Raw genomic sequence first — 72,089 nt, 5'->3', positions numbered from 1 at the left:
CTCCACACTCATAACTGTACAAGTTGAGGCCACACCCAAAACCCCAACAGTCATAGGTAAGAACGGATGCGTTATCTAGGACAACTAAAACAACACACATATTTCAGTCTCAGGTTCATTGAAGCAATGTTAACATATTTTCTGTTTTGTTTCTGAAACTCTTAGTGGACCAAAGCATTGCCAGAAAGGATGTAGTATTCCTGCTGGATGGTTCTGATGGCACTAGGAATGGCTTTCCAGCAATGCGTGACTTTGTTCAAAGAGTGGTAGAGAAACTCACTGTGGAGGAGAACAGAGATCGAGTCTCTGTGGTCCAGTATAGCAGAGAATCAGAGGCCCACTTCTATCTGAACACTTACACAACAAAGGAAGACGTTGTGAACACCGTAAGAGGCCTGAGGCACAAAGGAGGGAGACCCCTCAACACTGGCGCTGCTCTCCAGTATGTCAGGGACAATGTCTTTATTGCCTCCTCCGGAAGTAGGCGCCTTGAAGGTGTTCCACAGATTCTGATACTGCTGAATGGTGGAAGGTCCTTTGACAATGTAGATACACCAGCGACTGATCTCAAGGAGCTTGGCGTCTTGGTGTTTGGAATTGGAACAAGGAGCTCTGATAGCAGAGAATTACAGAAAATATCCTACGACCCCAGTTATGCTCTTTCCGTGTCTGAATTTACTGACCTCCCCAACGTCCAACGGCAGCTTCTTTCTGCTATGAGCACTGTCATTGTACAGGTCACAACCATGACACCAACAGTAAAACCAACAATTCTAGGTAAGATAAATATGGTTTTGATCAGTTCCATTTTCACTCTTACATCAGGATTTGAGTATTTAATAGCTTCGACATTTTAAGTAGATGCCTCCCGAGGCCTTTCATGTTGGATTTATTTCGCACCTCTGTAGGAATGTTCGCTATGATAGCACTCAGTCCAATGCACACATTGACACTTTCTTTAAATGGTTGTTTGAAATTAGGGAAAGGGATGACTGTCATGTGAAGGAAGCAGCTATGTCCTGTTTTTCCCTTACCTATGCATCATTTAATAAAACTCTTTTTTCTGAACATTCACATTCTCTAGTTGAGAGTCAGGCTCCCAAGAGGGATGTCGTGTTCTTGCTGGATGGATCTGATGGCACTAGGAGTGGATTCCCAGCAATGCGGGACTTTGTTCAAAGAGTAGTGGAGACACTCGGTGTGGATGAGAACAAAGATCGCGTGGCTGTGGTCCAGTACAGTAGAGATCCAGCCGCCCAATTCTATCTGAACACATACACAACAAAAGTAGAGATTCTCAACACTGTACGAGGTCTGAGACACAAAGGTGGGAGACCTCTCAACACTGGAGCAGCTCTCAAGTACGTGAGAGACAATGTCTTGACTGCCTCCTCCGGAAGTCGACGCACTGAAGGTGTTCCACAGTTACTGATTCTGCTGAGTGGTGGAAGGTCCTTTGACAATGTTGACACTCCAGCTTCTGCTCTGAAGGAGCTTGGGGTCTTGATCTTTGGAATTGGAACAAGGAGCTCTGATAGCAGAGAATTGCAGAGGATATCACATGATCCCAGTTACGCTCTGTCTGTCTCTGACTTCACTGACCTTCCAAACATCCAGCAGCAACTTCTGTCCTCGGTGGAGTCAGTTGTTATTGACGTTACGCCAGAATCGACAACAGATTTAGGTATGTGTCATCACTGTTAATTGAGAGTCAGGAAGTGTTAGTAAAATGTCAGCTGAGTCTTAGAAACAACGGTATAATTTGACCACAAGCCCCACATTTCAACTGTCTGATTGACATAATCTATTTATTTTCTCAGTTCCTCATGACACCTCCAGAAAGGATGTGGTATTCCTTGTGGATGGTTCTGATGGCACAAGGAATGGATTCCCAGCAATGCGTGATTTTGTTCAGAGAGTAGTGGGGAAACTCAATGTGGGAGGAGACAAAGACCGCGTTTCTGTTGTCCAGTACGGTAGAGATCAAGAAGTTCATTTCTATCTGAACACATACACCACAAAGGAGGACATTCTTAACACTGTGAGAAGTCTGAGGCACAGAGGAGGTAGACCCCTTAACACTGGGGCAGCCCTCCAATACGTAAGGGACAACGTCCTTACTGCCTCCTCTGGAAGCAGAAGCCAAGAGGGCGTCCCTCAGATGCTGATACTGCTGAGTGGGGGAAGGTCCAGTGATAATGTTGACATACCAGCTTCTGCCCTGAAAGACAGTGGGGTCTTGATCTTTGGCATTGGAACCAGAAATTCCAGCAGAGAGGTTCAAGGGATTGCCACTGATCCTAGTTTTTCCCAGTCTGTTTCTGAATTCACTGACCTCCCCAGCGTCCAGGAGCAGTTTTTCTCCACACTCATAACTGTACAAGTTGAGGCCACACCCAAAACCCCAACAGTCATAGGTAAGAACGGATGCGTTATCTAGGACAACTAAAACAACACACATATTTCAGTCTCAGGTTCATTGAAGCAATGTTAACATATTTTCTGTTTTGTTTCTGAAACTCTTAGTGGACCAAAGCATTGCCAGAAAGGATGTAGTATTCCTGCTGGATGGTTCTGATGGCACTAGGAATGGCTTTCCAGCAATGCGTGACTTTGTTCAAAGAGTGGTAGAGAAACTCACTGTGGAGGAGAACAGAGATCGAGTCTCTGTGGTCCAGTATAGCAGAGAATCAGAGGCCCACTTCTATCTGAACACTTACACAACAAAGGAAGACGTTGTGAACACCGTAAGAGGCCTGAGGCACAAAGGAGGGAGACCCCTCAACACTGGCGCTGCTCTCCAGTATGTCAGGGACAATGTCTTTATTGCCTCCTCCGGAAGTAGGCGCCTTGAAGGTGTTCCACAGATTCTGATACTGCTGAATGGTGGAAGGTCCTTTGACAATGTAGATACACCAGCGTCTGATCTCAAGGAGCTTGGCGTCTTGGTGTTTGGAATTGGAACAAGGAGCTCTGATAGCAGAGAATTACAGAAAATATCCTACGACCCCAGTTATGCTCTTTCCGTGTCTGAATTTACTGACCTCCCCAACGTCCAACAGCAGCTTCTTTCTGCTATGAGCACTGTCATTGTACAGGTCACAACCATGACACCAACAGTAAAACCAACAATTCTAGGTAAGATAAATATGGTTTTGATCAGTTCCATTTTCACTCTTACATCAGGATTTGAGTATTTAATAGCTTCGACATTTTAAGTAGATGCCTCCCGAGGCCTTTCATGTTGGATTTATTTCGCACCTCTGTAGGAATGTTCGCTATGATAGCACTCAGTCCAATGCACACATTGACACTTTCTTTGAATGGTTGTTTGAGATTAGGGAAAGGGATGACTGTCATGTGAAGGAAGCAGCTATGTCCTGTTTTTCCCTTACCTATGCATCATTTAATAAAACTCTTTTTTCTGAACATTCACATTCTCTAGTTGAGAGTCAGGCTCCCAAGAGGGATGTCGTGTTCTTGCTGGATGGATCTGATGGCACTAGGAGTGGATTCCCAGCAATGCGGGACTTTGTTCAAAGAGTAGTGGAGACACTCGGTGTGGATGAGAACAAAGATCGCGTGGCTGTGGTCCAGTACAGTAGAGATCCAGCCGCCCAATTCTATCTGAACACATACACAACAAAAGTAGAGATTCTCAACACTGTACGAGGTCTGAGACACAAAGGTGGGAGACCTCTCAACACTGGAGCAGCTCTCCAGTACGTGAGAGACAATGTCTTGACTGCCTCCTCCGGAAGTCGACGCACTGAAGGTGTTCCACAGTTACTGATTCTGCTGAGTGGTGGAAGGTCCTTTGACAATGTTGACACTCCAGCTTCTGCTCTGAAGGAGCTTGGGGTCTTGATCTTTGGAATTGGAACAAGGAGCTCTGATAGCAGAGAATTGCAGAGGATATCACATGATCCCAGTTACGCTCTGTCTGTCTCTGACTTCACTGACCTTCCAAACATCCAGCAGCAACTTCTGTCCTCGGTGGAGTCAGTTGTTATTGACGTTACGCCAGAATCGACAACAGATTTAGGTATGTGTCATCACTGTTAATTGAGAGTCAGGAAGTGTTAGTAAAATGTCAGCTGAGTCTTAGAAACAACGGTATAATTTGACCACAAGCCCCACATTTCAACTGTCTGATTGACATAATCTATTTATTTTCTCAGTTCCTCATGACACCTCCAGAAAGGATGTGGTATTCCTTGTGGATGGTTCTGATGGCACAAGGAATGGATTCCCAGCAATGCGTGATTTTGTTCAGAGAGTAGTGGGGAAACTCAATGTGGGAGGAGACAAAGACCGCGTTTCTGTTGTCCAGTACGGTAGAGATCAAGAAGTCCATTTCTATCTGAACACATACACCACAAAGGAGGACATTCTTAACACTGTGAGAAGTCTGAGGCACAGAGGAGGTAGACCCCTTAACACTGGGGCAGCCCTCCAATACGTAAGGGACAACGTCCTTACTGCCTCCTCTGGAAGCAGAAGCCAAGAGGGCGTCCCTCAGATGCTGATACTGCTGAGTGGGGGAAGGTCCAGTGATAATGTTGACATACCAGCTTCTGCCCTGAAAGACAGTGGGGTCTTGATCTTTGGCATTGGAACCAGAAATTCCAGCAGAGAGGTTCAAGCGATTGCCACTGATCCTAGTTTTTCCCAGTCTGTTTCTGAATTCACTGACCTCCCCAGCGTCCAGGAGCAGTTTTTCTCCACACTCATAACTGTACAAGTTGAGGCCACACCCAAAACCCCAACAGTCATAGGTAAGAACGGATGCGTTATCTAGGACAACTAAAACAACACACATATTTCAGTCTCAGGTTCATTGAAGAAATGTTAACATATTTTCTGTTTTGTTTCTGAAACTCTTAGTGGACCAAAGCATTGCCAGAAAGGATGTAGTATTCCTGCTGGATGGTTCTGATGGCACTAGGAATGGCTTTCCAGCAATGCGTGACTTTGTTCAAAGAGTGGTAGAGAAACTCACTGTGGAGGAGAACAGAGATCGAGTCTCTGTGGTCCAGTATAGCAGAGAATCAGAGGCCCACTTCTATCTGAACACTTACACAACAAAGGAAGACGTTGTGAACACCGTAAGAGGCCTGAAGCACAAAGGAGGGAGACCCCTCAACACTGGGGCAGCTCTCCAGTATGTCAGGGACAATGTCTTTATTGCCTCCTCCGGAAGTAGGCGCCTTGAAGGTGTTCCACAGATTCTGATACTGCTGAATGGTGGAAGGTCCTTTGACAATGTAGATACACCAGCGTCTGATCTCAAGGAGCTTGAAGTCTTGGTGTTTGGAATTGGAACAAGGAGCTCTGATAGCAGAGAATTACAGAAAATATCCTACGACCCCAGTTATGCTCTTTCCGTGTCTGAATTTACTGACCTCCCCAACGTCCAACAGCAGCTTCTTTCTGCTATGAGCACTGTCATTGTACAGGTCACAACCATGACACCAACAGTAAAACCAACAATTCTAGGTAAGATAAATATGGTTTTGATCAGTTCCATTTTCACTCTTACATCAGGATTTGAGTATTTAATAGCTTCGACATTTTAAGTAGATGCCTCCCGAGGCCTTTCATGTTGGATTTATTTCGCACCTCTGTAGGAATGTTCGCTATGATAGCACTCAGTCCAATGCACACATTGACACTTTCTTTGAATGGTTGTTTGAGATTAGGGAAAGGGATGACTGTCATGTGAAGGAAGCAGCTATGTCCTGTTTTTCCCTTACCTATGCATCATTTAATAAAACTCTTTTTTTCTGAACATTCACATTCTCTAGTTGAGAGTCAGGCTCCCAAGAGGGATGTCGTGTTCTTGCTGGATGGATCTGATGGCACTAGGAGTGGATTCCCAGCAATGCGGGACTTTGTTCAAAGAGTAGTGGAGACACTCGGTGTGGATGAGAACAAAGATCGCGTGGCTGTGGTCCAGTACAGTAGAGATCCAGCCGCCCAATTCTATCTGAACACATACACAACAAAAGTAGAGATTCTCAACACTGTACGAGGTCTGAGACACAAAGGTGGGAGACCTCTCAACACTGGAGCAGCTCTCCAGTACGTGAGAGACAATGTCTTGACTGCCTCCTCCGGAAGTCGACGCACTGAAGGTGTTCCACAGTTACTGATTCTGCTGAGTGGTGGAAGGTCCTTTGACAATGTTGACACTCCAGCTTCTGCTCTGAAGGAGCTTGGGGTCTTGATCTTTGGAATTGGAACAAGGAGCTCTGATAGCAGAGAATTGCAGAGGATATCACATGATCCCAGTTACGCTCTGTCTGTCTCTGACTTCACTGACCTTCCAAACATCCAGCAGCAACTTCTGTCCTCGGTGGAGTCAGTTGTTATTGACGTTACGCCAGAATCGACAACAGATTTAGGTATGTGTCATCACTGTTAATTGAGAGTCAGGAAGTGTTAGTAAAATGTCAGCTGAGTCTTAGAAACAACGGTATGATTTGACCACAAGCCCCACATTTCAACTGTCTGATTGACATAATCTATTTATTTTCTCAGTTCCTCATGACACCTCCAGAAAGGATGTGGTATTCCTTGTGGATGGTTCTGATGGCACAAGGAATGGATTCCCAGCAATGCGTGATTTTGTTCAGAGAGTAGTGGGGAAACTCAATGTGGGAGGAGACAAAGACCGCGTTTCTGTTGTCCAGTACGGTAGAGATCAAGAAGTTCATTTCTATCTGAACACATACACCACAAAGGAGGACATTCTTAACACTGTGAGAAGTCTGAGGCACAGAGGAGGTAGACCCCTTAACACTGGGGCAGCCCTCCAATACGTAAGGGACAACGTCCTTACTGCCTCCTCTGGAAGCAGAAGCCAAGAGGGCGTCCCTCAGATGCTGATACTGCTGAGTGGGGGAAGGTCCAGTGATAATGTTGACATACCAGCTTCTGCCCTGAAAGACAGTGGGGTCTTGATCTTTGGCATTGGAACCAGAAATTCCAGCAGAGAGGTTCAAGGGATTGCCACTGATCCTAGTTTTTCCCAGTCTGTTTCTGAATTCACTGACCTCCCCAGCGTCCAGGAGCAGTTTTTCTCCACACTCATAACTGTACAAGTTGAGGCCACACCCAAAACCCCAACAGTCATAGGTAAGAACGGATGCGTTATCTAGGACAACTAAAACAACACACATATTTCAGTCTCAGGTTCATTGAAGCAATGTTAACATATTTTCTGTTTTGTTTCTGAAACTCTTAGTGGACCAAAGCATTGCCAGAAAGGATGTAGTATTCCTGCTGGATGGTTCTGATGGCACTAGGAATGGCTTTCCAGCAATGCGTGACTTTGTTCAAAGAGTGGTAGAGAAACTCACTGTGGAGGAGAACAGAGATCGAGTCTCTGTGGTCCAGTATAGCAGAGAATCAGAGGCCCACTTCTATCTGAACACTTACACAACAAAGGAAGACGTTGTGAACACCGTAAGAGGCCTGAGGCACAAAGGAGGGAGACCCCTCAACACTGGCGCTGCTCTCCAGTATGTCAGGGACAATGTCTTTATTGCCTCCTCCGGAAGTAGGCGCCTTGAAGGTGTTCCACAGATTCTGATACTGCTGAATGGTGGAAGGTCCTTTGACAATGTAGATACACCAGCGTCTGATCTCAAGGAGCTTGGCGTCTTGGTGTTTGGAATTGGAACAAGGAGCTCTGATAGCAGAGAATTACAGAAAATATCCTACGACCCCAGTTATGCTCTTTCCGTGTCTGAATTTACTGACCTCCCCAACGTCCAACAGCAGCTTCTTTCTGCTATGAGCACTGTCATTGTACAGGTCACAACCATGACACCAACAGTAAAACCAACAATTCTAGGTAAGATAAATATGGTTTTGATCAGTTCCATTTTCACTCTTACATCAGGATTTGAGTATTTAATAGCTTCGACATTTTAAGTAGATGCCTCCCGAGGCCTTTCATGTTGGATTTATTTCGCACCTCTGTAGGAATGTTCGCTATGATAGCACTCAGTCCAATGCACACATTGACACTTTCTTTGAATGGTTGTTTGAGATTAGGGAAAGGGATGACTGTCATGTGAAGGAAGCAGCTATGTCCTGTTTTTCCCTTACCTATGCATCATTTAATAAAACTCTTTTTTCTGAACATTCACATTCTCTAGTTGAGAGTCAGGCTCCCAAGAGGGATGTCGTGTTCTTGCTGGATGGATCTGATGGCACTAGGAGTGGATTCCCAGCAATGCGGGACTTTGTTCAAAGAGTAGTGGAGACACTCGGTGTGGATGAGAACAAAGATCGCGTGGCTGTGGTCCAGTACAGTAGAGATCCAGCCGCCCAATTCTATCTGAACACATACACAACAAAAGTAGAGATTCTCAACACTGTACGAGGTCTGAGACACAAAGGTGGGAGACCTCTCAACACTGGAGCAGCTCTCCAGTACGTGAGAGACAATGTCTTGACTGCCTCCTCCGGAAGTCGACGCACTGAAGGTGTTCCACAGTTACTGATTCTGCTGAGTGGTGGAAGGTCCTTTGACAATGTTGACACTCCAGCTTCTGCTCTGAAGGAGCTTGGGGTCTTGATCTTTGGAATTGGAACAAGGAGCTCTGATAGCAGAGAATTGCAGAGGATATCACATGATCCCAGTTACGCTCTGTCTGTCTCTGACTTCACTGACCTTCCAAACATCCAGCAGCAACTTCTGTCCTCGGTGGAGTCAGTTGTTATTGACGTTACGCCAGAATCGACAACAGATTTAGGTATGTGTCATCACTGTTAATTGAGAGTCAGGAAGTGTTAGTAAAATGTCAGCTGAGTCTTAGAAACAACGGTATAATTTGACCACAAGCCCCACATTTCAACTGTCTGATTGACATAATCTATTTATTTTCTCAGTTCCTCATGACACCTCCAGAAAGGATGTGGTATTCCTTGTGGATGGTTCTGATGGCACAAGGAATGGATTCCCAGCAATGCGTGATTTTGTTCAGAGAGTAGTGGGGAAACTCAATGTGGGAGGAGACAAAGACCGCGTTTCTGTTGTCCAGTACGGTAGAGATCAAGAAGTCCATTTCTATCTGAACACATACACCACAAAGGAGGACATTCTTAACACTGTGAGAAGTCTGAGGCACAGAGGAGGTAGACCCCTTAACACTGGGGCAGCCCTCCAATACGTAAGGGACAACGTCCTTACTGCCTCCTCTGGAAGCAGAAGCCAAGAGGGCGTCCCTCAGATGCTGATACTGCTGAGTGGGGGAAGGTCCAGTGATAATGTTGACATACCAGCTTCTGCCCTGAAAGACAGTGGGGTCTTGATCTTTGGCATTGGAACCAGAAATTCCAGCAGAGAGGTTCAAGGGATTGCCACTGATCCTAGTTTTTCCCAGTCTGTTTCTGAATTCACTGACCTCCCCAGCGTCCAGGAGCAGTTTTTCTCCACACTCATAACTGTACAAGTTGAGGCCACACCCAAAACCCCAACAGTTATAGGTAAGAACGGATGCGTTATCTAGGACAACTAAAACAACACACATATTTCAGTCTCAGGTTCATTGAAGCAATGTTAACATATTTTCTGTTTTGTTTCTGAAACTCTTAGTGGACCAAAGCATTGCCAGAAAGGATGTAGTATTCCTGCTGGATGGTTCTGATGGCACTAGGAATGGCTTTCCAGCAATGCGTGACTTTGTTCAAAGAGTGGTAGAGAAACTCACTGTGGAGGAGAACAGAGATCGAGTCTCTGTGGTCCAGTATAGCAGAGAATCAGAGGCCCACTTCTATCTGAACACTTACACAACAAAGGAAGACGTTGTGAACACCGTAAGAGGCCTGAGGCACAAAGGAGGGAGACCCCTCAACACTGGGGCTGCTCTCCAGTATGTCAGGGACAATGTCTTTATTGCCTCCTCCGGAAGTAGGCGCCTTGAAGGTGTTCCACAGATTCTGATACTGCTGAATGGTGGAAGGTCCTTTGACAATGTAGATACACCAGCGACTGATCTCAAGGAGCTTGGCGTCTTGGTGTTTGGAATTGGAACAAGGAGCTCTGATAGCAGAGAATTACAGAAAATATCCTACGACCCCAGTTATGCTCTTTCCGTGTCTGAATTTACTGACCTCCCCAACGTCCAACAGCAGCTTCTTTCTGCTATGAGCACTGTCATTGTACAGGTCACAACCATGACACCAACAGTAAAACCAACAATTCTAGGTAAGATAAATATGGTTTTGATCAGTTCCATTTTCACTCTTACATCAGGATTTGAGTATTTAATAGCTTCGATATTTTAAGTAGATGCCTCCCGAGGCCTTTCATGTTGGATTTATTTCGCACCTCTGTAGGAATGTTCGCTATGATAGCACTCAGTCCAATGCACACATTGACACTTTCTTTGAATGGTTGTTTGAGATTAGGGAAAGGGATGACTGTCATGTGAAGGAAGCAGCTATGTCCTGTTTTTCCCTTACCTATGCATCATTTAATAAAACTCTTTTTTCTGAACATTCACATTCTCTAGTTGAGAGTCAGGCTCCCAAGAGGGATGTCGTGTTCTTGCTGGATGGATCTGATGGCACTAGGAGTGGATTCCCAGCAATGCGGGACTTTGTTCAAAGAGTAGTGGAGACACTCGGTGTGGATGAGAACAAAGATCGCGTGGCTGTGGTCCAGTACAGTAGAGATCCAGCCGCCCAATTCTATCTGAACACATACACAACAAAAGTAGAGATTCTCAACACTGTACGAGGTCTGAGACACAAAGGTGGGAGACCTCTCAACACTGGAGCAGCTCTCCAGTACGTGAGAGACAATGTCTTGACTGCCTCCTCCGGAAGTCGACGCACTGAAGGTGTTCCACAGTTACTGATTCTGCTGAGTGGTGGAAGGTCCTTTGACAATGTTGACACTCCAGCTTCTGCTCTGAAGGAGCTTGGGGTCTTGATCTTTGGAATTGGAACAAGGAGCTCTGATAGCAGAGAATTGCAGAGGATATCACATGATCCCAGTTACGCTCTGTCTGTCTCTGACTTCACTGACCTTCCAAACATCCAGCAGCAACTTCTGTCCTCGGTGGAGTCAGTTGTTATTGACGTTACGCCAGAATCGACAACAGATTTAGGTATGTGTCATCACTGTTAATTGAGAGTCAGGAAGTGTTAGTAAAATGTCAGCTGAGTCTTAGAAACAACGGTATAATTTGACCACAAGCCCCACATTTCAACTGTCTGATTGACATAATCTATTTATTTTCTCAGTTCCTCATGACACCTCCAGAAAGGATGTGGTATTCCTTGTGGATGGTTCTGATGGCACAAGGAATGGATTCCCAGCAATGCGTGATTTTGTTCAGAGAGTAGTGGGGAAACTCAATGTGGGAGGAGACAAAGACCGCGTTTCTGTTGTCCAGTACGGTAGAGATCAAGAAGTCCATTTCTATCTGAACACATACACCACAAAGGAGGACATTCTTAACACTGTGAGAAGTCTGAGGCACAGAGGAGGTAGACCCCTTAACACTGGGGCAGCCCTCCAATACGTAAGGGACAACGTCCTTACTGCCTCCTCTGGAAGCAGAAGCCAAGAGGGCGTCCCTCAGATGCTGATACTGCTGAGTGGGGGAAGGTCCAGTGATAATGTTGACATACCAGCTTCTGCCCTGAAAGACAGTGGGGTCTTGATCTTTGGCATTGGAACCAGAAATTCCAGCAGAGAGGTTCAAGGGATTGCCACTGATCCTAGTTTTTCCCAGTCTGTTTCTGAATTCACTGACCTCCCCAGCGTCCAGGAGCAGTTTTTCTCCACACTCATAACTGTACAAGTTGAGGCCACACCCAAAACCCCAACAGTCATAGGTAAGAACGGATGCGTTATCTAGGACAACTAAAACAACACACATATTTCAGTCTCAGGTTCATTGAAGCAATGTTAACATATTTTCTGTTTTGTTTCTGAAACTCTTAGTGGACCAAAGCATTGCCAGAAAGGATGTAGTATTCCTGCTGGATGGTTCTGATGGCACTAGGAATGGCTTTCCAGCAATGCGTGACTTTGTTCAAAGAGTGGTAGAGAAACTCACTGTGGAGGAGAACAGAGATCGAGTCTCTGTGGTCCAGTATAGCAGAGAATCAGAGGCCCACTTCTATCTGAACACTTACACAACAAAGGAAGACGTTGTGAACACCGTAAGAGGCCTGAGGCACAAAGGAGGGAGACCCCTCAACACTGGGGCTGCTCTCCAGTATGTCAGGGACAATGTCTTTATTGCCTCCTCCGGAAGTAGGCGCCTTGAAGGTGTTCCACAGATTCTGATACTGCTGAATGGTGGAAGGTCCTTTGACAATGTAGATACACCAGCGACTGATCTCAAGGAGCTTGGCGTCTTGGTGTTTGGAATTGGAACAAGGAGCTCTGATAGCAGAGAATTACAGAAAATATCCTACGACCCCAGTTATGCTCTTTCCGTGTCTGAATTTACTGACCTCCCCAACGTCCAACAGCAGCTTCTTTCTGCTATGAGCACTGTCATTGTACAGGTCACAACCATGACACCAACAGTAAAACCAACAATTCTAGGTAAGATAAATATGGTTTTGATCAGTTCCATTTTCACTCTTACATCAGGATTTGAGTATTTAATAGCTTCGATATTTTAAGTAGATGCCTCCCGAGGCCTTTCATGTTGGATTTATTTCGCACCTCTGTAGGAATGTTCGCTATGATAGCACTCAGTCCAATGCACACATTGACACTTTCTTTGAATGGTTGTTTGAGATTAGGGAAAGGGATGACTGTCATGTGAAGGAAGCAGCTATGTCCTGTTTTTCCCTTACCTATGCATAATTTAATAAAACTCTTTTTTCTGAACATTCACATTCTCTAGTTGAGAGTCAGGCTCCCAAGAGGGATGTCGTGTTCTTGCTGGATGGATCTGATGGCACTAGGAGTGGATTCCCAGCAATGCGGGACTTTGTTCAAAGAGTAGTGGAGACACTCGGTGTGGATGAGAACAAAGATCGCGTGGCTGTGGTCCAGTACAGTAGAGATCCAGCCGCGCAATTCTATCTGAACACATACACAACAAAAGTAGAGATTCTCAACACTGTACGAGGTCTGAGACACAAAGGTGGGAGACCTCTCAACACTGGAGCAGCTCTCCAGTACGTGAGAGACAATGTCTTGACTGCCTCCTCCGGAAGTCGACGCACTGAAGGTGTTCCACAGTTACTGATTCTGCTGAGTGGTGGAAGGTCCTTTGACAATGTTGACACTCCAGCTTCTGCTCTGAAGGAGCTTGGGGTCTTGATCTTTGGAATTGGAACAAGGAGCAGAAATTCTGATAGCAGAGAATTGCAGAGGATATCACATGATCCCAGTTACGCTCTGTCTGTCTCTGACTTCACTGACCTTCCAAACATCCAGCAGCAACTTCTGTCCTCGGTGGAGTCAGTTGTTATTGACGTTACGCCAGAATCGACAACAGATTTAGGTATGTGTCATCACTGTTAATTGAGAGTCAGGAAGTGTTAGTAAAATGTCAGCTGAGTCTTAGAAACAACGGTATAATTTGACCACAAGCCCCACATTTCAACTGTCTGATTGACATAATCTATTTATTTTCTCAGTTCCTCATGACACCTCCAGAAAGGATGTGGTATTCCTTGTGGATGGTTCTGATGGCACTAGGAATGGCTTTCCAGCAATGCGTGACTTTGTTCAAAGAGTGGTAGAGAAACTCACTGTGGAGGAGAACAGAGATCGAGTCTCTGTGGTCCAGTATAGCAGAGAATCAGAGCCCCACTTCTATCTGAACACTTACACAACAAAGGAAGACGTTGTGAACACCGTAAGAGGCCTGAAGCACAAAGGAGGGAGACCCCTCAACACTGGGGCAGCTCTCCAGTATGTCAGGGACAATGTCTTTATCGCCTCCTCCGGAAGTAGGCGCCTTGAAGGTGTTCCACAGATTCTGATACTGCTGAATGGTGGAAGGTCCTTTGACAATGTAGATACACCAGCGACTGATCTCAAGGAGCTTGGTGTCTTGGTGTTTGGAATTGGAACAAGGAGCTCTGATAGCAGAGAATTACAGAAAATATCCTACGACCCCAGTTATGCTCTTTCCGTGTCTGAATTTACTGACCTCCCCAACGTCCAACAGCAGCTTCTTTCTGCTATGAGCACTGTCATTGTACAGGTCACAACCATGACACCAACAGTAAAACCAACAATTCTAGGTAAGATAAATATGGTTTTGATCAGTTCCATTTTCACTCTTACATCAGGATTTGAGTATTTAATAGCTTCGACATTTTAAGTAGATGCCTCCCGAGGCCTTTCATGTTGGATTTATTTCGTACCTCTGTAGGAATGTTCTCTATGATAGCACTCAGTCCAATGCACATATTCACACTATCTTTGAATGGTTGTTTGAGATTAGGGAAAGGGATGACTGTCATGTGAAGGAAGCAACTTTGTTCTGTTTTTCCCTTACCTATGCATCATTTAATAAAACATTTTTTTTCTGAACATTCACATTCTCTAGTTGAGAGTCAGGCTCAAAGGAGGGATGTCGTGTTCTTGCTGGATGGATCTGATGGCACTAGGAGTGGATTCCCAGCAATGCGGGACTTTGTTCAAAGAGTAGTGGAGACACTCGGTGTGGATGAGAACAAAGATCGCGTGGCTGTGGTCCAGTACAGTAGAGATCCAGCCGCCCAATTCTATCTGAACACATACACAACAAAAGTAGAGATTCTCAACACTGTACGAGGTCTGAGACACAAAGGTGGGAGACCTCTCAACACTGGAGCAGCTCTCCAGTACGTGAGAGACAATGTCTTGACTGCCTCCTCCGGAAGTCGACGCACTGAAGGTGTTCCACAGTTACTGATTCTGCTGAGTGGTGGAAGGTCCTTTGACAATGTTGACACTCCAGCTTCTGCTCTGAAGGAGCTTGGGGTCTTGATCTTTGGAATTGGAACAAGGAGCTCTGATAGCAGAGAATTGCAGAGGATATCACATGATTCCAGTTACGCTCTGTCTGTCTCTGACTTCACTGACCTTCCAAACATCCAGCAGCAACTTCTGTCCTCGGTGGAGTCAGTTGTTATTGACGTTACGCCAGAATCGACAACAGATTTAGGTATGTGTCATCACTGTTAATTAACTTCTTATGGGCAGGTGGGACGGTAGCGTCCAACCTGGCCAACATCCGGTGAAATTCGTCCTACAGCGCGAAATTCGTCCTACAGAATTATAAATATTTAACTTTTATAAAATCACAAGCGTGATGCATCAAAATAATGCTTAACTTCTTGTTAATCCAGTCGCTGTGTCAGATTTCAAATAGTATTTTCGGCGATAGCACACCATGTGGTTATCTGAGGACAACGCCCCGCATACAAAAGCATGAAAAACATATTTCAACCAGGCAGGTGCGCCTATTTCAGAAATAGCGATATAATTAATGCCTTACCTTTGATGATCTTCTTTTGTTGGAACTCCAAAAGATCCCAGATACATCACAAATGTTCCTTTTGTTTGATAATGTCCTTCTTTTTATCCATAAAAACTCAGTTTAGCTGGCTCTCTTCAGTCAATAATCCACCCAGTTTTCCTCCATAAAAATGCATACAAAATTAATCCCAAACGTTACTAAAAAACTTTTCCAAACAAGTCAAACAATGTTTATAATCAAAACTTAGATACCCTAATACGTAAATAAACTATAAAATTTAAGACGGAGAATCGTTATTGTCTTTACCGGGGATAAATACAAAACAATGTTCTCTCTTCCACTCGCTTGGAAACACTTCAGCCAAAATTGGAGCCATTGCACTGAGAAAATACTAAAGGCTGATCTGGGAGTACCATGTAGAAGGGGCACAAGTAGAGAGCTAAAGGTGCCAGTGTCCGGCAAGAATGTGTTCAGATCAAGTTTATTGTAGATAATGATTCACCACACCACACCCCTCTGTATTGACAGTACTCACAGTGGAAATAAGCATGTATAACAAAAGTGGTTCTACAAGACATTTTGGAATGGCAGTAAAGAGGCTAGATGGAATGTACATACACATACTGCACACTGACGTATGAATGCTAGGGATAGCATATACCGGGTAGGATACAGTAATAACATAATATCTATGCATTGCTATAAACACGATAATGACCAGACAGTAATAACACAGTTAAATGACTAAACACAATGTAGTATACAGGTAAATAATGCACACAACAGAGAATGACCAATGATAAGCATAGGTCAGACCTACACCAATCTAATGACATAGAAAGTAGCTGGACTATCAACTGAAATTTGATTGCAATGTCAAACATGGGATAGTTGCTGCACCACGAGGAAGGCACAGCCTAAATCAGGCTATAAATACAGTGCACATAGCATGAGGCTACACAAACATTGGAAATGTCCATAAACAACGATATGCATACACAGAAAATAAGAATAGAAGAATCATATTCAAGGTATGTGGTACTGCGCATAAATGAGCTAGCATGACTGGCTTGCACCTAGGCTAGCTTGCTAGAAGTAGCATGATGAAAATGGTAAAGGAATAATGAACCTTATAAACCTAGTAAATGACTCAACTACCTTAGCAACACCCAACGAAGCAATGATCTAAAGAAGCAATGACATGTACAGAACTTACACTTAGATGCACGCACTAAACACAGGTCAAATGCAATACAGATGAACAGTCCAGCGAGTCCATTCACTTCTGACCATGATCTCACTCTGACGGCAGGAGCAGAGTTCATTGAGGTGTATGGAGAATGCCGTTCCACAGGGATGCTGGCCCATGTTGACTCCAATGCTTCCCACAGTTGTGTCATGTTGGCTGGATGTCCTTTGGGTGTAGGACCATTCTTGATACACAAAGGAAACTGTTGAGTGTAACCGAGTTGCAGTTCTTTACACAAACTGGTGCACCTGGCACCTACTACCATACCTTGTTCAAAGGCACTTAAATATTTTGTGTTGCCCATTCACCCTCTGGGTCCTGTGCTTTGAATGACTTTTCTCCAATGATTAGTAGCGGTACTACACCCCAAAATGATGGCATCGTCAATGTTATATTTTCATTGGCTCGTGAGATTTAAACGGTCCTACACGGACTTCCACATTACTTACCCCAGTATATTTGGTACCAATGTTTTCGTCTTAAGCAGCGGATAACAAATAACACATTTTCTAAATATGTATGTCTGGTTTGGATAGAGCATATACCAAACGAACGGGCTGCTCACTACGCGTTGTTTGGTGTGGTGTAGTTCGTCTGTGTTTGACAGAGGGGGCCAACTCCACAGTGAAATTCATGTGTGGAGTTGTATAAAAATTGTGCAATTTGGTGATTTTCCTCCTGTTACTTATAACGTCATAATACAGTTGAACAGCATAAGACAAGTAATCCTTCAGAAACTGTCATGCCCCCTCAATTTGAAACAATATTTGAAACTGATTCAGAAGGTGAAAAGGTCAGTTCATTCACGTTTAAAAATATCAATACATTTTTTATTTGATACTCGAACGTTTTGTACAAATAATATTTTTTTTTTAATGCATTTGAGCATGTGCTCTGCTAATTGACTACGTCTTACACAAATACTTTATATACCGGTCCAATATATTCTACAGTGTTGCAGTTGTCTGTGGAATAAGTGTTTACTACTCTATCCTTCATGGCCCTCTCCATATTGACTTTTAAACGGGCATAGCAAATATAGCCGAATAATCGCTCCAAGGTGGTCAGCTGAAGATGTTTTACATTTTTGCATGGGACAATATGAAATCACCAATTACTGCACGTAGTGCCACTTTGTATTGAACAGGATAAGCATCAGTTGAGAAAGGCCACCCGGCTCATGGGTGCACCTTTGAGGTATTGGTAGGGGCACAAAAATAATGCTTTAATAGCTAACACACAAGCTCAACCAAACGAAGTGCTGGTACAATACCATTTCTATTTCTTCAAATCCAGTGACACAAGAGACTAAAAACAAAGATTATGTGTGTTTACAGTTTTGATTGATTGATGTTAGCTAGCTGTGGGTTAAGCAGGAAAACTACAAGTTCTCTTACATGGGAGTTTGTCAAAGTAGCACTACAGACAGAGCACAATCGCTACCACCTGACACATGCTCAATTGTTGTATCGTTAGTTGAGATGAACACCCCAACAACGTCTATTAGAAACAGTCTTTTGCACTTTCGAGAGTGACCGCTGGGGTGTTGTTCTTACGGTTGAACTTGTAACTGGGTTTCAGTAGTTTGCATCACCACCTGTGATTGTGCAATGCTGTAGTCTAGTTCAATATTGATTTTTTTTTTTATATTCTGCTCAAAGGTTCATTACAAAAAATGTATTCTCAATAATAATGATATATTATATTTAGTGTCCTCTATTTCCCTAATGGGTGGGCCACCATTGACATTGCAGCTCAACTTGTGTTGTCAACAAACACATTTGATGTGCCTGTCTTCTCTCACAGTCACCACAACCGTAGTATTCACTGGCGGAGAAAAGAGGGACGTGGTTTTCCTCATTGACGGCACAACAGCGGTGCGCAGCGAGTTCCCTGCCATCCGTGACATGATTGGGAGGGTCGTGGAAAAGCTGGACGTGGGTCTGGATCGGGTGAGGGTGTCAGTGGTGCAGTACAGCGACGGTGCCACGGTGGAGTTCCTCTTGAACGAGCACTCCACCAAAGACGAGGTCCGCCAGGCCACGAGGAAGCTTCAGAGCAGCGGTGGGAACCGTCGGAACACTGGTCGTGCCCTTGAATGGATCTCCAAGAACATCTACCAGAAATCAGCAGGTAGCCGCATTGAGGAGGGAGTTCCTCAGTTCCTGATTCTAGTCACAGGGGGAAAGTCCAACGATGACGTCTCTGGACCGGTTAATCAGCTGAAGACCAACCTGGTTGCCCCTTTAGCCATCGGCACAAAGAATGCCGACCCCAATGAACTGAGGCAGATCGCCCTAAAGCCAGAACTTGCCTACTCCATTAACAACTTCGGGCAGCTTCCAACAGTGGAGCAGCAGCTTATTGCTTCAGTCAACACCATGACCACCACTGACATCTCCGGCAGTTTTGTTCCCTCAGTTTTGGATATTGGTAAGACATACTAGATTATTTAACCCAACGTAATTCTAAATAGTGCTTACCAATCAAAAATGTTTTTGAATATGATGGAAATTTATGTTATGTTTTGTATGATTTTGGCTCAACTGTTATGATCCCCTTGTTGACTTTTTTAAAGATATTTTGCCAACAAGAAAAGTGAAACACCACCTGCTTTACTTTTTCTTGTGTCTTACTTCTCAGCTAACCTCAACATGGGGCGGAAAGATATCATCTTTCTCATCGATGGCTCGGACACCACAGGCTCCAATGGCATTGTCCACATCCGTGACTTCATCCTCAACATCGTTCAGCAACTAGATGTGCAACTTGACCAGGTCCGGGTCGCTGTCGTCCAATATTCCGACAAGGTCAAGACCGAGTTCTCTCTCAACTCCCACAACAAAAAAACAGCTGTGCTCTCAGCCATCAAAAGACTACGCCAGCAGGGTGGAAGATCATCCGATCTTGCCAACGCCATCGAGTATGTGACCAGGAATGAGCTGAAAGCCTCGGCGGGTGTCCGGCTTGCGCAGGCCTCCCAGCATCTAGTGGTCCTTACCGGCGGAAGGTCCCCCACTGACGTGTCCGTGTACGGCCCTCTGCTTAAAGGCTCCCGGGTTAACTGCATCGGCATCGGCGCTGGTGGAGCAGACTCCAGGCAGCTCAACCAGATTGCCACCAGCTCTGCAGATGTTCTCCAGGTACCCGCTTTCCCCGGCTTGCCTGTCATTAAGGAGAGGTTTATTGCCAGGCTGAACGGAACAATGCCTGATGAGGCACCACCAGATTTTGTCGTCCCAAGTAAGTGAAACCACGCAGAAATGCATTCTCACCTTATTCTGTATAAGAAATGTATTGATAAATACAAAATAAAATGGAAATAAATACTGTAGATATGATTCAACATGGCACCTCTCTCTTTCCCTCTATCCCTCTCTCTCGCTCTCTCACTCACTCTCTCTGTTCTCTCTCTCTGCATCGGTCCTCCCTAAAGCCAAGGTTGCTGATATTGTATTCTTGGTGGACGGCTCCATCAACCTGGGCAAGGACAACTTCAAGGAGGTGATGGGGTTCATCCAGAACCTCATCGACCTCTTCTTTACTGAGCGTGACAACCTGCAGATTGGCCTGGCGAGCTACACCACCGACGTCACCGACGTGTTCTACCTCAACACCTACAAGAACAAGGACGACATAATCGATGCCATCAGCCGCACCGAGTACAAGGGAGGCCGCAGGATCAATACAGGCACCGCCATCCACCACGTACAGGAGAACCACTTCATCAAAGATAAAGGCAGCAGGAAGGATGAGGGAATCGCCCAGATCCTGATGATCATCACCGGCGGAAGGTCGGCCGACGACAGCAAGACCGCAGCTCTGGCGTTAAAGGCCACCGGCGTGCGCATCTACGCTGTCGGCGTGGGTGACATTGAGGATGAGTTGAACAACCTGGCGAGTGAGGCCTCCACAGTGGCCAGGGCAAGCACGTTTGTGGAGCTCTCTGAGCTCAACGAGCAAATCCTTGAGACATTGGATGATGAGGTGAAGGGAATCAAGCTCTGCACTGGCGTGAGCCAGGAGCCCTCAAAAAGTGAGAACCATTTTAATTTTTCTTCCTTAGTGTTGGTATCAGGGGGACATAACATGGCATGTCTATTTCACTTCCTGATGATTGTTTTACTTACATTCACTTTCATATAGAACATTGATAAAATAAATGACAAAAAAACATCTATATTAAAAGTTGTGGTACAGAGAAGCTCCAAACACCAACAACAAGCCAACCTCACCGTATCTCCTCTCTCTCTCTTTCAGCCTGCAGTCTGGAGGTGTTGGTAGGCTTTGATGTGTCCTCACCAAACATCTTCCAGGCCCAGAGGATCCTGGAGTCCAAGATGGGTGCCATCCTCCAAAGGATCACCAAGATGACGGGCATCAGTTGCTCATCGGGCCAGATCCCATTGATCCAGGTGGGCATCCTGGCCATGGATGCCGCCTCAGAACCCGTCCACCTGGAGTTCACGGACAACGCCGACATGCTGTTCGAGGCATTCCGAGCACTGCGCGCCCGCGGACCCTACTTTCTCAATGCCAAGACCATTGCCGCATATGGGTCCAGGTTCAAAAGCCGAGCAGCAGATGCGGTCAAGGTGTGTCTGTTTGTCTCTTTTTATTTTTTACTTAATGTAATTATCTTCATAAACATGTAACTGTGTGAGAGCAGATTTGATGTCTGCCATTTTAAGTTTGACTTGAGAGTAAAGCAAACAAATTTAAACAAATGCCATTCACGATTAATGAAATTAAATGATTGTCCACCCCCCGCACAGGTTGTGATCCATCTGACTGATGGTCTGGATGGCCAGTATAATGAAATGAAGAGACAGGTTGAAGAACTTAAGATTTCAGGTGAGGAGAATTATTATGTCTGGAAAATAAACGGTTGAAACTACATTAACTGAGAAACATCCTGGACAAATGGAATAGAATCTGAGTATTGTGTGTGTTGTGCCATGCTAGGTGTGAACAGCTTTATCCTGGTGGGTCTGGAGCGGGTACCCAGGTTTGAGGAGGCCGTGCTCCTGGAGTTTGGCCGCGGCTTCAGGTACACCAGACCCCTCAGAGTTAATGTCATGGACTTGGACTACGAGCTTCTGGAGGAACTGGTGAGTGGTGTCTAGGGTTGCAAAGCTACATGTAATTTATTAAAGTTACCAGAATCTTCTGTAATTAACAGGTAATCTATGGCAATCTATGATACATTTTGTAATTTATACTTGAATAACTTAAAAAAATGTATTCATATATAATATTACCTGTTTTACATCTGTGTCCAAATAATACATTTGTTTCTGGTGGATAGACCATATGGTTCCAGAGAAAATAGCCTTATTAATTAAAAAAGCATCTAATCCCAAATCGAATGAAAAACTCTTCCAACTATTGTCTTTTTCACAACTGCCATCGGTTTTGCCCCAACAAAGACCTATTGACATGGTATTATAAATGATAAGTGATTAAAGAAAAATATAAAGGATATTTCATGCTGATTCCCTCATATTAAACACCATTGGTATTCATTAAGTTGATGGTTTATATTTAGGATAATGTTTTACAGCGTTGTCATTCTCTTCTTATTTTAAAATAATGGTAATCATTTTTTAGTTGATTTTTAAAATATATTTTACATGTGATAAGGCCACACTGCGGGCCAGAGATAATGACAGACACTTGTGATAAAATGAAGTAACCAAAAATGCCACTAGATGTATTTGATAAAATTCTATATCCTTGAAAGTGACCAAAAATCTGGTAGTTTACTGGTAAAATTTCAACCCTAGTGATTGCAACCCTAGTGGTGTTACAGTCACTCACTACTGAAATGTTACCTGTTTTTGTACTTGTACCTATACTGTACCATACAGCCCAACTGCCATGTAACCCAACTTTGCCCCACAAACGCTTTGAGGAAAGAACCTGGAGAAAGACTAAGGACAAGCTATAGTATGACCACATTGAACATCTTAAAGGAAGATAATTTAAGTCCCAGTCAAGTCACAGAGATGCACATTTTGATTGAGTGGATAATCAACCAATTATCTTGGCTGTACACAATTGTTTTTGTTCCGTCTTCTATTCCAACTTTGTAAACTTTGCAATTTACAGGACAACATTGCTGAGAGGGAGTGTTGCGCGGTGCCATGCAAATGCACCGGCAGAAGGGGAGACAGAGGAGCAGTCGGACTTGGAGGACTGAAGGTTACTAATGTTCTTTATTATTATTACTTGAACTTAAGTATGCTAATATTAAGTGTATAAATGAAAAAATGGCTAGGAAAATGTTTCTGTAGACGATGAAAGGCCTTGTGCTTTACTATTGTGATGAGTTAGTTATACTGTGTAGATTTATGCATAATATACTTCTTATCTTGCAGGGTGGTCCAGGCGGAGCAGGTGGAGCAGGACATCCCGGAGATGAGGGTGGATCCGTAAGTCAGATTTATGTTCATACTTTATCTGAAACCTTATTAATAACCGCACAAATACATGTTCAGCTTTCTTTCTGTCTTCTTTAGTAAGACTGTGCTCTCAGTCCACACTATACACCTGCTCTGAAGTTTAATAGTAATAATTCCAGATGCTCAAAGTGCAATCAAATAAAATTGTATTTGTTGCGTGCACAGGATACAGCAGGCATAAAACAGTACAGTGAAATGCTTCCTTACAAGCTCTTCCGCAACGATGCAGAGAATACTAGGTCACAAATGTGTAGGACCCTAGGGTGATGCACGGCAACCATTGTCAATCTCAATGTTATTCGATATAGTGTACGTACACTATGTTTTGTTACATGAAATCTCTTACTTCTCGTCCTGTGACAGGGAGACAGAGGTCCTCCTGGTGTCAACGGAACTCAAGGTTTCCAGGGATGTCCTGGACAGAGGGGCATCAAGGTAAGTACCCACTTAGCACCACTGTATCAATCATCAGGTTAATTGATGTGAAATCATAATGGAATGTAGTACTTTTTTTGCATAAAATATTTAACAATAGATATCTCTTTTTCTCTCTCTTGATCAGGGTGGTCGTGGGTACTCTGGAGAAAAGGTGAGTTTTTGAAATTGAGAAATTGCCTTCAGGAAGTATTCACACCCCTTGACTTAAAAATAAATATAACAAATAAACACTAATATATCTTGATTAAATAAGTATTCAATTACATGTTAGAATAATTTTTGGCAGTGATTACAGTTGTGAGTTTTTCTGGGTAAGTCTCTAAGAGTTTTGTCACCTGGATTGTATAATATTTGCACATTATTATTATTTTTTTATTCTTCAAGCTCTGTCAAGTTGGTTGTTGATCGATGCTATACAGACATTTCATGTCTTGCCATAGATTTGCAAGCCGATTTAAGTCAAAATTGTAACTGGGCGACTCAGGAACATTCAATGTCATATTGGTAAGCAACTCCAGTGTATATTTGACCTTGTGTGTTTGGTCATTGTCCTGCTGAAAGGTGAATTTGTCTCCCAGTGCCTGTTGGAAAGCAGACTGAACCAGGTTTTCTTCTATTGAGGGACCTTGCAGATAATTGTATATGTTGGGTACAGAGATGAGGTAGTCAGTTATTGCACACAGAGTTAGTACATGTAACTAATTATGTGACTTGTTAAGCACATTTTTACTCCTGAACGTATTTAGGCCTGCAATAACACATGGGTTGAAAACTTATTGACTCAAGACATTTCAACTTTTTATTTTTTATAAATGTTTTAAAATGTCTGGGAACATAATTCCACTTTGACATCATGGGGTATTGTGTGTAGTAGGCCAGTGACATAAAATGTTAATGTAATCTATTTTAAATTCAGCCTGTAAAACAACAAAATGTTGAAGTCAAGGCATGTGAATACTTTCTGAAGGCACTGTATATTCAAATGATAATCGATACAGTATATTGATCACATAATACTGATCATTGTTTGAATGTTAATGATGAGTATCAACCCCCAACAACCCTTGTCTTCTATCAGGGTGAATTTGGAGAGATTGGCCTGGATGGCATCAATGGAGAAGAGGTAAGAAAAACATAACTTTAAGATATTTTAAACTATGGCATGGACTGTCATACCGAACTTCAAGGGAACAGTTACAGCTTTTAAAATCTTGGTCCCATGCCAGAAGGGCTTTTGAAATCCACTCTATAATCCACCATCTTACATAGCAAAATGTACTGTAAATCCAACTTTGAGTGCTTTTGCTTGAAGTTGTTCCCACAAATCAGACCCACAGTAGTAGAGACTAATATGATGACTTATGATTAACGTTTAGACCACACTGTAATGTGTGGCTGACTGATTTATTGCCTTCCACTAGGGCAAGAGTGGAGTCGCTGGACCCCCAGGAGACAGAGGAAACCCTGGGAGAAGGGTGAGTCCTCGTATGGTCATTGCAACCTCACAAATATAATGTTTTGATACTTTTCCATGCATTCATTAATTTTCATGATTCTGATATGGTTATCACTCACAGATACTTCTGTGTTCTTTGTGTTCAGGGACCCAAAGGAACTAAAGGACATGAAGGAGACATTGGGGATACCGGAATCCGAGGAGATCCTGTGAGTATCCTCTGACCACTTTATTCCAGATCAGAGCTTGTTTTCTTTACATAATGATTTTATTCAGGGCCAGGAATGGGTAAATTGATCCTGGTTCGATCATCATTTGGTATTACCTTATAATGATATCATGACAAGTAATGATTGGGATTCTTATGGTAAATATAACAGAGAAACAAACCAAACTAGTCAACCAATTATTTCTACCACATCATTAAGAGCCAAACTGATTCTGTATCTGATTCCATTTGATTTATGTTTCCCAGGGAACCACAGGGCGAGATAACAACGTGGCTGGACCTAAAGGAGACCCAGGCGATGTCGGCCCAGTGGTAATGTCTTCCTGACTCTCTTCCTCTCGCCAAGCTATAATGTGAACTGCTTTGGATATTACAGTGTTTTGTATAGGAAATTAACTATCCAGTATCCAGGTATTCTTGATATTTTGAGTGCTTTTTGCCATTGCACAGTGAGTACGAGTGAGCATGTTCATCACTCATTTCCAGTTTAAATAGTAACTTAAATAGTTTCTCTCACTGATGGACTTTGTCTTGAATCGTAGGGAGAGCCAGGGGACGATGGTAAGATGGGAGGCCCCGGTGAACCAGGCAGGACGGTAGGACCACTCTCTCTCTTCTTCTCTATGTTTCAACACAATAGTTGGGTCGTTCCACCAATTTGGTGCCTTTTGAGTGTAACTTGGTAAAAAAAACAACATTTGATTTCACCTCATTTTAATATTCTGTCACAAAGATTACATTTTAATCAAATTGAAGTTTTCCCATCTCAAGAGGTTAAATAAATAAATGGCTATAGTAAGTGCCTGTTAAGTGACAAATAAAGTAACAGGGTTGACTGTAACAGGGTTAACCGTAACAGGTTTGACAAATTTTTAATTTAAAAATTTTGTCATAAAGAACACATTTTAATAAAATTGAAGTTTTCCCATCTCAAGAGGTACAATAAATAAATGGCTATGGTAAGTGCCTATTAAGTGACAAATAAAGTAACAGGGTTGACTGTAACAGGGTTAACCGTAACGGGGTTGACAATTTATTCTTAAATCAGCCATGAATCCCCTTGTGACATTGGGAATGGATGCTTGTTGTGTGCAACAGGGAGTGGCAATCGCAAGCTTCACAAAATGATAACATTGTTCAAATATTTCTAGCCCGTCAATATATGTGACCGACCAGCTCGATTCAGTCTTCTGTAACAGAATTTTTGTACATTTTTTTTTTTTTACGTTGGATAAAAGTAGAGGCGCAGAGCCCTTGAATATTTTGGTATACCTACTGGAGAGCTTTTCTTTGTCTACACCCATTCAGCATCATTCAGACCCTCTTAAGCCTTAGCCCCACCCATCTCTTTAAGGATTCCCATGTGAGGCCATGTGCTAAAAATAATGAATACGGTAGTGTACTAAACATCCTCAAGATTTTAAGACTAAAAGTTGGTTTATACTACGTCTATTAACATGTTTGTTGTCATTTGTCACAGGGACATCCAACATCAAACAAGTATAAACAATAGTACAAACACAAAAACTACAGGCTGCATGACATCAGCAGCCTGGTAGTCCAAAATGACATAACTTGTGTATTTTAAAACCAATAAACCCATTTGTTTAAAAATGTATTTAGTATAGGTCAATCTAGCAAACCAGGCAACTAAAACCAACTTTCTGAACAATGTTTTGGTTAGTTTCTAGCTTGTTAGCTAGCTAGCTAATGTGAAGTTAGCTGGCTAGCCAGTTCAAATAATGTCCATATCATATAGCTGACAACGTCTTAACTTCATCTAATTTGTATGAATTATTACAGGAAAATAAACTCACAACAAGATCATTGTTTACAAGTTAATGGCGAGCCAATTACAGAAAATAGCTTATGGTTGTGAGTGTGATGAAATAAAAGCTGAGCATTCTACCAGAGAATGTTTGAACTTGGACACTGTCTCGTTGGCCTAACGTTATATCTTAATTTGACTTTGGAGCAGGTCATATTGTTCTTCACATTACCATCTCTGGTAAACACACACTATATAAAATAAAATCAAAGTGTATTTGTCACATGCGCAGGATACAGAATGTGTAAATGGTATAGTGAAATGGTTATAGTGGAGTCTTTTGTTTAAACATGTAACTAACATGTAGCTAGCTAAACAATGAACCATAATCACAACTACTAACATTACTACACTGCAAAAATCTGCAGGTAGCTAAACAAACTAGGTTCAATGTTAGCTAGCTAACTAACATTAGGCTATAACTAGCAATGCAAATGGCTCTGCAATATGAATAATATTACTACACAGATCATACACGTAACATTAGCTAGCAAGCCAGTCAGATAACATTCGCTAACAGTAAGCTTTAACTTGCAATAAAAATGACTTTCTGACCAAATTAGAAACGTATCATATCTGAAAATGTAGCTAGCTAGACTCTGTTACCTGTATACATGGATGAACGCTTCTCCCTCTCTGTCATGGATGCCATGGTTGCCCTTACTTTAAAGCTGTAATCCGGAGACAGGTGTTTTATACAACAGCCTTCTACATGTTCTGTTTTTGACTCACTCCGCATATTTTCAATCAAACGCCTGAATTTTCTCCATCTCCTTAGCTTCCACCTGGCATTCCACTGATTTCAAAACTCGATTATCCAGAAAGTGGAGAGCCTTAGCAGAATTTGTGCAGTTATTTGTGATATCTTTCAAAAAAGCTGCTATAAAAATGATTACCTACACATACTAAGCAGCTCATATTACAGACAAAAGCGTGCTACATGGCAGACCAATCCAAACTCATCTCTTGGCATATCCAGCCCAGCCATAGCCAAAAATAATAAAACCGGCTCACTTCACCTGCTGTACTGTATGATTTGATGTTCGGTGTTTCTTTCAAATAATTTAAAAAAAGAAACAGTTTCACCATATTAAAACTAGAGTTCAGTTCACATAACAGGGTTGGCCTTAAAACGAGTTACAGAATTAATCACTAATCACATTAAATAAATAATAATCTTCGAAATGACTTTGTCAAAGCAACAAAATAACTAGGGCTTTACAGTGATGGTGAAACTGGAGAGATTTTGTGATTAAATGGGTTAAAGTCTTCCTAGAAGTTACACAGGGTTGACGGAGGGAAATGTCAAAATGCTGAATTTGGCACTTTAGCAAGCCTTTATCAAAAATGGGATATATTGAATAATAAATTGGATATATAAATTGGACATATTTTATAATAAATTGGATATTGAATAATATTAAATAATATTGAATAATCCATGAGATCTAAATGAAAGGGCACTTCATTTAATATAACAGGCTTTTAAAATTAAAATGTTCTACTTAAAATGTCAAAATGCACTCATTTTGTGGAACTACCCAGTTTACTTACCTCCACCACATTATGAGGTAACTCAGTAATAACAGTGGCTGTTTAATTTGTTTCTTTCCTGTTTGGATTATACTAGGGTTCTGATGGTAGAAGAGGCCCACCCGGACAAGCTGTAAGTGAACCCTGAACCTGACCACTTGATGCGTTGCTTAAGAAAGCCTAATGTTTCTTAACCAAGCTACATTACTGTATCTGCCATCAGGCAAACCAGCACCCTCAATCCCCATTACCCGTTGCTATCTGCATATCTACGACACTTCACATGCACTCGTCAGACTTATGACCACACTACATACACCCACACTGTATATGTACTGTACATACTAGCACGTGTGTAGCATTTGCAGTAGCATATATGTAGCATATAGCATAATAACATTACCCACACTTAGCAAACTTAACATCAACAAACATCCATTTCTTTTGATGATCAAACTTAGCATATCTAGCTAGCAGCTGTCCTTACTTACATTGGGCTGACTTTCCTTAGTGTTAGCTACTCAATTATCTACAATATGTTTACTGAGGTCCACTCTCCGTGGGGTCATAGGACAGCGGATGTTTCTGGTTTTCAGGGATACAGTATTTTCAACGGAATTTTCGTTTCCCCTGAAAAACGGAAGTGAGGACCCCGCTTTTTAGGCTTTTTATGCCTGCTAAAAAGATGGTTACCTGAGGTCTAATCATACACTGAACTTAATTGAGACGAGACATGGGTTTCTCTGATGTTATAGGGAGACCCTGGCAAACCCGGAGGTAACGGTGTGCAGGGAGAGCCAGGTATCGGAGGATCCAGGGTAAGTGCATCCGTCCACTCTGTGTGTTTTTTGTTGTTGATAGAACATTGTGTAGCTTAAGCTGTGCATGTATATCCTCCCATGCTAGATTTTATCAATTACTTTCATCACACTTTTATTGGTATCAGTCATTATGTGGGCTTTCATAGTAGCCATGTCTATACTGGAGCTAGGTGGCTGAACTAAGTCCAACAGGCAATTGTCCTTCAGATTCAAATCACACTCACTTTGTTTGTGATGCTTTGTCCTATTTAGGGCCAAGCTGGACCAATTGGTGCACCTGGTACCAGAGGTGAGGACGGGAACCCTGGACCAAGGGTAAGGAAACTACCAGAGCCATTTTGAATATGACACACCTCTGATATTGGCATGTCAGGTTCTGCAGTATGTTAAGACCTTAGTCTCTACTGTGTATCAAGACATAACGCTTCTAAAAGGAATGGTGCCGAAAACGTTGGTTCTAGTTAATGTAGATTGTATATCTATCTACCCAATCATCTTTGACCTAATTGTTTCAAACTGTCCTCCCAAGTGGAGCAGCAGTCTAAGGCACTGCATCGCAGTACTTGAGGCGTCACTACAGACCCAGGTTCGATCCCGGGCTGTGTCGCAGCCGGCAGCGACCGGGAGACCCATGATGCGGCACACAATTGGACCAGCGGCGTCCGGGTTAGGGGAGGGTTTAGCCGGCTGGGATGTCCTTGTCCCATCGTGCTCAGCGACTCATGTGTGTACAGTGTTTCCTATGTCACATCGGTGCGGGTTAAGCGAGCAGTGTGTCAAGAAGCAGTGCGGCTTGGCAAGGTCGTGTTTTGGAGAACACATGGCTCTCGACCTTCGCCTCTCCCGAGTCCGTACGGGAGTTGCAGCGATGGAACAAGACTGAAACTACCAATTGGATACAACGAAATTGGGGAGAAAAAAGGAGTCATATATATATATGTTTCAATGTGCCACAGAGTGATGAATTACCATAGGGTTTTAGTCCTCTTTGATATAAGAAGTTTGTATGTTGACACATTTTAAGTTTAGACTTTGAGCTGTACTGCACATCACCATATGACTTGATGAAAAGGCATCTAATTGTGTATAATAGTAAACACGAACAACTTGTGGTCGGAAAGAAGCAACACATGTTCTCTAGGAAACACAGACAAAATGAATACCTCCCAGCTGGCACACATTTCACATGTGCAGTGCATTTGGAAAGTATGCAGACCCCTTGATTTTTTTCACATTTTGTTACGTTACAGCCTTGATCTAAAAATGATTGAAACATTCTTTCCCTCATAAATCTACACACAATGCCCCATAATGACAAAGCAAAAACAGGCTGTTATAAATGTTTGCGCATGTATAAAAAAATGTATTCAGATCCTTTACTCAGTACTTTGTTGAAGCACCTTTGGCAGCGATTACAGCCTCAAGTCTTCTTGGGTATGACGCTACAAGCTTGGCACACCTGTATTTGTCGAGTTTCTCTCATTCTTCTCTGCAGATCCTCTCAAGCTCTGTCAGGTTGGATGGGGAGCGTTACTGCACAGCTATTTTCAGGTCTCTCCAGAGATGTTAGATCGGGTTCAAATCCAGGCTTTGGCTGGGCCCGTAAAGGACATTGAGACTTTTCCTGAAGCCGCTCCTGCATTGTGTTGGCTGTGTGTTTAGGGTCATTGTCCTGTTGACAACCTTCGTCCAAGTCTGAGCATATTTTCATCAAGGATCTTTCTATACTTTGCTCCGTGCATCTTTGCCTCAATCCTAACTAGTCTCCCAGTTCATGCCACTAAAAATCGTCCCCACAGCAGGATGCTGCCACCACCATGCTTCACTGTAGGGATGGTGCCAGGTTTCCTCCAGACGTGACACTAGGCATTCAGGCCAAATAGTTCAATATTTGTTTAATCAGAACAGAGAATCTTGTTCCTCATGGTCTGAGATTCTTTAGGTGCATTTTGGCACTCCAAGCGGTCTGTCATGTGCCTTTTACTAAGGAGTGGCTTACGTCTGGTCACTCTACCATGAAGGCCTGATGGGCGGAGTTCTGCTGAGATGGTTGTCCTTCTGGAAGTTTCTCCCATTTCCACAAATGAACTCTAGAGCTCTGTCAGTGACCATCGGGTTCTTGGTCTTGGTGGTTTCAAACTTCTTCCATTTAAGAATGATGGAAGGCCACTGTGTTCTTGGAGACCTTCAATACTGCATACATTTTTTGGTTCCCTTACCCAGATATGTGCCTCAACACAATCTTGTCTTTGAGCTATATGGACAGTTCCTTCAACCTCATAGCTTGGCTTTTGCTCTGGCATGCACTGTCAACTGTGAGACCTTATATAGACAGATGTGTGCCTTTCCAAATCATGTCCATTCAATTGAATTTACCACAGGTGGACTCCAATCAAGTTGTATAAACATCTCAAGGATGGTCAATGGAAACAGGATGCACCTGAGCTCAATTTCGAGTCTCATAGCGAAGGGTCTGAATATGTGATATTTAATTTTTTAATTTTATTTAATACATTTGCTAAAATGTCTTTGTCATTATGGGGTTTTGTGTGTAGATTGATGAGAAGTTTTTTCCAATCAACTTTAGAATAACGCTGTAACATAACAAATTGTGGAAAAAGTCAAAGGGCTTGAATACTTTTTGAGGGCACTGTACGACAACAGGCATTGTTTCAGCATCGATGTAACTTCTTAGATGACTGTGTCATGGGTGTCAATGGTGATAAGATTTCTCAGATTTTTAAATGTTTTATTCCAGGGCCCAGGAGGAGCCCAGGGACCCCCCGGAAACAATGGCAGGAGAGGACCTCTTGGTCGCAAGGTACTGAACTTAACTGATCATCATTGGCATCGCTCTAGTCTAGCTAATGCGTCAGTCATCCCAGGCCTTGTTTAGGTTACAGTATAATCACATTGGCCTAAGCCTCCCACTCTCCTGTTACTGGACACACATACACAGCCTATTAGAGTCAACATAGAATGCTCCCTAACAAAATATCCAGGCCCGTGTGTCACATCTATTTCAAATAAAAGGGGTGAATGCATATAAATCTAGATGAAATCTCTGCACAACTCAGAAGGAATGTGCTCTCTCTCTCTTTCACTCTCTTGCTCTGCCTCTCTCTTCCCTCTCTCCTCTCTCTTTCTTTTTATATCTCTCCCTGTGTACCATCTTTACTATCTCTCTCTCTCTCTCTGGCTGTATCTCTGTATCTTTCATTATAGGGTGAGCCAGGAGAGCCCGGACCCAAAGGCATCGTGGGACCTCTGGGACCTCGTGGTGAACCTGTAAGTCAATACATCACATCCTGTCAGCTCAACACAACTGGAACCTAGGGAAGGTTAACCAACTGACTATTAATCAGATTGTAGATTACATGAGATCAACATACATTGAGATGGATACAATAAAAATACACAAGTGTAATAAATCATATTGATGTTATTGCAGTTGGAATTATCTTCTTACACTTCTTATCCTATGAAATTGATACATTTATGAGATTAATTGTTTCATTTGTAGCCCTATGGAATGGTGTTCATATGAATTTAGGCTTAGAGCAGTGTGACACTTTGATTTCCTCCAAATTCTCTACCTTTCTCCTGAAGTGTGCACTTGCACTCTCCCAACCATAGATGTAAGCATTGGATTGGCGTAAGCAATAAGCATTGGCAGGAGGGAGTTTCCACCAATGGCAAAGGGATCGTTCCCCCAAATTCCAAATGTACAGTACATTCGGAAAGTACTCAGACCCTTTGACTTTTCCCAAATTTTGTTACGATACAGCCTTATTCTGAAATGGATTACATTAGATTTTTTCCTCTTCAATCTACACACAATACCCCATAATGGCAAAGCAAAAACAGGTCTTTAGACATTTTTGCCAATGTAATAAAAATAAAAACTGAAATATCACATTTACATAAGTATTCAGACACTTTACTCAGTACTTTGTTGAAGCAACTTTGGCAGCGGTTACAGCGTCGAGTCTTGAGTATGATGCTACAAGGTTGGCACACCTGTATTTGGCAACTTTCATTCTTCTCTGCAGATCCTCTCAAGCTCTGTCAGGTTGGATGCGGAAAACCACTGCACAGCTATTTTCAGGTCTCTCCAGAGGTGTTAGATTGGGTTGAAGTCTGGGCTCTGGCTGGGCCACTAAAGGACATTCAGAGACTGGTGCCGAAGCCACCTCATGGCTGGGTTTTTGCTCTGACATGCACTGTCAACTGTGGGACCGTATATAGACAGGTGTATGGCATTCCAAATCATGTCCAATCAATTGAATTTACCACAGGTGGACTCCAATCAAGTTGTAGAAACATCTCAAGGATGATCAATGGAAACAGGATGCACCTGAGCTAAATTTCGAGTCTCATAGCAAAGGGTCTGAATACTTATGTAAAAAAGGCATTTCTGTTTTTTAGAAATTTGCTTAAAATCTTTTTTCGCTTTGTCATTATGGTGTATTGTGTGTAGATTGATGAGGAAATATTTGTATTTAAACCATTTTAGAATAAGGCTGTGATGTAACAAAATATGGAAAAAGTCAAGGGGTCTAAATGCTTTCTGAATGCACTGTATATAACGGTTTTCTTACCCTATAAGCAGGTAAGACAGAAATCCATACTTTGGTTTCTTTTACCAGGCCAGATCAATGTTAAATCCATATGAGGATGTGTGTAAGTACACACTGCAGGAGACGGGTAGAGAATCTGGACTCAACCTTAGATGTGCTCCAGGCTCCTAGGCCTACTGATGGTAATCTGGATTTCACAGTCATGGCCAGTTCAAAGAGCAGCAGGATTTATGTCTCTGAGCTCCTCTCACTCCTCAGAACCTAATACCAAACATTCTATCTCGCTTCATTGGCTTCTTACGTGATCTGTCCCCATTCTGTGAGTTAGTCCCTGGTACAAGTACAGGGCTCTCCAACCCTGTTCCTGGAGCGTTACCCTCCTGTAGGTTTTCTATCCAACCCTAGTTGTAACTAACCTGATTCAGCTTACCAGCTAATTATTAGAATCAGGTACGGAAGACTAGGGTTGGAGAGCCCTGTATTTGTACGTACTATCCTTGTACTCTAATGATCAGTTTAGATAAGTGCATACAGTTTTCTCCTCAACCATTACCTCAGGCTGTATATTAGACCTGGGTTTAAAAAGTATTTGAAACTTGCAAATACTTTGAGTGTTTTCTTGTGCCTGCCTGGAGTGCCATATGGGCAGGGTAGTCACTTTTGGGACCATTTCATTACTTATGTTGCCCCAGGCAGGCTCAATCAAGCACAGTGAAAGTATTTGATGATTTTGAATACTATTTGAACCACGGTCAGCGGCACTTACAGCGACATTGTTCCGTGTTAGAAATTAACGCACATGGTACTTTTAACTATAAGATTGGGTCAGTAGACAATACTATGCCATCTTTCAAATTGCGGTAAGCACATCTTTCAAATTGCGGTAAGCACAGTATCCTCTTCTTACAGGGCGAAGATGGTCGAGATGGATTTGGAATCGCAGGGCCCAAAGGAAGAAAGGTAAATAATCAAACCTTTGACAAAATACAATTTGCAACTGTTTGTACTGTACGCACAATATATTCATCTGTTCAGTCCAAGCTGTCCAATCTGCACCGAAATAGTTCATGTAATCATGTTGTATGTAATGTTGTCTGGAGCAGCCTACTACTTTTAAATATCCAACAAAATCAATCAGTCAATCAATCAATGTTCTATGTTATAATGAGCTTGCATGATATCTGAAATTGCCTTGTATGCTCAAATGAACAGACAAGTGTCTTCCTTACAGGGTGATGAGGGCTTCCCAGGATTCCCAGGACCAAAGGTAATGTCAAGGACATAATCACTGTCACATTTCATTCAGTTAAACTCAAGAATTTTTCAAATTAAGAATTAGAGCTCCTTTTCACTCAAATAATCTCAGGTTGTAATATGACCTGTAATATGGGCTCTCTTGAATTAGTCACTTTTGACACAAGGGTTGTGTTCACTAGGGCACACCGTAGCAAAATGTTTTGCACTGGAAAATGATAACGATAATTTCTTATTAGACAGGTTCACATGGTACCTTCCCGTTTCGAGCCATTTACTTCAGTTTCTTGCCAAATTAACATGACCAAGGTTTCTGTCTTATTGTTCCCTGTGACGGTTCCCACACTGATGTTTCTGTCACCATACAGGGAGCGGCAGGTGATGGCGGAACCAATGGCGGACCAGGACCCATAGGAAACCGTGGCCAGAGGGTGAATGTTTTAGCTGGGGTGGGAGACTGGGATAAGGAGTGCTGTGTGCTCTGGGAGTTTCTTAACTGCCATTATAACTAAAACAACCACTGATATGTGTTTGTTTTACCTACCTTAGTTGACTGCACAGACTAAGTTGCTCTGGATATCAGGGTAGAGTGTACAGCATGGATAAATGATGTGTATGTTTGGAATGTCATCATACACAATGTTTTAAATCTAACTTTTTATGCTGTTGTATTGCTCTTCTAGGGTGTTTCAGGAGAAATTGGTACTCCAGGACAGAAGGGAGAGGTTGGATACCCGGGACCTTATGTAAGCACTGACTTAACTGTACATCATGGATCCCTTTCCCGTACCCAGATTAATCCTGGTCCTGGACTGAAAAGCACGTTCAATCGACATTCACCATTTAGAATGATTTTTAGTCCAATACTAGGCTTAATCTGGGTCCAGGAAACCAGCCCCATGTGTTTACAACCCGGAGAGACCCTTTATAAACATATTCTCTCCTTTGCTCTGTACAATAGTCCATAACTGCATAAAGATTAATTCATAGTAATGACTAATAGTCTAAGAGTAGTTAGTAGTCAAAAAAAACAAAAAAACATTTACATAAGTATTACGACCCTTTACTCAGTACTTTGTTGAATCCCCTTTGGCAGTGATTACAGCCTTGAGTCTTCTTTGGGTATGTTGCTACAGCTTCAAACCTGTATTTGGGGAGTTTCTCCCATTCTTCTCTGCAGATCCTTTCAAGCTCTGTCAGGTTGGATGGGGAGTATCGCTGCACAGCTATTGTCAGGTCTCTCCAGAGATGTTCGATGGTGTTCAAGTCTGGGCTCTGGCTGGGCCACTCAAGGACATTCAGAGACTTGTCAAAATCTAATCAAATCAAATTGAATTTGTCACATGCGCCGATTACAACAGATGTAGACCTTAAAGTGAAATGCTTACTTACAAGCCCTTAACCAACAATGCAGTTTTAAGAAAAGTGTTAAGAAAGTATTTACTAAAATAAACTGAAGCAATGTGCGATGACACAGGTTAGTCGAGCTAATTGAGGTAATATGTACATGTAGGTAGAGGTAAAGTGACTATGCATATATCATAAACAGAGAGTAGCAACAGCGTAAAAATGGAGTCATTGCAAATAGTCTGGGTAGCCATTTGGTTAGCTATTCAGGAGTCTTATGGCTTGGGGGTAGAAGCTGTTAAGAAGCCTTTTGGACCTAGACTTGGCGCTCCGGTAACGCTTGCCGTGCGGTAGCAGAGAGAACAGTCTATGACTAGGGTGGCTGGAGTATTTGGCATTTTTATGGCCTTCCTCTGACACCGCCTGGTATGGCAACTGGGGCCAAGCTTCCTGCCATCCAGGACCTCTATACCAGGCGGTGTCAGAGGAAGGCCATAAAAATGCCAAATACTCCAGCCAGGATGCAACCAACCTGCTCTTGATTGTGCAGCTATAGAACTTTTTGAGGATATAGGGACCCATTCCAAATCTTTTCAGTCTCCTGAGGAGAAATAGGCATTGTCGTGCCCTCTTTGCGACTGTCTTGGTGTGTTTGAACCATGACAGTTTGTTGGTGATGTGGACACCAAGGAACTTGAAGCTCTCAACCTGTTCCACTGCAGCCCTGTCGATGAGAATGGGGGGCATGCTCGGCCCACCTTTTCTTGTAGTCCACGATCATCTCCTTTGTCTTGATCACATTGAGGGAGAGGTTGCCCCTATAACCTCTCTTATTGTTGTCGGTGATCAAGCCAACCACTGTTGTGTCGTCGGCAAACTTGATGATGGTGTTGAAGTCGTGCTTGGCCATGCAGTCATGGGTGAACAGAAAGTACAGGAGGGGACTGAGCACGCACCCCTGGGGGGCTCCCGTGTTGAGGATCAGAGTGAGATGTGTTGTTATCTACCCGTACCACCTAGGGGCGGCCCATCAGGAAGCTCAGGACTCATTTGCAGAGGGAGGTGTTTAGTCCCAAGGTCCTTAGTTTAGTGATGAGCTTTGAGGGCACTATGGTGTTGAAAGCTGAGCTGTAGTCAACGAATAGCATTCTCACGTAGGTGTTCTTATTATCCAGGAAGGAAAGGGTAGTGTTGAGTGCAATATAGAATGCGTTATCTATGGATCTGTTGGGTCGGTATGCAAATTGGAGTGGATCTATGGTTTCGGGGATAATGGTGTTGATGTGAGCCATGACCAGACATTCAAAGCACTTCATGACTACAGATGTGAGTGATACCGGTCGGTAGTCATTTAGGCAGGTTACCTTGGTGTTCTTGGGCACAGGGACTATGGTGGTCTGCTTGAAAACATGTTGGTATTACAGACTCAGGAACAGGTAAAAAATATCAGTGAAGACACTTTCCAGTTGGTCAGCGCATGCTCGGAGTACACGTCCTGGTAATCAGTCTGGCCCTCCGGGCTTGTGAATGTTGACCTGTTTAAAGGTCTTACTCACATCAGCTACGGAGGGTGTGATCACACAGTCGTCTGAAACACCTGGTGCTTTCATGTATGCTTCAGTGTTGCTTGCCTTGAAACGCTCACAGAAGTCATTTAGCTCGTCTGGTAGGCTCGTGTCACTGGGCAGCTCATGGCTGTGCTTCCCTTTGTAGTCAGTAATAATACGTATCCCTGCCACCTCTGACGAGTATCGGAGCCGGTGCAGTAGGATTCAATCTTAGTCCTGTATTGACACTTTGCTTGTTTGATGGTTCGTCGGAGAGCAAAGCGGGATTTCTTATAAGCATCCGGGTTAGAATCCCGCTCCTTGAAAGCTGCAGCTCTACCCTTTAGCTCAGTGCGGATGTTGACTCTAATAATGGTTTCTGGTTGGGGTATTTACGTACAGTCACTGTGGGGACGACGTCATCGATGCACTTATTGATGAAGCCAGTGACTGATGTGGTGTACTCCTCAATGCCATCTGAAGAGTCCTGGAACATATTCCAGTCTGTGCTAGCAAAACAGTAGCTTAGCATCTGCGTCATCTTACCTCTTCCGTATTGACGAGTCACTGGTACTTCCTGCTTTAGTTTTTGCTTCTAAGCAGGAATCAGGAGGATAGAGTTACGGTCAGATTTGCCAAATGGAGGGCGAAGGAGAGCTTTGTATGCATCTCTGTGTGTGGAGTAAAGGTGCTCTAGAGTTTTTTTCCCTCTGGTTGCACATTTAAAATGCTGGTAGAAATGAGGAAAAATGGATTTAAGTTTCCCTGCATTAAAGTCCCCGCCCACTAGAAGCGCCGCCTCTGGATGAGCATTTTCTTGTTTGCTTATGGCCTTATACAGCTTGTTGAGTACGGTCTTAATGCCAGCATTAAGTGGTAAATAGAAAGCTACGAAAAATATAGATGAAACTCTCTTGGTAAATAGTGTGGTCTTCAACTTATCATGAGATACTCACGCAAAACCTCAAGACTTCACTTGTATTAGATTTCGTGCACCAGCTGTTATTGACAAATAGACACAGACCGCCACCCCTTGTCTTACCGGAGGCAGCTCTTCCATATTACAGATCCACGGAAAATCCAGCCATCTTTATGCTGTCTATGTTGTTGTTCAGCCACGACTCGGTGAAACATAAGATATTACAGTTTTTAATTTCCCGTTGGTTGGATAGTCTTGATCAGAGCTCATAGTTTATTATCCAATGATTGCATGTTGGCTAATAGGACTGATGGTAGAGGCGGGTTACCCAAAGCCACTCCTGTGTTGGGTGCTCTTGGCTGTGCGCTTAGGGTTGTTGTCCTGTTGGAAAGTGAACCTTCACCACAGTTTGAGGTCCTGAGTGCTCTGGAGCAGGTTTTCATCAAGGATCTCTCTGTACTTTGCTCCATTCATCTTTCCCTCGATCCTGACTAGTCTCCCAGTCCCTGCCTCTGAAAAACATCCCCACAGCATGATTCACCATAGGGATGGTTCCATGTTTCCTCCAGACGTGACGCTTGGCATTCAGGCCAAAGTGTTCAATCTTGGTTTCATCAGACCAGAGAATCTTGTTTTTCATGTTCTGAGAATCCTTTAGGTGTCAAGCGGGCTGTCATGTGCCTTTTTACTGAGGAGTGGCTTCCGTCTGGCCACTCTACCATAAAGTTATGATTGGTGGAGAGCTGCAGAGATTGTTGTCCTTCTGGAAGGTTCTCCCATCTCCACAGAGGAACTCTGGAGCTCTGTCAGAGAGACCATCGGGTTCTTAGTCACCTCTCTGACCAAAACCCTTCTCCCTCGATTGCTCAATTTGGCCGGGAGTTCAGCTCTAGGAAGAGTCTTGGTGGTTATAAACTTCTTCCATTTAAGAATGATGGAGGACACTGTGTTCTTGGGGGCCTTCATTGCTGTAGAAAAGTTTTGTTACCCTTCTCCAGATCTGTGCCTCATACACAGTCCTGTCTCGGAGGTGTGGGACCTTATATGGACAGGTGTGTGCATTTCCAAATCATGTCCAATCAATTTAATTTACCACAGGTGGACTCCAATCAAGTTGTAGAAATATCTCAAGGATGATCAATGGAAACATAATGACACCTGAGCTCATAGCATAGTCTCATAGAATAGGGTCTGAATACTTATGTAAATAAAGTTTTTCTGTTTTTAATACATTTGCAAGAATTTCTGAAAACCTGTTTTTGCTTTGTCATGATGGGGTATTTTGTTTAGATTGATGAGGATTTTCTTCTTCATTTAATCCATTTTAGAATAAGGCTGTAATGTAACAAATGTGGAAAAGGGGAAGCAGTCGGAATACTTTCTGAATGCACTGTACAGCATGTCACATTGTCAAATTGTAGAATATGTATTGTTTATAACATCAACACAATCCGTTCATTGTTTATGTAATTGACACAAATAATGGTGTTGTTATCTAGAGTGGTGTCAGTCCTGAGAGTGTGTCCTGTTGCTTTGTTTCCTTCCAGCTGTGTCCGTCTGTTGTTCAACTCTGCTGTTTGTCTTCCCACAGGGCCAGAAAGGACCGAGAGGACCTGGCGTTGTGGTGGGAGTCCATTTATCAGACAGAAAATATTTTGTATAGGAAATTTGACCCAAAAAAGTTTACATGTGTGGAATATGTATAATGTCTTAACATCAGTTTTAAATGGTTCCTTTTCTCTTCAGCAATGTGACTTGGTGAAGAAAATCAGAGACAACTGTCGTAAGTAAAAAACTGCTTACACTGATTAGTATGTAATATACCTTATTTAACTGATTCATTGGTGCTGAAAAGGGATGCCAGGACCCCCCATCCTTAATGTTGTGTAAACCCACCTTAGATGCACACTGCATAACCGACCTCCCTCTCCTGCTCTGGCACTCATATACTTGACATAGGAGTATTAATGCCCCAAAACCTGTTTTCTTTTTCGTTTTATTCTTAGCTTGCTGCTATGGGCAGCAGGAGTGCCCACTCTACCCTACCGAGCTGGCCTTCGCACTGGACACCTCCGAAAGCGTGGGTAGGCCTGCCTTCAACAACATGCGTGACACCGTGCTCCGCCTGGTTGGCAACATCACCATTGCCGAGAGCAACTGCCCCCGCGGTGCCCGAGTGGCCCTCACCCTCTACAACAATGAAGTGACCACCGAAATCCGCTTTGCAGACGGGCTGAAGCGGCGCACACTGGTGCAGCGTGTGGAGGGCCTCCAGGCATTACAGACACGCAAACAGCGTAGCCTGGAGACGGCCATGAACTTCCTGGCGCAGAACACCTTCAAGAGGGTGCGCAGTGGCTTCCTCATGAGGAAGGTGGCCATCTTCTTTGTTAATGGGCCAGTGAAGGATCAGCGGGCGGTAAGCGCAGCCGCCCTACGCCTCTATGACTCCGGCATCGCCTCAGTGTTCCTGACCAATAAAGAGGATGGCCAGCTCACCAGAGCTCTGAAGGTAACGTAAAGCGGGTTTAAGGAGCAGACAAGAGGCAGAAAAATAGGCTCTGTCACCAAAACACAGAGCATGTTTATAATTTTGGCTCTAATGTCTGCACCAGCATACTGTAGAATGAGGAAATGTATTCTGCATGCAATGTGGTAGTATAGATATTGAAATGTAGTTATTGTTCTGGTACCTGAAAGTAGTATACAACACTTAAAAATGAATTTACAGAGATGTCTTGTCAGCTGACCTGAACATGTTTTTGACATGTTGTTACCTCCTCTCTTTGTGTCAGATGAACAGCACTGGGTCAGCACTGGGTCAGGTGATTGTGCTGCCCAATCCCGGAAGTGCACAGTACATCTCAGCTATCCAAAAGGTCATGAACTGCCACATCTGCCTGGGTAAGAGCTTTTCTCATATCCTTAGAGACTAACTTCACACAAATTCTGCAATGAACTTTTATTTGAATTTCTATGCAACAACCAATAAGTACATTGTGCATTCTTGTGTTCTACATTTTTTTATGGAACACTATTTATTTTTAATGGTGTTACGGATTTTCCCACACTTTCCTTCTGATCATAGTAGTTCTATTGTAAGCTAATTGGATGCACATTGCCTGCCATTGACAGTTGCAGAAAAATTGCTTTCTAAACAAATCCAGTGGGACATAATGAAAACCATAACAAGCCAAAATGCCTGAGCCCATTTATGTGTTCCTTTGTTCTCCAGACTCCTGCGCCCCGGACCAAATGTGTGACTATGCCCCCCCTCAGCAGTCAAGAGACAGGAGGGCCTCCACCACCGATGTGGACATTGACATGGCCTTTGTCATGGATAGCTCCGAGACCACCTACCCCACCGTCTTCACTGAGATGAAACGCTACGTTGCACACATCGTAGAGCAGCTGGAAGTCTCGTCGGACCCCGTGGCATCCATCCACCACGCCCGCGTGGCCGTAATCCAGCATGCTCCCTACGAGTTCCTGCGCAACAGCAGCGGCTCACCCATCCTTGTGGATGTGGGCCTGACTGACCACCGCTCGGCCCAGGACATCCGCAACTTCCTACTTGAGAAGACGCCCCAACTGGAGGGTGGGCGGGCGCTGGCAGTGGCCATCGAGCACACGGTGGAGCAGGTGTTTGAGAAAGCACCCCACCAGCGAGACCTCAAGGTTCTGATGTTGTTTGTGACAGGCCCTGTGGAGCAGGATGAGGAGCGGCTGGTTGCTGTGGCCACAGAGGCCAAGTGTAAGGGCTATTTCTTGGTCATCCTGGGTGTGGGTGAGAAGCTGGGTGCTGGGGACACCCGCGTGCTGACGCGCATGGCCAGCGAGCCATCCGACGTCTTCTTCAAGAGGCTGACCAGCACCACGCACTTCTACGACATGCACATTCAGAACTTTGGCCGACTGCTGCCCAAGTATCTCAGCAGTGAGTGTATTATTTTACACTGTTGCTGTCTATTGAGTATCTGTTTGATTTATGTTAATCTTGTATTCACTGAAAACAGGTTTTTCATAGAGAAAGCAAATTCAATAATAAGATTGAAATCACATACTTGTGGACACATTGATTGTCGTTCTGGTTTTAATTGTGGAAACCACTTTGAAACACCTTTAATGGCCTTTTTGTCAGTTTGATACTGTATGTGAATATTGTCCTTTTCCTCCTGTGTCTGCAGTTGAGAACGTTTTCTACATGTCCCCTGAAGTCTCCAAAAACTGTCACTGGTACCAGAGTGACCAGCCATTCCCCAAGTTCCCCTTCTCCAAGTCACACCACAGCCAAGAGTGAGTATTCAGATCATGTTTATCACGTGTATAGTTACTAAATTGTTTGTCATGTTTGTCATGTAAATTGTCATGATATCTTTATGTATTGGTAGAATCCTATATAACGTGTCAATAATCCACTCTGTGTAGGAAACATCAAAAACACGAAAACCACCAGGCAGTCCATCCAAGAAAGCACAACGGTACATTCAATAAAAATGAAATAGCAGGGTTTACCACCAGTTCAATAAATCAACACCAGTCATGTTTTGCCTCCCGTGGTGGTTCAAAGACTGATCATTTGTGAACGTGTATGTTTTTATCTGTGTATGTTATGTGTGTGTGTGTTCTATGTCTGCGTGTGTCAATACGTTTTATCCCTAGACCAAGACTCAGACGAGTTGCACGTAGCCAACGTCACTTCCAGCAGCCTGACCCTGCGCTGGGCCAGCCCGGACCCCAAGTACATGGCCTACTTTAAGGTGGTGGTGACGCGCCTGCGTGACAACACACTGGTGTTGAGGAGAAATGTGACGGGCACGGAGCTCACTGTTGGCGGCCTGGAGAGCGCCCAGACCTACCACGCCGTGGTGACCATGCACACCGCCCAAGGCCATGTTGCGGCCACCCACAAAGGCATTATTACCACCAGTAAGTCCATGATACACACCACAGTGATTGTCTGGTCTGCTTAGGTTTTCCCTGTTTTTCCCCTGCAATGGTAATGTCAACCTGAAAATCATTGTTAATGACAGTTTTGCCTGAGCAATTGATAGAAATGTGTATACTGTACAGTAGGCCTATTTCGGCATAATAAAATATATAAAGTATTGTTATTGTGATAATTAAATTGGTATTGTGTTTCATGTTGTGGAACATCCAAGCAATGATAAAATAATCTTTCTTTCTTTCATATATTTTATTGGAATGTTTTTTTTTGTGCAAGGCAAAACAAAACATGCCACCTGGTGGCAGACTAGCCACACAACATCCCTAAATATCTGTATAACTGAATCCACTGACCATTATTATGTAATATCTGATTGGACAGAAGCAGCAGCAGAGCATAAGGTCACTGCCCCCATGGAGGTGACAGGTATCATGGCCACTACACCACTGGACAAACCAGAGATTGGTGAGTGATACCTGTCTCTGTGTGTGTGTGTGTGTGTGTGTGTGTGTGTATGTGTGTGTGTGTGTGTGTGTGTGTGTGTGTGTGTGTGTGTGTGTGTGTGTGTGTGTGTGTGTGTGTGTGTGTGTGTGTGTGTGTGTGTGTGTGTGTGTTTGTGGTTTTACTATCCTTGTAGGGACCGAAGTCCTCACAAGGATAGTAAAACATGGAAAATTCAGGCAAGTGGGGACATTTCGCTGGTCCCCACAAGGAAAAAAGGCTATTTTAGGCTTAAGGGTTAGGTTTAGGGTTAGAATTAGGGTTAGGGTTTAGGGATTAGGTTTAGGATTAGGGGTTTGGAGCTAGGGTTTAGGGAAAATCAATTGTTTTGTCCCCACAAGGACAGTAGAACAAACGTGTGTGTATATGTGCGTGCGTGTGTGTGTGTGTGTGTGTGCAAGGGGTGGCGAGGGTTGGCATGTGTGAGCGAGGGTTGGCATGATTCAAACCATGTTTTCTTCAAACAATTAGCAGATTTATTAGGCATTGAGGCTAATTTGAATTGGCCCATTAGGAACTTTCCATTTGAACTCAAAAAGAGCCAGCTTTTACTTTTGAGAAGCCGCCCCTTGGCTTGCCTGGTTCAGAGATTGCCTTTCATTCTAGCTAATGGCCTCTAATGGGATTCATTGTGTTTGCGTTTGCATTGGCAGCATTGTTGTTACTCCAATAAATCCAACGGTATGGTTCAGAATCACTCTTCAACACACAAAAGCTTTTGACACATAATGCACAATGATTTTCAAGTTAAAAGCCCACTCGTAAATCATTTATTCAAATAAAAAAAACATGGGTGTAAATATCACAGAGTGGTCCTTTAATTAAAAAATGTGCCTTTTTAATCTATATTCAGAAGGGGCCGACTGGCCATCATGCTAAATGGGCTGGTCAGTTTTTTTGCCCAGTTGGCCCATCTAACTTTTTAACACAAAATGCTCCTCATCTGGTTAGTAATGGGGGCCTCAAGGAAAAATAAATCTGGTCACAGTCCGCCCTTGCTAGAAGAAACCAACCCTACCATCACACTTGTTTACACTGAGTTGCACTGGGATCGGAACGCAATCATGGTTACACTGTGTAGTCATGATCGCTAGCAGTAGCCACAGCAGACATTTTGGAATGGCATGTCGCGTTGAACAAGAAAGGAGCTGATTGGCTGACACTGCCATTCCAAAATGGCTGCCGTGGCTACTGCTAGACAGCATGAGGATGAAAAGGGCAGTTTTCTGTAAAAAAATAAATAAACAAGCAGTATTTCCCAAAAATATTGGGCATGGAGGAAATTATTACTTAATAAACAACTGAAATGTTCACTGAAATACAATCTCTTAACTATTATTATAGCTCCTGTAGCTTTTACAGTGAGAGAGAGAAAAAGTCTTTGTGGAAAATAACTCCATTGATGAAGATTTATTGCTCACATGTTGAGCCTTGGAGTGAGGCCACTGCACGCTCTCCCTTATGGTAGAGAGCGTACGGTGGGAATAGCTAAGGGAATAGCTAAGAGATTAGTTAATCTCCTGAACCAGCGAATCAGGGAGTTTTTGAGGGGGGCTGCCTCTGATATTCGGATAACTCTGAGAACTCACAAACACAACTACTATAGTTGTCATAGTGACTAGTGATTTTTTTTAATCATATACAGTTGAGGTCAGAAGTTTACATACGCCTAAGCCAAATACATTTAAACTCAGTTTTTCACAATTCCTGCATTTTATCAGAGTAAAAAATCCCTTTTACGTCAGTTCGGATCACTACTTTATTTTATAATAGTAGGGAATGATTTATTTCAGCTTTTATATATTTCATCACATTCCCAGTGGGTCAGAAGTTTACATACACTCAATTAGTATTTGGTAGCGTTTCCTTTAAATGGTTTAACTTGGTCAAACGTTTCAGGTAGCCTTCCACAAGCTTTCCACAAAAACGTGGGTGAATATTGGCCCATTCCTCCTGAGAGAGCTGGTGTAACTGTGTCAGGTTTGTAGGCCTCCTAGTTCTGCCCACAAATGTTCTATAGGATTGAGGTCAGGCCATTGTGATGGCCACTCCAATACCTTGACTTTGTTGTCCTTAAGCCATTTTGCCACAACTTTGGAAGTATGCTTGCGGTCATTGTCCATTTGGAAGACCCATTTGCGACCAAGCTTTAACTTCCTGACTGATGTCTTGAGATATTGCTTAAAGATATCCACATAATTTTCCTACCTCATGATGCCATCTATTTTGTGAAGTGCACCAGTTCCTCCTGCAGCAAAGCACCCCACAACATGATGCTGCCACCCCCGTGCTTCACAGTTGGGATGGTGTTCTTCTTTGGCTTGCAAGCCTACCCCTTTTTCCTCCAAACATAACGACGGTCATTATGGCTAAACAATTAAATTTTTGTTTCATCAAACCAGAGAACATTTCTCCAAAAAGTACGATCTTTGTCCCCATGTGCAGTTGAAAACCGTAGTCTGGCTTTTTTATGGCGGTTTTGGAGCAGTGGCTTCTTCCTTGCTGAGCGGCGTTTCAAGTTATGTCGATATAGGACTCGTTTTACTGTGGATATAGGAACTTTTGTACCTGTTTCCTCCAGCATCTTCACAAGGTCCTTTGCTATTGTTCTGGGATTGATTTGCACTTTTCGCACCAAAGTACGTTCATCTCTAGGAGACAGAACACGTCGCCTTCCTGAGCGGTATGACGGCTGCTTGGTCCCATGGTGTTTATACTTGCGTACTATTGTTTGTACAGATGAACGTGATATCTTCAGGCATTTGGAAATTGCTCCCAAGGATGAACCAGACATGTGGAGGTCTACAATGTTTTTCTGAGGTCTTGGCTGATTTCTTTTGATTTTCCCATGATGTCAAGCAAAGAGGCACTGAGTTTAGGCCTTGAAATACATCCACAGGTACACCTCCAATTGACTCAAATTATGTCAATTAGCCTATCAGAAGCTTCTAAAGCCATGACATCATTTTCTGGAATTTTCCAAGCTGTTTAAAGGCACAGTCAACTTAGTATATTAAACTTCTGAACCACTGGAATTGTGATACAGTGGATTATAAGTGAAATAATCTGTCTGTACACAATTGCTGTAAAAATTACTTGTGTAATGCACAAAGTAGATGTCCCAAACGACTTGCAAAAACTATAGTTTGTTAACAAGGAATTGGTGGAGTTGTTGAAAAACAAGTTTCAATGACTCCAACCTAAGTGTATGTAAACTTCCGACTTCAACTGTATATTTTCATGATATACTTACATTATACTTACAGTATATGTACATATTATATTTACAGTATATATGATATACATACAGGTAACTGCCAAAATAAAGGAAACACTTGAGTAAATGAGGGTTCTGGTGGCTGTCATGGTGTCGGGGGCATATTCCTGGCATAGTTTAGATCCACTCAACCCCTTAGAGGGCAAGGTAAATGCCAATAAATACACAACCATTCTGAGTAATCACCTTCAACCTGTGGTGAATCATTTCTATTCTGATGGGAGTGGTCTCTTCCAGGATGCCAATGCCCCATTCACAGGGCACGAGTGGTCACTGAATGGTTTGATGAGCATGAAAATGATGTAAACCATATGCCATGGCCGTCTCAGTCACCAGATCAACCCAATTGAACACTTAGGCCTATGGGAGATTCTGGAGCGGCACCTAAAACAGCATTTTCCACCACACATCAACCAAATTATTGCATTTCTTGTTGAAGAATGGTGTCGCATCCGTCCAATAGAGTTTCAGAATTTATGCCAAGGCGCATAGAAGCTGTTCTGGCAGCTCGTGGTGGCCCAATGCCTATTAAGAGACTTTATGTTGGTGTTTCCTTTATTTCGACAGTTACCTGTATATACATAATTGGTCTTGATTGAAGCCAGTCATATTATTGCAATACTATGCAATGGTAATGCTGTTTTAATAAGATATACTATTACTGTGTAACGTGCAAAGCAGGAAGGACTTTGCAGTAGGGTGGCTTTGACGGGTGCGCTTGCGTCCAAGACTGTGGTTGAATTCATGTACTTTCTCAGCATTACCGAGAGGTACTTGTGGAGTTGGCCCACCGGGATTATGTACAGATGGTGGTTTCGCTGCAGAACATGGGGACCACACATCCACAGACCTACTCAATTACTAAAATGTACTAACATTAACATGTATTAACTCTGATAGCAACATGGTTTAGGGAGAAGCAGCTGATTTCATATCAACAATTCACCAATACAAACCTATGCTACTTTACAGTCTATGCCTGTTCTACACTCCTTGTTCAAAACGACTCACATTGATAGATGTACAGCTACTGTAATATGCAATAGTCCTACTAATAGATTTTTGCTCTGAGTTTTCACGAGTTTAATTTATCCGGCAATGAGGTACATTTGGTTACCTTATCAAATGTTCTGTTTTCACATTTCACTTCCAAGCCAGTGACAATACCATTACATATTCATTAAATACTGTTTAGTCATGGCAGACAACAAGCTGACACTATCTCAAATATGCTTTCAGGTGGGTGTTGTTCATCTTAAGCATACTTATACAGCTCTCCTCTCTCTCAACCCTCTCGTGACTGGTCTTGTTTTGCATGCTCTAGCTAACGAGCTCGCAGAGCCATGCTCTCTTAACTATAACCTTGGAATGGCGTGCAAAGACTTTCAGGCTAAGTGCTTCTTTGACAGAATGAACGGCATCTGGTATGGTGGTTGTGGTATGGTGGTTGTGAAGGCATTGTCAATAGGTTCGAGACTGAGGCCCAGTGCTTAAAACGCTACTTGAGGTCAGGGGAGTGGTCCTTGTTGCCATGTTTTCCAAAAGTTTGCCGAGGATGTTTGCACCTGTCTGGTCTTATTTGACTAACTAACTAAATAGCCAATCATAGACCGTCATTCGCTTGATAACAGTTGTCGTAAGAAGCCCTGATAGCTAATGTCATGATACAGGATGCAATTTAGGTTACCTGGTTAGCTAGCTGATAAGCTAACCATGTTAAGCGTACATATTGTTACCTATCATGACTGTATATGGCATCTATTACATCACAGTATAAAAACAGCTCTATGACGGCGCATACAATTAAAGTGTTAAGGATGTTGTAGATCCGTTTGTAAAAGGTCGTTGCTTGAGTTTAGAAACTCTTTTTTTTTCTCCCCTGTTTGACAGCAGAGCCTCAGCAACAAGTGGAGCAGCAGCCCGAGATGGAGATCCTTCCAGCTATTGGTAAATTCCCCTATTGGTAACACATTCTATGAAGTGCAGTAAACAGCATTATACAGGGCAGTGACCAGACCTTTTGGGGGGCATGTGCTCAAACAAAAAAAAGGACCCCCCCCCACACACAAAAAAGGGTATTTATATAGCAATATAGCTCTTTCGTTGTTACCCATCTGCTGTTAGTCCGATACGTTTATTAGGACTTAACTAAGCATGTCAGGTTGCCAACAGTGGAACATAAATGGTTTTGCTTCCATATGGGTGGGTAAACAGAGGATAATATACAGAGGTGGATGTTCCATCTGTCAATCCATCGTCTAAAATACAATTTCTCAGGGACAGACAATATTGCAAATATTCTGTATGTGTAAATAAATGCTCATTGGAGTTTTCCTTCAATCTTGTCCTGAGGGCAGCTCCGCCTCGAGGGCAGAAGGCATGGGATTGGTTGGATGAAAGCCGTGCAAACAGCGGGCGGCGCTCACAGCGACGAGTGAGAATAAAAGGAAAGAGAAGAAAAGGCTCCCTAGGTGGTAGGTTGGTGGTATAAAGGGGGTGTAACAAAGTTACTTTGTATATGATTTGCCATATACAAAGTTGCTCTTTGGAATCTTACCATAACCCCTAACCTTCACCAATAACATGTATTTTCGAAACTTAACCCAACCCCTAACCCTAGCCAATTGGGATTACTTGTCACATTTCACGCCTAACCTTAACCAAACACATGTTTTTCTGCCGTTGAGGCAGACCTGCCCTCAGAACAAGATAAATTAAATGTTATTGTTTTTGTTTAAAAATCATGTCTGTCTTCTTTCCTGCTTTTCACTGACAGCACCTGTCAACCAAGGAGTCATTGCCGCAATAAAAACGTAGGAGGACATTGATTCATTGTCAACATATACCTCTACTGAGGAGATGCTGAGGAAAATCAACAAAAATGACCAAAGAGAAGCTATACCAAAGGAGAGGTGGCTGCACTGGATTCCACAAACAGGATTTGATCAAAATGAGTATTGAAGTAGTCTATATTAAAAAAAGAAAGAAAGCAAATCAATTTGCTGCATGATTTTTCCTACTGGTGCTACATAGTGTTTTTTGTGTGTTTTTTTTCTCTGGTTGAGTTGCGGAGAACATCCAGTGTTTGTAATGTAACATTTCTGGAACAGTTACAGAATATGTTTTTCATTAAAAAGTTAAACTCGTCATTTTATTAAGTAATGTGTATGAATATCTTGGGACACAGATTTATCAATAAATCCTTATTTACATATGCACATGCACTCACAAGTCCACAGTGACTTTGAAAGAGTCATCATACGTTTGTATTATTTCACTATATCCCCCAATACAGACATTCACTCACCATGCTGATGTTTACACAAGTCCAAGCTGGCAGTGTGTATATAATGACAGTTAAACCAATTTCTCAGCAAGTAAAGGAATTCATCATGTAATGTAATTCACTTCTAGAACCACTGCCTCAAACACACATGTTCCAGTTTTTGAATATGGAATGTACTTATCAAGCTGTTAGTGTTTTGTTTGTCTTGTTTTACTTAACTTTGTGTTTCATCTGGGAACGGGGGGGGGGAAATAAACATTTATTAGACTTTCTAATAAACTTGAGCAGTGGATTTCTTCTTTTTGGTACATGACTCAGTTTGAGAGCAAAGCTCTTTAACAGTACTGACTGGTCCCTGGAGACTGTGAAATGTTAGATTGACCAAAAAAGAGAGAGGCCAAAAGCCCAAAAAACGAAGACCGAACAGAGTGAAAGATCCTGTGTGTGCGTTCGTGTGAGTGTGTACGCGTGCGTGCGTGCGATACTGACGCAACATAGGATCGTTTTTTTTAGATAACTCATGAGAGGAGTGGGAAAAGGCCAAACAAAGCACTTACCGTCAAACAGAAGTCATTTGAGGCAAGGGATTGATTACCTAAACACCATAGAAATCCAGATGATATACTCTAGGTGAAATAGACCTAGTAGGCACCATTTAAGTATTATGTTCCACTGTTGAAGATATAATTGCCATGGTATGGTTGGCTTAACATTGTGCTCATTAAGTTGCTGCACTCATCTAAGTTGACAGGTTAATTGTGACAAGTGAAAGTATTTCTCTGTGGTGTATCATTAATTTTTATCACAACATCAACCTGTCTATTTAAGGCTGGTACAGTAGACCATACTTTATACTTCTGAGGCTTAAATGGATGAGAGACACTGAGCCTTGCCTATCACAGGCAGAGATAACGCTGGCCAAATAGTTTACAGGTGAACCTCTGTAAATGAGAATGTGTTCTCAGTCAACTTACCTGGTAAAATAAGGGTTAAATAAAAATCTTTGTAACACTAAGACTGCACTTTCATGCTGGCTGCAATGAAATTCCAGCCCGTGTAGAAACGGGTCAAGTCCAAGGAGCTCAAACTGTTCTGGGGACTGTGAAGGAGGAAATGTGATTTATGAGTTTGGGCTTAGTAGTGTTAGAGAAGGGGTCCAGTGACCCCCCGAACTCAGCACAGTAACTCCAGATGCTCTACCTCTACAGTTGTTTTGATGACCAAGATAGGACTGTTCCCTTCACAAAAATGTTCCTTAAAAACGCAAAAAAAAATGAAGCTCTGTCACAAATGAGACATTTAGATCAGGGAATGAGGGGAAAGGCATTCAATTCCCTAACCTCTTTTTAATGTTGATCACTAGGGTAACTCAACAAGCAACAGTGTCACAACATTTTGACTGAACTTTCCGTGAATCTCTTTAGAAGTCTTTATCAAAAGATTATTGGAAAGGGGAAGTCATTTTTCTGATTGGACCTTTATATTTAAAAAATGTGTCTTTAGACTAAGTACGTTATCAAATAGCAGAATTATAGTACTGTAATTGTTATACTTATACATGTAATCTGGATTAGTTTATAAATATGTAATAGTGTACACTTTCTGAGTAAGCCCTGTTGGCCGTGTGGGACTATTGTACAGTACTTCAAGGAAAATTACCTCATGGCTGTGATCTATTTGCTGATGAGGGAGTGTTGAGATATCCCATGCTAAGTGTTCAGAGGCTTACTTGTCACAGAGCACTTAATAAAATACGTGCTTGGTGACTTTATGTAACCATTCGCTTAGCATGCATTCACTAGTGAAAGGTCTCCACTCAAATTAGCTGTTGGCAATTAGAAGTGAGACATGGGGTGTACTCACTAGGGACCAAAAGGAATCAAATGGGCTGAAACCGGGAGAGACTATTGTGAATTTGTCTGTTTGCAAAACATTTTGCTATAGTCTGCACTAATGAATACACTCATGGCATTCCCACCAAGTCTCTTAGATTGCGCTGCTGGAGCTGTTTAAATGAGGAGTGTGGTGTACCATTATTTTATTCTTCAGAATGTTCAGGTTAGTTTTGTAAAACAAAACAAAAACTGTTAAACTGTTCTCCACAGCTGTGTGTTGCATGCATAAGTCTAATGGCATGGAATCAAACACACACACACACAAACCATTATGCACTCTGGCACATACAGACATACTGGATACAAGCCTCATTCTGTTTTCGAGTTGGGTTTTGCTCACGCAAGCTTTTCGTGCTTGCTCTGCAATCTCTTTGTTTGTAAAAGCATCCCCATCCCGAATAACCCATTTAGTGTCCACTGTTTGCATTGATCAATAGTTTAAGCTGTGATAAATAACCAACATGTGTTCCAAGTGTCGCCTCTTATCGCTCATCCAAGAGAGGCTAACACAGCTTGACAAACACATGCACAGTGCAGTTATGTGAACTTGATAAGCAGCGTGTGGATTTCACAGTGACAGATGCATTGTTTGTGTTGTTTTCCCCAACATATTTTCCTGTGCTGCCACAGCTGAGCCCAAGCTAGCTAGCTCTTCCATGGTTCTCCAAGAGGTGTGGTTTGTCCTGAGAGAGGAGAACTCTGGCAGTGCAAACTGCTATGTTGTCAGCCGTCCATGTAGAACAGAAACGAGGGTCACGCCAGGCTGGCACCAACCGTGTCAGAGTTTCTGTGGGGCATGAGGAGTGACTAAGCGTTGTACTGCTGTGCATTCAGTGTGGGCCTTGTCACTATGCCACCACTGTCTACCGAATTAACTCCCTTCACTAAAAACATCCACCCTCAGCGCTATTAACTTCACTTTATCATGGTCGTGGTTTCCAGTTGACAATTGTTTATCATGGTCGTGATTTCCAGTTGACAGTTGTAAGTGACAGGGTTCACAGAGAACTGCGTTCAAAACCATAGAATTAGTAATTTTTTCTGTCCACAAACATGGTCGCCTACTAGTTCTTCTTATTTCGACAGGCAGGTGTGTGACTAACCTCAGTGTGGGGAGTTTGCATCATCATCCTGTCACAGTTCTGACAATTGGTCATTTCATTGCAATTACAGCCATTATCAGTCATGGTAAATGTTGTGATGAATGTTCGTAGGGGACTAATGACACCAAGTAGGGTAACACTTTATTTGGATAGTCCATCTGTAGATTCGCTACAGCAGGGGTGTCAAAATCATTTCATGGAGGGCATGGTGTCTGCTGGTTTTTGTTTTTTCCTTTCAATTTAGACCTAGGCAACCAGGTGAGGGGAGTTCTCCACTAATCAGTGACCTTAATTCATCAGTCAAGTACAAGGGCGGAGCGAAAACCCGCAGACACTCGGCCCTACATGGAAAGAGTTTGACACATGCTCTACAGACAATCAGTAATAACATGTCAACAGCATGTCTTTAGCATTTCAGTGATATTTTAACAGTGTATCCCATCACTTGCACAAATGTCAAGCTCATTTATAGATGATCAACAAACAATCAGGAGACTATCAGCAGCATCTCAACTGAATATCAATTACAATTTAACAGCATATGTGTTGTCATTCTAGTAACTATCTGTCTACAGTATTGCTTTGGGACTATCCAAATAAAGTGAAAAACAAGTTTTCAGCTTAGTTGACGGTCTACATACTATCTAGTTCACATTCAAATATGTATCAACTGAAGAGCATGTTCAGTGCATTCACTAACACCCCAGTAACCCTCTATAGATATGCATTGGGACTATCTAAATAAAGTGAAAGTCTCTTTAATTAAGGTAATATGCTCAACACATGCAAACGTGCAACTGTTGTTGGGATGAATGAACAGACATTTTGACACTGGAGCACCTGCGGAAATAAATAAAGAGGGAAACCAACAATAACTATGCTTAAACTTGTCTTTCCTGTTGTTGATGAAGAAATGCATCAGAGGCATTCAAATCAATCGTTTAATTAACAGAAATCAAAAGATTATCTATCCACATTTTTGGACTAATGGCTACTGGCTGCCAGTGCAAGTCGCGCAGTTGCCCAGGGAGAGAGTGAGTGAGAAGGCAGCACCAAGGTAGTTAATTTCAACCAACACAAAGTTTTAGTATACTGTAAATGTGCCCCTGAAAATGTGCACACTTTTCAGGTGCATATGTACAGCAGTGTTGCATGGTCATTTCACTGCCTTTTCACAAGCTATGGAAGGGGGTGAGAACCACGAGCCTCCTAGGTTTTGTATTAAAGTCAATGTACCAGAGGAGGACGGAAACTAGCTATTCTCCGGCTACATAGTTCTACCCTACAGAGTGCTGTTGAGGCTACTGTAGACCTTCATTGCAAAACCGTGTGTTTAAATCAATTATTTGGAGGTGTGAATATATTTAGTATAGTTTTATCTGAAAAGGTTAACTTTTTTAATGTTTCACTATTTTAATTTTTCTGGAATTCACTGAGGAGGATGGTCCTCCCCACCTCTGAGGAGCCCCGCCAATGCTTCAGGTCTTGGACAAGTTTCTCATCACATGCATGGATCACCAAACTATCTCTGTTGCACTGGGGTGCACAGATCCTTCTGCCTCTGTTTGCCACAGAACGTGTTGTTGTTGTGCAGTAGGCTTGATTTCAAACCCAGTCAGTTATATTGGTAGACTGATCTTTGAGTATGATATCAAAGGGGGGTGAAACGTAACCGAGGTGGTTCAATGAACCACACTCTCTTGACGAAAGCCTTGCTGGAGACTTGAAGACTTGTCTTAGCTTCCTAAACTCATCCCCATGGGCTTAGCTTAGTGGGCTAACACATTCTTGTGACATGCAGGAGACCTGGTTCAAATCTGATTTGAACCTAGTCACAAGAGCAAGATTAAATAAGGAGTGGAAAGACTATCCTTAGGTCTATGACAGGGCTATTAAACTATATTCTTATAGGGGCCAAATTGTGGTTCCCTTTCAGTCTGTCACTTGGTATAACATACTATGGAGAGTCAACGACAAATCTTATTCACCTGAAGCAAAATGAAATCACTCCCAACGGGTCAATGGATGCCGTAATAGCGCAACTTGCATACATTTCCTCAATTCTCAGCTCTTCAACTCGCCTGAAGGAAGAGCGTGTCATGCAACTTTTCAAGCACACGAAGGCTACGAGATTCGGCTCTGACTTAGGTGTCTGTTAGTGAGGAAAGAGTACTCATCCCCTTAGATGTTGTGAGTTTTGGATCCAACTACTTTCTGCTCTGCTTGTGTAGCTAATGCTTCCTTGCTTGGGAAGGATGTGTTTGCTTATGCTCCTGCTCTTTAAGCCAGTGCTGCCTTGCTTGAGGTTAACCAGCCGAGTTTGAGCCACCAACCGTGCCCTAGGGCAAGTGTTTTCAGAATGAAAATTAAAGATACTCACAAGTGCTGTCCTGTTTGCCTGCGGTGGGAACACGATCAGGAGGCCTTGGCTTGGAACAGTTCGTGTGACCATTGTCTCCGGCTAGGCTGACTTTGTGAGGAAGATTGAGGCGGCTGGCAAAAGGGTCTTCTGGTGAGTCATCCTTGGGAATGGGGTTGTCTAAGGCCGGTGGAGAGCATTATTATTACCCCACTACAATAGTATATTATCCCTGGAATCCGGACTCTGAACACTGGCAGAGAAACCGTAAATGAGACTCACTCGGCTGGCGGTACACCCCTATCAGTTGATAGGGGTGTAACGCCAGCCGAGTGAGTCTCATTACGGTTTCTCTCCCAGTGTTCAGAGTCCGGATTCCAGGGATAATATACTATTGTAGTGGGGTAATAATGATCATATATGCATATTATACAGTATATACCTCATATGCGACTCATAATAAGACTAATCAAATAATCAAATACGAGGATTGAATATCAAAGAAAGTATTATTCAATAACTGCAAAATGAACGGATTCACATACAAGGCCTAAAGCATTATTCTAGGCATATACTGTAGATCCTAAGGTTAACTTACAAGATAATGCATGAACAAATATATGCCTACTAAGCCAGAGGCCTAGAAAATGAGAATCATACCTCCTTCCTCCAATGGACAGGATAAGAGAGAGAATAACCGACCTCAATTCCATTTATACCATCTGAAGGTGTAACCTTCTCAAACCAAAACCAACAACCATTGAACAATCAAATGATACCAAGTTCACAGAGTAACCTGACCACCAAGGCCCAATCTCCACAGGGTGTCACAGCATCTAAAGGCGTGTGTTGGGGATGAAACCAATGTAAACCCCTTTGCACAGAGTAATTTAGAGTTCAGCCTTTACAGATAAAAGTAACCACAGATATCATACATACATATAGATAGCTTCAGAGTCTTCTTCAGGGGACAACTTTCAGATAGATACTGAACATGGATATTATAGTATTATCTATCACACATTCATTAGCCAGTCCTCTGGATACTGCAACAGAGAAATACATTTTGGCCCCTCAGGGGGAAGGGCTGACCAGTCCTTGGGAATTGTCCTTTGTGCTTTCTTTGTGTTGCTGGACCATTTGCCATTCAACTCCAGGTGACAGAGAGCACATAAATTAAAGCCGAGCCTACTCTATCCCTGGTTGGCTTTGGAGGGTTTTCAGAGTGTGAATTGGGTGACATCAGTCCAGGACAGTCTGAAGCCCCAGCTTTGGATTCGGGGAGGGGGAGAGTGAACCATTTTTTGTTAATGTGCCTTTGTTGGAGCAATGTCGTAGGGCAGCAGATCACTTGGGTTGGATACCAGATTTCGCAGATGAGCTAAAGGTGACCTGGGATTTAAGTTTCAAGTTTTAATATCACGTGCACAGTACAGTGAAATGTCCTTTTTGTTAGCTCCAACCCCAACAATGCAATCAATATCAATGTAGCTCTAAATATAACATATGCTAGTAAAAAAAAGAAGAAGAACACGAGAAAGTAAGAAACTACAGTATATAGAGGGTCAGTTCCAATACCATATTGTAACGGATTTCCTCCTCTTCGTCTGAGGAGGAGTAAGGATCGGACCAAAGCGCAGCGTGGTAAGTGTTCATGATGTAATCTCCAGTCAGCTCCTGGCCGACTGGCGGCTCTGGCGGCTCCTGGCAGACTGGCGGCTCTGGCGGCTCCTGGCAGACTGGCGGCTCTGGCGGCTCCGGGACAGACGGGAGACTCTGGCGGCTCGGGACAGACGGGAGACTCTGGCGGCTCGGGACAGACGGGAGACTCTGGCGGCTCGGGACAGACGGGAGACTCTGGCGGCTCGGGACAGACGGGAGACTCTGGCGGCTCGGGACAGACGGGAGACTCTGGCGGCTCGGGACAGACGGGAGACTCTGGCGGCTCGGGACAGACGGGAGACTCTGGCGGCTCGGGACAGACGGGAGACTCTGGCGGCTCGGGACAGACGGGAGACTCTGGCGGCTCGGGACAGACGAGAGACTCCAACAGCGCTGGGCAGGCGGGAGCACCTGTAGGAGCTGGAATGTACCGCACCGGGCTATGCACATGCACCGGGGACATCGTGCGCTCCACCGCATAACACGGTGCCTGCCCGGTCCCTCTCGCTCTCCGGTAAGCATGGGGAGTTGGCTCAGGTCTCCTACCTGACTTAGCCACACTCCCCGTGTGCCTCCACCCCAAGACATTTTTGGGGCTGCCTCTCGGGCTTCCAGCCGCGCTGCCGTGCTGCCTCCTCATAACGGCGCCTCTCTGCTTTCGCTGCCTCCAGCTCTGCTTTGGGGCGGCGATATTCCCCTGGCTGTGCCCAGGGTCCTTTACCGTCCAGAATCTCCTCCCAAGTCCAGTTCTCCAAATATCGCTGCCTCTCCTACTGCTGCCCGTTACCACGCTGCTTGGTCCTCTGGTGGTGGGTGTTTCTGTAATGGATTTCCTCCTCTTCGTCTGAGGAGGAGTAAGGATCGGACCAAAGCGCAGCATTGTAAGTGTTCATGATGTAATCTTTAATGAAACGAACTGAACACTGAAATACAAAACAATAAAGTGAACGAACGAAAACCGAAACAGTACCGTGTGGACCAAACACTCACGCGGAAAACAAACACCCACAAACCAAAAGTGAAACCCAGGCTGCCTAAGTATGATTCTCAATCAGAGACAACTACAAAGGTGACCTGGGATTTAAGTTTCAAGATTTAATATCACATGCACAAGTACAGTGAAATGCCATTTTTGCAAGCTCCAACCCCAATAATGCAATCAATATCAATGTAGCTCTAAAAATAACATGTGGTAGTAAAAAAATAAGAAGAACACGAAAAAGTAAGATACTACAGTATATACAGGGTCAGTTCCAATACCATAATGTAACGGATTTCCTCCTTTTCGTCTGAGGAGGAGTACGGATCGGACCAAAGCACAGCGTGGTAAGTGTTCATGATGTAATCTTTAATGAAACGAACTGAACACTGAAATACAGAGGCAGGTGTCGTTAGTTGTCTCTCAATCAGAGAAAAACAAACATAGACTGCCCACCCCAACTCACGCCCTGACCATACTAAAACAAAGAATAAAATAACAGAACAATGGTCAGAACGTGACACATATTCACAATGTCTAGGGATACTGGTGTAATAGAGGTGGACATGTACTGTAACTACAGAGAACATACAAAAAAATGACATGGTAATACAACATTTTAGTTTACACACTCCCAGGAATGTCATACATGATGGATCAGTAGCTTATACACTAACTTTCACACTAGATAGCCGGGTGGGGTGGGTGTGGAGCTAGAGACAGCAGGGGTTCAAACTGTAGAACCCAGTTCATACTTTTGAATATAAAAACTATGCTACATTTTATCTCTGGGACCCTCAGGATGACAAATCAGAGCAAGATTACTGAATGTAAGTACATGATTTACCTTCAGAGGTGAATGTATCAAACCAGTTGCAGTGATAAAAGTGTTTTGTTGTTGTGCACTCTTTTATAGCTACTGTAAATTGGACATTGCAGATACATTAATAGGAATTAAAGTTTTCTCTCCATATAAAGACATGTCTATGTCCTGGAAAGTTTGTTGTTACTTACGACGTCATTCTAGTCACATTAGCGCACGTTAGCATCAACCGTCTTAGTATAGGGACAACGATCCCGTAGAGGTCAAAAATCTATTTTGGATTGACCAATGCAGATATTTTTTAAATACATGTAACTTAAAAGTTTCATATCATTAAATTTCCATTTTAAATCTTTCATACATCAGAGCAATCTTGAGGGAATCCTATTTGAGTCAGAAAAAGATATTCATATGATAAGTAAGCTATACAAAACCTTGCAGAGAGCCTATCCAACTGACATTCTCTTACAAAAATTATTACTATTGGAACCAAGATGTTGGAACATAACTAATGAAATTACAGTTAATGAAAATGTATGCTTAATCCAGTATAAACTAATGTATAGAATGTATTATACAAGAGACAAAATTCACAAATTCTACAGGACAACATAAGAGCCAGGTCTTAAGTGTAAAACTAACAATGACTCAATAATCCATGCCTTCTGGGAATGTTATAAAGTTCAAAAGTTATGGGTGGAGTTAGAAAGTTGGCTGTAAGAACTATGACAATGTAAATGTGTTTTAATCCGTCTGTATATTTCAAGACATGGTTTATGAGGGTGCAGTGAGATACCCAATGGGTTGGATAATACTTTTCTCGTCAATCATCTTGAAGAAACGTATACTTAAAAACCTGAAATCAACCAATCCTCTATTGTTAACCCAATGGAAAGGTAAAATTATTTACTATTTAAATGTTGAAAGTGCGTGGGGAACGGAGAGAAACAAAATGGTGCAGTTTGAGGCAATGTGGCAAGAGTGATGCGGACGCTGGAGATGGGCATGTGAGCATATACAGTACCAGTCAAAAGTTTGGACACACCAACTCATTTAAGGGTTTTTCTTTATTTTTACTATTTTCTACATTGTAGAATAATAGTGAAGACATCAAAACTATGAAATAGCACATATGGAATCATGTAGTAACCAAAAAAGTGTTAAACAAATCAAAATATATTTAATATTTAAGATTCTTCAAAGTAGCCATCTTTTGCCTTGATGAGAGCTTTGCACATTCTTGTTATTCTCTCAACCAGCTTCGCCTGGAATGCTTTCCCAACAGTCATGAAGGAGTTCTCACATATGCTGTGCACTTGTTGGCTGCTTTTCTTTCACTCTGCAGTCCAACTCATCCCAAACCATCTCAATTGGGTTGAGGTTGGGTGATTGTGGAGGCAAGGTCATCTGATGCAGCACTTCATCACTCTCCTTATTGATCAAATAGCCCTTACACAGCCTGGAGGTGTGTTGGGTCATTGTCCTGTTGAAAATTCTGCCCAGTCAACTTTTGGCGTTAGATTAATTCATCACTAGGTTTCTCATGAGTCTCAAGCTGCTGGACACTGATGCTCAGTGATCAAGTTTCTTGTCTCCACATGTCGACCTCCCTTTGTCTCCCATGACATATTCGTTTGATCTTAATTGAAACCATTCAGACAGAGTTTAGGGGAGATCTCGTTCAATCTACTTTACCAAACTTGGCTCTGCAGTACGCTGGCTATGCCAAAGCAGTGGTCTGTTCCCCTCTGCTCAGCCTGATGAGTCATAGAGGGTCATGAGACTGCCAATATAGACATGGTTAGAGGGAGAGTTTATTATATTTCAGTTACAGGCCAAAAATGTGAAATGTTTGATTAAACATTGGTGTCTTTCCTTAACTTTTTGTTTAATGCTGGAGCATCCACATAACACAGTCCTCTAGAGCACAGAAGTGGAATGAAGTAATGGCTTTGCTCTGAAGTAACTTGCTTCAAAGGCCATTAAGCAATATTGTGCAGAATCAAGGTCAACGTTCTTTTGTGAGTGTCAGCCCATGCTCCAGTTTATGAAGTGGTCAAGGTTAAACTGAGAGTGTGGGAAGATATATTCTGCCCTTGGTAGTCCTGTCTGTGGTTGAGTGGGAAAGAGAGAAAGAAAGATAAAAAGAGAGGAGGAGCAAGCTCTCCACCACTGTTCTCAGCAGCACTGCACATGCTGAAGCTACAACGTTCGGTGGTGACTCATTCCACTGGCTCTCTGTCTTTTCACAGGAGCCATAAATGCCGGGACCCTTAATTGGTTTCACATTGAGGAGCCTCACTGTAAATACCCTTAATTTATCTGAGTCACAGTGGAAACTGTCTCTAGATTTCTCTGTTTTTCTCTTTCACCGATCCCCTTGGGGCCAGGCATTCTGTGGCACAACTGAACACAGTCAGTCAGTCGCCATTGTCCTCCTGGACCTCCCCAATGCTGAGCGTTCAAGTCGGCATATCTCTCAGGATTGGTTTCTACCAAGTAAAATAGTTAGATGTGGGGAAGTATTTGAGATCTGAGGCAAAAGATGTGGGCCACTGTACTGTAAATGATATCATTATCCCAAGATGGCATAGCAGTCAGACGTCCTTTGTCCTCGTCTTGTCGTGTCCCGTATATATATATTTACACCTTTCTTCGCATATCTTTTATATATTTTCTTTTCCAAAAACTCAACTTCAAAACACTCTCCTGCAACCTGCCTCACCAATAAAAAATAAAAAACAGTATTATTTACCTCAAATCTGAAATCCACAATAGAAGCTAGCCAGAAGCTAACCAGAAGCTAGCCAGAAGCTAGCCAGAAGCTAGCCAGAAGCTAGCCAGAAACTAGCCAGAAGCTAGCCAGTTTACTGGCTAACGTTAGTATTCAGCTAACCACGGTTTGTGGTCATCAGCTATCCTTTAGCTCGAAAATCTATCACCATGTTTTGTACAACGTGACTCAAACCAGAACATACCGGACTTATTTTTCTCTCCATATCCCCGGATTTCAACCGCAAGCTCTGGACATTTACACCTGGATCTCGCAGCTAGCTAGCTGCTATCCGTGTGACTATTGGCTTACGTCGATCCCGGAGCAAACATAAATTATTCCGGAACTAGCCAGCTGAAGAGTTCAATCAGCCACTCCTGGGCTACAATCAATCCGGACCCGTTTACTGCCAATGCGGAGCCCCACCGGGCCTTCACGACTGGATTACCGACATTATCTGCCCGAGGGAGTTATCCAACTGTGGCCCGTAATCGTTAGCTGTCTTATCACTGTAGAGCCTCTAGTCCTGCTCACTATACCTTATCCAACCTTTCAGTTCCACCACCCACACATGCGATGACATCACCTGGTTTCAATTATGTTTCTAGAGACAATATCTCTTTCATCATCAATCAATACCTAGGTTACCTCCAATGTATTCACATCCTACCATACCTTTGTCTATACATTATACCTTGAAGCTATTTTATCGCCCCCAGAAACCTCCTTTTACTCTCTGTTCCAGACGTTCTAGACGACCAATTCTCATAGTTTTAGCCGTACCCTTATCCTACTCCTCCTCTGTTCATCTGGTGATGTAGAGGTGAATCCAGGCCCTGCAGTGCCTAGCTCCACTCCTATTCCCCAGGCGCTCTCTTTTGATGACTTCTGTAACCGTAATAGCCTTGGTTTCATGCATGTTAACATTAGAAGCCTCCTCCCTAAGTTTGATTTATTCACTGATTTAGCACACTCTGCCAACCCGGATGTTTTAGCCGTGTCTGAATCCTGGCTTAGGAAGACCACCAAAAATTCTGAAATGTTCATCCCTAACTACAACATTTTCAGACAAGATAGAACGGCCAAAGGGGGCTTTGTTGCAATCTACTGCAAAGACAGCCTGCAGAGTTCTGTCCTACTATTCAGGTCTGTACCCAAACAATTTGAACTTCAACTTTTAAAAATACACCTCTCTAAAAACAAGTCACTCACCGTTGCCGCCTGCTATAGACCACCCTCTGCCCCTATCTGTGCTCTGGACACCATATGTGAACTGATTGACCCCTATCTGTCTTCAGAGCTCTTGCTGCTAGGCGACCTAAACTGGAACATGCTTAACACCCCAGCCATCCTACAATCTAAGCTTGATGCCCTCAATCTCACACAAATTATCAATGAAACCTACCAGGTAACCCCAAAGCCGTAAACACGGGCACCCTCATAGATATCATCCTAACCAACTTGCCCTCTAAATACACCTCTGCTGTTTTCAACCAAGATCTCAGCGATCACTGCCTCATTGCCTGCATCCATAATGGGTCAGCGGTCAAACGACCTCCACTCATCACTGTCAAACGCTCCCTGAAACACTTCAGCGAGCAGGCCTTTCTAATTGACCTGGCCGGGGTATCCTGGAAGGATATTGATCTCATCCCGTCAGTAGAGGATGCCTGTTTTGTTTTTTTAAATGCCTTCCTCACCATCTTAAATAAGCATGCCCCATTCAAGAAATTTAGAACCAGGAACAGTCAGATCCAGACCTGACTGCCCTTAACCAACACAAAAACTTCCTATGGCGTTCTGCATTAGCATCGAATAGCCCCCGTGATATGCAACTTTTCAGGGAAGCTAGAAACCAAAATACACAGGGCAGTTAGAAAAGCCAAGGCTAGCTTTTTCAAGCAGAAATTTTCTTCCTGCAACACAAACTCAAAAAAGTGTTGGGACAGTGTAAAGCCCATGGAGAATAAGAACACCTCCTGCCAGCTGCCCACTGCACTGAAGATAGGAAACACTGTCACCACCGATAAATCCACTATAATTGAGAATTTCAATAAGCATTTTTCTACAGCTGGCCATGCTTTCCACCTGGCTACCCCTACACCGGTCAACAGCTCTGCACCCCCCACAGCAACTCGCCCAAGCCTTCCCCATTTCTCCTTCTCCCAAATCCAGTCAGCTGATGTTCTGAAAGAACTGCAAAATATGGACCCCTACAAATCAGCCGGGCTAGACAATCTGGACCCTTTCTTTCTAAAATTATTTGCCGAAATTGTTGCCACCCCTATTACTAGCCTGTTCAACCTCTCTGTCGTGTCGTCTGAGATTCCCAAAGACTGGAAAGCAGCTGCGGCCTCTTCAAAGGGGGAGACACTCTTGACCCAAACTGCTACAGACCTATATCTATCCTACCGTGCCTTTCTAAGGTCTTCGAAAGCCAAGTCAACAAACAGATTACCGACCACTGTAATCTGAAGCATTTATTTGGGCTGCAATTTCTGAGGCTGGTAACTATAATGAACTTATCCTCTGCAGCAGAGGAAACTCTGGGTCTTCCTCTCCTGAGCCAGTTTCATCATAGCGTTTGATGGTTTTTGTGACTGCACTTGAAGAAACTTTCAAAGTTCTTGAAATGTTACGGATTGACTGACCTTCATGTCTTAAAGTAACTATGGACTGTCGTTTCTCTTTGCTTATTTGAGCTGTTCTTTCCATTTTATGGACTTGGTCTTTTATCAAATAGGGTTATCTTCTGTACACCATCCCTACCTTGTCACAAAACAACTGATTGGTTCAAACGCATTAAGAAGGAAAGAAAGTCCACAAATTAACTTTTAACAAAGCACACCTGTTAATTGAAATGCATGAAGCTAGTTGAGAGAATGCCAAGAGTGTGCAAAGCTGTCATCAATCAAAGGATGCTACTTTGAAGAATCTCAAATATATTTAGATTTGTTTAATACTTTATTGGTTACTACATGATTCCACATGTGTTATTTCATAGTTTTGATGTCTTCACTATTATTCTACAATGTAGAAAAAGTGAAAATAAAGAAAAACCTTGGAATGAGTAGGTGTGTCCAAACTTTTGACTGGTACTGTATTTACTTATGGTCCTGATTAAGCCAAACAATTTGTCTTTTAAATTATCTGAGCAAAAAATATTTAAATTAATCAGTCATACAAAGGTTATACTTAAACCTGAACTGGTTCTTCAGTAGATTAGTAAGAATGGCTCACCCCTTGTTCAAAAATGTCATTTTTCCATATCCAGATTACAACCTCTCACTTCCAGTTAATTGAAAATGGAACCATGTTTAAAACATTTCCCTTTCTAAAACAAGTCATACAAACCTGGTTGCTATTCCAGTTTCATTCTCCAGAAAATAAATAACATTTATTACAACAAATATTATAGTTAAATTCAGATAAAGTAATAGATTTTAAAAAAAACATTCTTTATGGATAAAAAAGGAAAGCCAGTTAATTAAGAAAATGTTTTTATTTACAATGACAGCCTGAACAAGGAACTGCCTTGTTCAGGGGCAGAATGACAGATTTTTACCCTGTCAGCTCTGAGATTTATTTTGAATAAAAAAAAATATATATATATATATATATATATATATCACCTTTATTTAACCAGGTAGGCTAGTTGAGAACAACTTCTCATTCACAACTGTGACCTGGCCAAGATAAAGCAAAGTAGTGCGACACAAACAACAACACATGGAATAACAAACATACAGTCAATAATACAATAGAAAAAGTCTATACACAGCGTGTGCAAATGAGGTAGGATAAGGGGGTGAGGCAATAAATAGGCCATAGTGGCTAAATAATTACAATATAACAATTAATAACTGGAGTGATAAATGTGCAGAAGATGAGTGTGCAAGTAGTGATACTGGGGTGCAAAGGAGCAAAATAAATTAAATAAATAACAGTATAGAGATTAAGTACTTGGATGGATTTGATCTATCAACCTTTCAGTTATAGGCCCAATGCTCTAACCACCTAGGCTAACTGCCTCCCCAAGATCTAAATCAAGTAACTTAGTCTAGCTAACTACCTTGCCTCGTTTTGACTGACTGTCTACCTCATTTTGACTGACTGTCTACTCAACTTGTTTTAAAATAGTAATATTATAATTAGCTACCATCATAAAAACACATTATATACTGTTTCTTACCTTAATTCTGTCGTTCTGGTCTCAATGAAAGAGCAGTGTCAAAGTTGTGAGAAATCTTTCAGGGCCAGTGGAGGCGAAGTGCCTCCCGGTGGCAGCATTCACTTTCAGTCGCCACGCCAAATCTCATAATTCGCTAAATCCTGCCAATGACGCATTGGCATCAGTTGTTACTATGGCAATTCAAGATGGTGCTACCCATACCTCTAATAAACGTTGTTCAAGATCAAAATCCTAAACATATACTGTAGATGTTTCTATGTTAAATACATGTTTAGTATTAGTGGATTGACAATATCTACTTCCTTAGCTTTACTTCCTAAAGTGTTTCCATTGGCCAATGTGGCCAAGTACCGTTTTGTGTTCTGTAATTGGCTTCAAATGGTTTCATCATGAAGGTAAATGTTGCTTCCCCACTGTGACTAAAGCCTCTCAGAAATGCATAATCATGCAAAGTTGCAAAGTTGGCACCCTTACAATCAATTCGAAATGCATTACACCGAGATGTTTTCAAATCTGAGGATTTCCCAATCCACCTACAGATATAGAATCTTAATTTGATCACCCTGTAGCAGGATAACTTTCATGCAATGCAGGACATTTAAAACTTGAGGTGTAGGTGATGTTTAGAAAGGATTTGGAAGTTTGTAATTTCCTCTTTGAAATTTCCGAATTGATTTTCCCTTATGAAAAAGGTATCAAACCATACAATGATTTATAATCCACATAAAAATCACATTCCCTGTTGCTGCTGTATTTCATGCTGTAGCAAACTGACACAAATTAAAAACCTACATCAGTATTAGTATAAGAACATTTAAATTCACATTTGTCAGATTAGTATAGTGATATTTCAGTCTCAACAACAGTTACAACATTGGGTAAATTATTTCCAGATGTTTTTTTGAATGAGACGAGAGAAGAGGACAGGAAAGGACTGAGACAGTGTCACAGCATACAGATCGATTAAAGTGTTTAAGAACCACCCACATTCTCAGACAATTACAGAGGCAGGACAACATCAACTCGGTGTATCCAGGCAAACTGTCTGACCATGCAAACATAGAACTCAAATACTTCAAAGAGATGCCGGAAAAACTGGATTGGAAACATCTGAATGTTAGACGTAATTTCAAAATGTGTTGAACATTTGTGGCTAAGTGAAATAATTATGTCTGAAAGAAAAACCTTTTGGAAGCGTTTGAGACTTGAGCATCTATTTAAAAGTGTTTTTGTTATTATGATCTAAATTAATCAATTACGATTTGGGGTAATGCGAATGTTTAAGAATCATGGATGCAGGCCCTCCAGGAGTGAGAGACATAATCCTGATTGGTTTTATGGAGTGGGAAAATCACCTACACAGAAATTGGAATGAAATGAAACACTGCACTGTTAAAAGGCAAAAAAAAACAGCACATTTGCTGAATTAAGGGTAAGGGATGACTCATTTCTAATAGGGATATCATGTTTATGTGAGTGCAGAATAACAGCCAAAGGACTATAAAACATTCTGGTCAGTGTCTCGGTCTACCCATCTCCTCAAAAGTCTATAGAATCTCATAATTGAAAAATTGCACACAGGGCAAAAACAGGAGTGGGGCCATGTCAGTCCTGGCTTGTTTCAAGCCACAAGGAACTGTTTTGATTAACCCGGCAAGAACAGAGCTAGAAGGCTAAATTCCCTGCGGAAAAAAAATGACTCCATTAACTGACTTCCAGGTCATGTGACAGCCTTCGCTACTACTTCACTTCTTGCGATCGGCCATATTTGTGCAGAGGTAATTGAAGAGGGTCAAGCAGAGGGTCTATAGTTTTTTATTTATTTTTTAGATGAAGCAGCCACCCTGAAGTGGACAACTGAACACCCCATAATTTATTCCACGGCTTCTCAAAGACAGTCTCATTATTTTGGTTACTATAACAACAGCAAAAAGCAGTTTTGCTTAAAGGGGTAATCTGTGATTGTGACATACATTTCTTGGACTTTTAAATTAATGGTATTGTAGAGACCCTAATGAAAAACCTAGTGACCTTGTCAAGGGATTCAGACCTCTTGATGTAACGGTTAAGATGTTTGGTTGACAATCGCAGGACCTGGGTTCAAATCACAGTTGGGGCTAACCCCAAATTTGCTACATCTTTGTGGGATGGGATTTGGTACAAAGAAGCGTAGGGACGCAATCTCCCGAAGGAAGTAGGTAATATAGCGGCCGTAACACAACATCAAGTAATCTTGTCAAGAGTTTTGGACCTCTTGATGTAACAGTTAAGGTGTTGGCTTGACAGTCGCTGGCCCTGACATTACTCCACACACAAGTCAATCTGCCCATTACTCTATCCTCCTGATTCTTGCTTATAAGCAAAAACAAGAAGTACCAGTGACATGCTTAATACAAAGTGGTCCGATGAAGCGTATGCTAAGCTACAGGGCTGTTTCACTAGAACAGAATGGAATATGTTCCGGGACTCTTTCGAGACCATTGATTGAGGCATAGCCGCAGGGAAGTAGGGGTGCTGAAAGTGTTGCAGCACCCCCTGATAAATCAAAATCAAAATCACAGAGCAAATACATGTTAGAATCACCTTCGGCAGCGATTACAGCTGTGAGTCGTTTTGGGTAAGTATCTAAGCGCTTTGCACATCTGAAGTGTACAATATTTGCACTTTATTCCTTTCAAAATTCTTAAAGCTCTGTTAAGTTGGTTGTTCATCATTGCTAGACAACCATTTTCAAGACCGATTTAAGTCAAAATTGTAACTAGGCCACTCAGGAAAATTCAACCCCATCATGGTAAGCATATTTGGCCTTGTGTTTTAGATTATTGTCCTGCTGAAAGGTGAATTTGTCTCCTAGTGTCTGTTGGAAAGCAGAAGGAACCAGGTTCCTCTAGAGGTTGACATGGAAGTGAAAATTAATTCCTGTCCCAATGTCATGTCAATTTGATGCCAGGAGAACGCTACTTGCCCTATTGCATAGTGCCAATTGTAAAGTTTGGAGGAGGAGGAACATGGTCTGGGGCTGTTTTTCATGGTTCGGGCTAGGCCCTTTAGTTCCAGTGAAGGGAAATCTTAACGCTACAGCATACAATGACATTCTAGACTATTCTGTGCTTCCAACTTTGTGGAAACAGTTTGGGGAAGGCCCTTTCCTGTTTCAGCATGACAATGCCCCCGTGCACAAAGCAAGGTCCATACAGAAATAGTTTGTCGATATCGGTATGGAAGAACTTGACTTGCCTGCATAGAGCCCTGACCACAACCCCAACGAACACCTTTGGGATGAATTGGAACGCAGACTGCGAGCCATGCCTAATCTCCCAATATCAGTGCCTGACCTCACTTATTCTCTTGCGGCTGAATGGAAGCAAGTCCCCGCAGCAATGTTCAAACAAACATCTAGTGGAACGTTCACGAGCAGGTGTCCACATACTTCTGGTCATATATTGTACAGTATGTAGTACATTCACTTTTCCCAGATGAGACTTTGCCTATCTGTTCTTTTTTGCATCGTATTTTCTTAATTTCAATATATTGTGTCAAACAGGGTCAGGAGTAAGACATTTCAGTGCGCAAAGGTAATGCCATAGACATGCAGGTAAGAACATATCGACTTAAAAATGAACAATAACTTTGTCTTTCCTTTTAACACAAACAAATGACACCTCAACATTTTCACGTTACATCTGTCCCGTCTACCAATTGTCTAGACCAGTGAAAAACAAGGTAGAGGCATGAATTATCCCACAAAACAGTGACTTCCACAACAGGCAAGTTAATTACACTAACAGTTAAAATGGAGGGTATATCAGAGACATACATTTGGCCAAATTATCTGCTCTCTTCATGAACTTAAAACAACTTATTTCCCAGGTGCTGTCTGGTGGTGTACACGCGAGTGCTACATTGTTTTTGTTCTTTTTTCTGAGGCTGAGTGGTGGCTAATAACAGATGTCCTCTTTGATCCATACTTGTGGAACTACTGCATATGGCTCGTTCTTGTCATGCAGGAACTGAGCTACGGCAAAGCCATGCTCTACCGAAAATGTATGCACTTACTGTAAGTCGCTCTGGAGAAGGGTGTCTGCTAATTAACAAAAATAAATACATCTAGAGGGAGAACTGAGCATAAAGACGACTTACAATTAAACACGTACAATTTACACTACAATCACACAATACCCAGTGAAACCCTAAGATATTTACCTTGTGAGAGGTGAACAGAAAGAAACAGGGCTGTGCCACGTCTACAAGTACTATTACAGAGAACAATCTAACGTAATTATTAATTATGTGCCATTCATAATGACATAGGCTAAAGACAACTAAGTTCAGACATTAATTTAATAACATCCTCTTGAATTCACCTGTATTTCACTAGCTAATGTTACAATAATGCTTATGCTAATAGTTGGCCTACTATTGAAACAAATAAACTGAGTCAGAAATTCACAGGCTTCAGAATTTCCCCCAATTACTTCAGGTTTTTGTTCTCATAGTCAAACTTTTTTTTTTTACAGAAAATTAACAAAATGGTATGTTCTAAGTCCATAACTGTGCTTAATCCACATCAGGGGACCACTTTCGAGGTTTAGATGTTAGGGTAGATACCCTTTAATTCAAGTGTGCAGGCACATAGCATTATTGTTTGATTAGGCGTTTCTGTACTACATGCGATTGAGTTTGCAAAATAAGTGGCCACTGGTTTGAGGCAAATAATCATGATATCATTCTGACAGGTAGGCTACTTTGTAGTGTGAGAGAAAAATGTTAGTTAAACCGCTTTACTGTTTGTATAATGAAAGATCCTTTAAGGATAAACTTCTTTAATGCTTGTGTAATGAAAGATCTTTTTAAGGCTGTATAGCTTCTTACGTTCCAAAAAGTTAATGCTTGTGTATGTATGTGTGTGTGGGTGTGTAACCACACACCACCTGAGCAGACAGCAAAAGAAGCTTGCTCGAACCCAAATTCATGGAACAGTTGATTTACTTCAGAGAAACGGCATCTAGGATAGTTCCTGTTGTTTAGCACCTCACCAGAGGACTAGAATAAGCAGTTGTTGCTACATAACGAGACTACCAAATTCACAGTTATTCTGTACCTTTTACCCCAGTTTCGTCTGGTTCTCCACACACGTACACATGCCAAGATCATGTGTT

The 72,089-nt window shown here is 42.6% G+C and overlaps 1 protein-coding gene across 1 annotated transcript; it reads left to right on the top strand.

Moving 5' to 3' along the window:
• Nucleotides 1–14,558: 14,558 nt before the first annotated feature.
• LOC139396272 (collagen alpha-3(VI) chain-like) lies at nt 14,559–51,005 on the top strand. The gene is made up of 37 exons (XM_071143392.1): nt 14,559–15,152; nt 18,523–19,149; nt 19,360–19,959; nt 20,153–20,752; nt 20,977–21,311; nt 21,492–21,570; nt 21,682–21,827; nt 22,828–22,920; nt 23,097–23,150; nt 23,544–23,615; nt 23,743–23,769; nt 24,697–24,741; nt 25,040–25,093; nt 25,221–25,283; nt 25,550–25,615; nt 25,846–25,899; nt 28,762–28,797; nt 29,420–29,482; nt 29,738–29,800; nt 32,244–32,306; nt 32,711–32,773; nt 34,975–35,025; nt 35,297–35,332; nt 35,688–35,750; nt 36,003–36,065; nt 40,724–40,756; nt 40,879–40,915; nt 41,139–41,644; nt 41,928–42,036; nt 42,368–43,069; nt 43,320–43,428; nt 43,561–43,613; nt 43,795–44,061; nt 44,462–44,545; nt 49,749–49,805; nt 50,216–50,332; nt 50,635–51,005. Exons 1-37 carry the CDS (start codon nt 14,630–14,632, stop codon nt 50,673–50,675), a joined length of 6,054 nt encoding a protein of 2,017 aa, XP_070999493.1. The 5' UTR covers nt 14,559–14,629; the 3' UTR covers nt 50,676–51,005.
• The last annotated feature ends 21,084 nt before the right edge of the window (nt 51,006–72,089 follow it).

Source organism: Oncorhynchus clarkii, chromosome 3 (assembly GCF_045791955.1).
Source record: "Oncorhynchus clarkii lewisi isolate Uvic-CL-2024 chromosome 3, UVic_Ocla_1.0, whole genome shotgun sequence".
NCBI lineage: Eukaryota > Metazoa > Chordata > Actinopteri > Salmoniformes > Salmonidae > Oncorhynchus > Oncorhynchus clarkii.
Note: the sequence above shows the minus strand (reverse complement) of the source record. Positions and strands in the feature narration are given on the sequence as shown.

Bases quoted from the DNA above. Each gene is read 5' to 3' on its own strand.
- LOC139396272 (XM_071143392.1), top strand. From the start codon at position 14,630: ATGCGGGACTTTGTTCAAAGAGTAGTGGAGACACTCGGTGTGGATGAG. The intron at 40,757-40,878 runs GTGGGAGTCCAT...TTTTCTCTTCAG, and splicing joins CGAGAGGACCTGGCGTTGTG to CAATGTGACTTGGTGAAGAA. The intron at 44,062-44,461 runs GTAAGTCCATGA...CTGATTGGACAG, and splicing joins CAAAGGCATTATTACCACCA to AAGCAGCAGCAGAGCATAAG.